The following is a 62,302-nucleotide window of genomic DNA, read 5'->3' as shown; positions in this document are numbered from 1 at the left end:
TTCTTCATATTCTTGAATTGCTATAAGAGCTCGTTCATCATCATCATCATCATCAATGTCCTCATCTAAATTATCTTCCTCAGCAGCAACCATTGCTTTATATGGCCCTTTGTTGTATTTCTTCTTATCATGAACTTGTTCCTTCTTTCTGTTTCTTCTTTTATATCTCTCCATTTTCCACTCAACTTCCCACATAGGACAGCTCTTGATCATATGGTTCTTTTTACCATATTTGAAGCATCCATCAGTCACCTCCAAGTGATCTCTTCTCATCTCCTTCCACAATAAATACTAGTGATCATTGGATAGTGGTGGCCTAGTGGTGGGCTCACAATGTCATGAAAATCAGCCCAACATGATGATGTGATGTATCAATAAATGGTATCAAAGATTGAGATATGTTATGCAAAGGAATGTGTATGACTGAGTATGTAATTGCAATGTAAACAAATAACTCAACAGCAGGGATGACCTCAGTGGGTCCCAACAGGATAAGCATATAGCCTAGACATGGTTTCTATCATGGATCACAACCCAATTACTATAGCAAGTAGAGATTTCATAGATACAAATAAGATTAGGTAACTACATAATACCACAGAAATAACCGAGTCACAATTCACACAGTGCACACACATACGCTCGTCACCTAGCATGTGTATCACCTCAACACCAAACACATATCATGTATCTTCAGGGGTTCATACCCTCAACACCAAGTTTAGAAATGTTACTTACCTCAAAAAAACCAAATCCAACACCGAGAAAGCCAAACGATGCCCCAAAAATGCCATCCCGCGCGTACCGACCTCTGAACGGCTCGAAACTAGTCAAAGCAACTCGAATACATAAAATAATGCCTAAGGAAACAATTCCAAATGATAAAGGTCGAATCATTAATCAAAACTCCAAAGTCAACCAAAAAGTCAAACCTAAGCATGCACATCGGAACCCAACAAAACTCACAAAATCCATCAACCCATTTAATTACGAGTCCAAGCATACCAGTTTCACTCAAATTCGACTCTGAATCGATATTCAAAACTCAAGAATTCACTCTATGAAACTTTAGTCAAAACCTCCCAACTTTCTCTTTTGAAATCATCAACCAAATGCTAAAAATAAAGATAGATTCATGAAATATAAATAAAACCGAGTAGAGAACACTTACCCCAATCCATATGGTGAAAATCGCTTCAATCCGAGCTCCATAGCTCCAAATATGCAAAAAGGGCCGAAACCTCCGAAATAGAGTAATATATAATCACAGGGCAAATTAATGAACCGCAATCCCGGAACAACCTTCACAATCGTGATGAATAACCTACACTGCCTCCACGAATATGCTACGCAATCGCGAACCTGGTCATGCGAACGCGAATCACACAGGCGCCCACACTCCGCGACCGTGTTCCCTAATACGTGAACGCTATGAAGAAGCTCTCAGCTCAGCCCTATGCAAACGCGATGCCCAATCTCCAGAAACAAACGCGAAAATCTACTCGCCAACGCGAAGAAAGAACTACTCAACTCCAGATTTTTCATCTACGCGATCACACCTCTAACTTCGCGATCGCAAAGAAAACTTGGTGCACCTAACACCAGTAGGAACCAGCAAGGCCAAATTGAAAGAAAATGATCTGAAATACATCTACAACTCACCCGAGCCCCTCGGGACCCTGTCCGAATATACCAACAAGTCCCATAACCTAACACGGACCTACTTAAGGTCTCAAATCACGCATAACAATATCGAAATGACGAATCACACTTCAAATCAAACCTAAATGAACTTTGAACTTTCAACTTCCAAAAACTCGCGTCGAAACATATCAAATCAACCCGAAATGAACTCAAATTTTGCACACAAGTCCCAAATGACATGGTGAAGCTATTCTAATTCCCGAAATCATAATCCGAATCTGATATCCTCAAAGCCAACTCTCGGTTAAACTTATGAACTTTCCAAGCCTTCAAATTTCTAACTTTCGCCAATTAGCGCCGAAACTTTCTAAACTTATCAAAATGCAAATCCGAGCATACACCCAAGTCCAAAATCACCATCCGGACCTAACTAACCATCAAAACTCCATTCCGGGGTCAAATACATAAAAGTTAAACTTGATCAACTCTTCCAACTTAAAGCTTCAAACATGAAATTCTTTCTTCCAAATCACTTTTGAGTAACCTGAAAATCAAAATCGACGATTCATACAGTCATAATACATTATACGGCTCATGCCCTCAAACTATCGAGCGAAGGGAAAAATGCTCAAAATGACCTGTCGGGTCGTTACTACTATAATTATAATATAATATTATATAAGATTTTTAGTGTAGAGTTGTGATTGAATCTTGAAGAAGATGAAGATCATAATTATATCATAATTTTTCAGAAATGTATCGCGATTTGTATCACAAATGTATGATAATTGTATTAGTATTGTATCATTTATCATTTTAGGTATTAATGTATCAGATACTCATACAAGTTAGATACAATTGTGATACAAGTATGATATATTTATGATACAATTAAGTTTAAGGTATTGATGTATAAGATACAATTATAATACAGTTATCATAAAATTTTCTGCAACTTCTTCTTCGAGTTTCAATCTGAATTTTTACCTAAACAAACTCTATACTTAACCAATCTCCCTCAAAATTGAGATGTAAACTCCAAAGGATATTCTCAATCACTTCCAAAAACACCCTATCCAAAATATCGAATTCAAAGCTTTAAAATTTTTTAATTTAATGTTTAGCAGCCATATTAATTTAAATTAATCAACTACTTATTTTTCTCATTAATGAAATATAGTACAGTAAACCTTATATGTGTTGATGAGTGCTAAACATTATGTATAATTTTCGTCGTAGGAAGTGGAGAGACTACCATTAAGTGAAAAGCCACATGAATTGGCAATCAAATTTGCATGGTAGAAGAGGGAGATAGGAGATGAGAAAATAAAAAAGAAAGGATATAACTGAATACCTTAATTGAACGAATTAATAATGGGGTGAGTGACTTTTAAGGACGATTATATAAATTATTAAAACAATTAAGGTATTTATTGAAATCTGAAAAACTTTGAGAAAAATGGTAAATAAGTCCTTATTATAGTATATATATGAAAAACTTCCCAATAGGAATTACTGGAAAAATTATTTCAAAACTATGTTCGGAAATTGTTGAACTTTTAATAAGGCACCTATTTAAAGCTGACATGTCTCCTCTTTATACGTTCGTGGGACCCACATGACCACTAACTAATATTTATTGCCATTTAACTAATTCAGGCTATTTCTGGGCTTGTGGCTTTTACCCAGAGATAGTGAACTTGGGCCTGGCGATAAAGTCGGATCGTAGACACAGCAGAGCAGAAAGCCCAATATTTAGTGGGTTGAGCTATCGCATTTTAGCCTTTGCCCAACTTCATTGAAACACTACTATAAATTTTCTAGGGATTTAACGCACTCCATTCTCTGATACAGCAGTAGCAACAGACAACAGCAAAGACACTTCGACGCCGAAGGTGAACAACTCCCTCCTTATTTTCTCTCTATCGTTATATGCAAACACAAAAATCATGAGAAAAGCATTGTTTTAACTATTAGATTTAGTGCAGCAGGTTAATAATCGGAGCAGAGAAGAAGAAATAGATGCAGGTGTAGTAGCCGCTCCGGTGGATGCAAGCGCAGAGAATAAAATTTACTGCGATGTTATGCTTTTCAATTGCTGGACCTACGACGATGTTCAGGTATCTTCCATTTCTCTTCATTCCTATAACTCGTTTTTTTCAAAGTGACATATTTATTGCTGCTAAAAACTCCTTCCTTTTCCTAGAATCAACTGAATGTAAGGTACTATTTTTTAAATTTTATTTATATAAGGAAAATATCAACTTATAGCACTTGAGTATCTAAAGTTTTAGCTTTTAATAAATTTTTTAATTGAGTATTATTCTTAAGTTCCTCTATTAGTGAGGCTGAAACTTATCTTAAATGCAATTTGAAAGATTTTTCCTTAACTATGATCTCACTTTTTGGTGAAGATCAATGACATCTCTGTTGAGGATTACATCACAGCAATTGCTTCCAAGCATCCAGTTTATATGCAACACACAGCTGGTAGATACCAGGCTAAGCGTTTCACGAAGGCCCAGAGCCCAATTGTTGAGAGGCTCACCAACTCTCTTATGATGCATGGACGGAACAACGGGAAGAAGCTAATGGTTGTCCGCATCATCAAGCATGTAATGGAGATCATTCATTTGTTGACTAACAAGAACCCAATTTGTCACGACCCCAAATCCACTAGTAGTGATGGCACCTAGCCCAACCCGCTAGGTAAGCCAACCAGTAACTATCCAATTCTAATGATATTAATAGGACAAATAAACGAAGGTAATTTAATTAATTTATACATTTCCCAAGGACTGGTAGTACAAATCATGAGCTTCTAAGAATAAAGTTTACAAAGCTGAAATGAAATAAATACATAGTCTGTTTGAAAAGTATATAAACAAGGTTTTATAGATCTAAGGCTACAACGAACAAGAGGCAGCTGCAACCGGGACACATGTACATCTTCAATCCAGCTCCCATCTAACACAGCAATATCAGCAGCCAACATCTGCATATAAGGTGCAGAAGTGTAGTATGAGTACAACCGACCCTATGTACTCAGTAAGTAACAAACCTAACCTTAGGTTGAAAGTTGTAACGACCAAACACAAGGTCGGGTACGATACCAATATTCCACAATAGTTCATAACAACAAAACACAGGTAATAAAAGAGGTATCTCAGTGAAACTCAAATCTTTTACCGAATATGCCAAAACACGAGTAAGTTTGAAAACTGTGATTCTTCCCAAAAATCCTTTCAACAATAAGTAAAATGTTTCATTTTCAGATAGCATAAGGAAAGTACGTCTCTACGCCTATATGTCAAGATACAGGTAAAATCATAAATGTCCCAAAATTGGGTAGCAAAAAGAAATGCATCTTTATGCATGTATCTCAAGTACGCATATCAAATGCAATGCATCTCGATGATGAGCTCGTATACTCACACTCTCATAGTACTCAATCTCATTGTCCCGCATCCTCTCTCACTATGCTCAATGCTCAGCACACTCAATCACTAAGCGTTGTACAATACCCGCTGCGGCGTGCAGCCCGATCCACATATTTATAGTCGATTGCGCTCACTGGGGGTGTGCAGACTGCGGAGGAGCTCCTTTCAGCCCAAGCACTATAATCCGCACGGACAACTCACGTGCTGCACGGGCAACTCACGTGCCATAATATCAATATCTAGATCCGCACGGACAACTCACGTGCTATATTATCAAAATCTGGATCCGCATGGACAACTCACGTGCTGTACAGACAACTCACGTGCTACAGTATCAATATCCTCAAAAACAGGCCCACCGGCCTCACTCAGTCATCAATCTCTCCAATATCACTCACGAGCTCACAATGTCATGAAACTAGCCCGACAATAATGATATGATATATCAATAAATAACAACTGAGACTGAGATATGATATGAATGCATGAATATTACTGAGTACGATATATCAATGAAATCAGTGAGATGGCAGCAAGAAACGACCACTATGGGTCCTAACAATATCAGCATAAAGCCTAAACATGATATTTAGTATGATTGACAGTTCAGTTACATTATCACATGGTGATAACATAGATATCAACAAAATAGGGCCACTATATAGTGCCATGGAAATAACGGAGTCATAATTCATAGGGTGCACGCCCACATGCCCGTCACCTAGCATGTGCATCACCTCAATACCAATCACATAACATATATTACGGGGTTTCATACCCTCAGCACTAAGTTTAGAAGAGTTACTTACCTCGAACGTGCCAATACCAATGCCAAGAAAGCCAAGCGGTGCTTCAAAGATTCCATCACGCGCGTAGAGACCTCCGGACGGCTCAAAACTAACCAAAAGCAACTCAAATACATCAAATAAAGTCCAAGGAAATAATTCCAAATGATAAAGATTGAATCTAATCAAAACCCAAAACCGGCCAAAAATAACACCCCGGGCCCGCGCCTCGAAACCCAACAAATCTCACAAAATCGTACAACCCATTCAATTACGAGTCCAACCATACTAGTTTCACTCAAATCCCACTCCAATTCGATGTTCAAAACTCAAAAATTCATATTATGAAACTTTAGGCCAAAACCCCCAATTTCCTCTTTAAATTCACAATCCAATTACCAAAACGAAGGTAGATTCATGAAATATAACCAAAACCGAGTAGAGAACACTTACCCCAATTCATATGGTGACATATGCTTCAAATATCGCCTCAATCCAAGCTTGGAAATGTTAAAATGAAGCCAAAATCGCAAACCCTTGTATTTATCATTCTGCACAGCACTTTCGCACCTACGACACATTAGCCGCTCTTATGCGGCGTCGCTTTTGCGACCGAAATCATGCTTCTGTGGAGAATCACTGGAGCTTGCCTTTGCACCAGCGGTAAAATACCCATATCTGTGCACTCGCAGGTGCGCGCCCAAATGTCGCTTCTGCGCTGCCAACCGCTTCTGCACTCAACTCACCGCATCTGCGCCTTTGCAGATGCGAAGTAATCTCCGCTTCTGCGGAACCCTGCTCCCAGCAATATTTTCGCTCCTGCGATCTCTACGTCGCTCCTGCGACCATCGCACCTGCGCAAACCAGCCGCAGGTGCGGAAACACCTGAACTAGCAATAGCAACATTGGAGAAAATGATCTGAAATCAATCTGAAACACTTCTGAGTCCCTCTAGACCCCGTCCAAACATACCAACAAGTTCCATAACACAATACGGACCTACTCGAGGCCTCAAAACACACATAACAACATCAAAACGACGAATCACACCTCAAATTGAAATCTATGAACTTTGAACTTCAAACTTCCACAACCGATGCCGAAACCTATTAAATAACGTCCGATTGACGTCAAACTTTACACACAAGTCCCAACTGACATAACGAAGCTATTCCAATTCCCGAAATCACAATCCGAATCCAATATCAAAAAGTCCACTCCAGGTCAAACTTTTCAAAAATCCAACTTTCGCCATTTTAAGCCAAATTTTACTACTGACCTCCAAATCACAATTCGGACGCGCTCCTAAGTCCAAAATCACCCAACAGACTTAACGGAACCATCAAAATTCCAATCCGAGGTCAAATGATAAAAAGTCAAACTTGGTCAAGTCTTTCAAATTTAAAGCTCCCTAGTTGAGAACTATTCTTCCAAATCAGTCCCGAATAACCTGAAAACCAAAACCGACAATTCACACAAGTCAAAATACATCATATGGAGCTACTCATGCCCTTAAACTACCGAGCGAAGTGCAAATGCTCAAAATGACTGGTCGGGTCGTTACATTCTCTCCCACTTAAATATACGTTCGTCCTCGAACGTGCCAAGAATTCTTCCCAAAACCATCAAACTGCCGTATAACCTTACCATGCATGTACCCGGGGTGATCCCACGTCACCCGATCCCATATAGGTTCGATAATACAACATAACTAAAATTTCTCAATTCAACCTAGTCCATAAGCCTTAGAATCCAATTTTCCAGCATCCGAAATTTCTAATAAGATCTGAATCTCGCAACCTACACGCTGCATAAGTCTGAACAAACTATACCAAACTGCAACCATCACCCAAGCTACAATCACAGGATATACCACCTAACTCAAATACCCATAGCAAAATCTCCAATCATAGTAACTACTCAGAACAACCCAATCCCGGTAATAAACCTCATACCTAACAAAACCTCATTCTAAAACCTTCGTACACCGCCGATAATGAAAGAACACGCAGAAACTCATAATCATTCATCAAATCAACAAGTCGTGGAGCTCCCTCTCCTTCAACAAGAACTATAGCCAATTCCTAAGCCGACTTCCGATATTATCCTTCAAATATACCGCAATCAAATCCGATAGCACCTATCCTAGATCCAACGACTCCATCTTATCGGATACCAACTACTCTACTGACACGCAACACCCATACTACTCAGAGCCACAAACCATGCAATCCATGAACCAATAAACAACAATCCAAATGTACTCAATCATAAAAATGACTCAATCAAGAGAACCGTCCCGCAAGCTCAACGGGTACCACCACAACGCAATACTAAGAACCCATCACACATCGTAGGACCAAAACACACGAATCTAATGCAAGGGATCATACCTAAACATAACTCCGCTGCAATGCGCAACTCCATCCAAACGCTGATCCATATCATATGCCTCGAGCCACTTTGCGCCTTCGCAGATGCGAAGCAATCGCCGCTTCTGCCGAACCCTGCTCTCAGCAATATTTTCGCTCATGCGACCCCTTCGTTGCTTTTGCGACCATCGCACATGTGCAAACCAGCCGCAAGTGCGGTCACACCAGAACCAGCAATAGCAACATTGAAGAAAATGATTCGAAATCAATTTAAAACACGCCTGAGTCCCTCGGGACTCCGTCCAAACATACCAACAAGTTCCATAACACAATACGGACCTACTCGAGGCCTCAAAACACACATAAAAATATCAAAATGACGAATCACACCTCAAATCTAAATCTATGAACTTTGAACTTCAAACTTCCACAACCGATGTCGAAATCTATCAAATCACGTCCGATTGACGTCAAACTTTGCACATAAGTCCCAAATGATATAATGAAGCTATTCCAATTCCCGGAATCACAATACGAATCCGATATCAAAAAGTCCACTCCCGGTAAATCTTTTCAAAAATCCAACTTTCGCCATTTCAAGCCAAATTCCACTACGGACCTCCAAATCACAATCCAGACGTGCTCCTAAGTCCAAAATCACCCAACGGACCTAACGTAACCACCAACATTCCAATCCGATGTCAAATGCTAAAAAGTCAAATTTGGTCAACTCTTTCTAATTTAAAGCTCCCTAGTTGAGAACCATTTTTCCAAATCGGTCCCGAATAACCTGAAAACCAATGATTCACACAAGTTAAAATATATCATCCGGAGCTACTCATGCCCGTAAACTATCGAGCAAAGTGCAATTACTCAAAACGACCGGACAAGTCGTTATACAATTCAAGTCATTGTTGATGTTGTCATCAATATGTGCGCACTAGTGATCGGTGCTTAATTGATCCAAATGTTCTTTAATCTTTATTTTGTTTCAATTGGGTAACAATGGACCAATCGTAGCATCAAATGTTGTTTCAGTATTTGCAGATATTGGTTTGCCCATCTATATTTGCAAATACTGAACATTGAGTATCCAAAATGCTGGTGGATCATTTGAAATGCTAGTTTGACTAGTATATCTCAAATAAAATAATGATTTTTTCTCACAAATCTTCAATTTTTTAAATATTATTTTCTAAGTGGAGTTCATGCCTACCATATATGTTTCATTGATAGCTTTGTCTTCTCCATTTGATCATCTAGTGGGCCAAGGGAAGATGCAACTCGTATTGGTTCGGCTGGTGTTGTGAGGCATGGGGCTGTTGATATTTCTCCACTTCGCCGTGTTAACCGGGTAATTTATTTGCTGACAATTGGTGCACGTAAGAGTGCTTTCAGGAACATCAAGACCATAGTTGAGTGCCTTGCAGATGAACTCATCAATGCTACCAAGGGTTCTTCAAATAGGTAAAATGATTGAGACTTTGTGTGTTCTCTGATCTTAGATAATTATAGATATATTCCAAACGTACTGCTTCGTTGTAAAATTGTATATACTTGATTGGTGAACCTTTTTTTGTCAAATTGATTTTTTTGTTTAACCAGCTATCTATGCTATTCTATTGTTGCCCTGGTTCATCATGTTCATATTGTATTTTTGAGTTCTTAAATTGGTGTTTGGTTTTCATACTAGTACTATTCGACATGTACTAACATCTCTTTTACCGGGGGCACTGCATCTTTAATGGATGCGGGTGGTTCTACAGCGGAGGATATTGACCCGTGATAGCGGTGCTCATTCTTCCCAGCTGACTTGGTGAGCCACATCTCATTCCGGGGTTGTGCATATTTTGTTTCGTATGTGTTCTCTTGTTTTGAGGTATAGCCAGAGCCTTGTTGCCAGCACTATCATTGTACTCTTTGGTATTTTAGAGGCTCCGTAGACTAAGTGTGGGGTGTGTATGGGTGTTGGAAATGTTAAACTAGTTGTGTTGTGAGTAAATCACTTGTTCCACTTTGAACCATGAAGGTGTGAGTATGTGTGTTTTGAGACTTATTAATGGAGTAACTAATGGTAATGAACTGGTATTGTAGACATGATCACCTTATTGTCTAATTAATAAAAATATGTATTATCCTTATTCATGGATGAGTTTGGGTAGAAGAAAATCTAATAGGCTTGCTCGTCGGGTTCACTTGGTTGAGCGCCGATCGCGCTCTCTGAGTTTGGGGCGTGACAGAATCATACCCCAATTCAAGTCTAATGAACTTTGAAATTTCAAATTTCTACAAACGACGTCAGAACTTATCAAATCAAGTACGACTGACCTCAAATTTTGCACACAAGTCATAAATGACATAACATAACTATTCCAATTTTCAGAATCAGATTCCGACCCCGATATCAAAAGGTCAACCCACTGGTCAAACTTTCCAAAAATTCGACTTTCGCTATTTCAAGCGTAATTCCACAACAGACCTCCAAATAATTTTTCGGACACGCTCCTATGTCCAAAATCCCATACGGAGCTATTGGATTCATCAGAATTCAATTCCGCAGTCTTTTACACATAAGTCAATATCCGATCAACTTTTCTAACTTAAGTTTTTAATTATGAGACTAAGTGTCTCATTTCACTCCGAACTCCTTCCGGACCCGAACCAACTAACCCGGTAAGTCATAAAATAATTGTAAAGCTTAACTTGAGCGGTAAATGGGGAAACGATGTTATAAAACTCAAAATGACCGCCCAGGTCGTTACAATAAAGCTGAAAGGTACAAATTGAAAACACATACTACAATTGAACTAGAATAAAAGACAAACGCTTGGAACTGGTTCTTCTATCTGGTTCATGTAACTTTAGGTTCGTACACTTGAATCACACAAGAATTGCTTGCAAAATGCCTTGCTATTTTGCTCTCAACTCACGCTTAACTTCAGCGTTTGTCCGTACCTATAGAATGAGAACATCCTGCAATATATAGAGTTAATAGAATAGGAAATAACTAGAGTTCTAATGCTACTCTTCCTTGGTGGAAGAGTTCTAATTATCTTCAACTTCTAACTCTTTCCTTATCTTGGATAGAGTTCTCTTCAAGTAAGGAGTCCTGGTCCTTATCAAATATGCAACATTTTCGTTCAGGGATTATCATAAATAACCACTTATACTTATCCCTTTTATGTACATGCCTTTTGCTTGATTCTGCCCGTCACCTGTGTACACTGTCCATGGACCTGATTCATGCATGTGTTCCTTTGTCAATCATCAAAACCAAAACCGCTCAGCCAACATTCAAACAAGCTGCCTTAAATTATTGTTGAACCAAAGCCTTCAATTTTTAGAGTTTAGCCGATGTAGCAGTTCAATAACTATAAGTACTCAATCCAAATCAAAGGCGGATTTAGGCAGATTAAGCAATAGTTATTGGATGCATATTCTGCATATTTTTTTTTTGTTAATCAAAATTTTAATATGCTGCACATATTGCATTTATGGTACATTCTCTATATTAGTTTATTTGTTAATATGTAATTTTGTGTAAGAAACTTGCAGTTGGGGTTGAAAAGTATAGCAAAACATTTGGTAGTATTTTTTCATTTTGTTATCTACTTATTTATATTTTGTTATTGGTTTGTTTTACTAGATTGTATAGATATCAACTTTTGAAAAACTGTTCTTCCATATTTAATGATAAAACAACACCTGCAAGTTCTGTGACTGTCGAGGGTAATCCAGTAGCTACATGTAGAAAAAGGGTTAAAACATGAAATTACTTTCATATTCTATGAGGATTGTAGGATTAGATGTAATTGTAGTTTTGCATTATTTTCAGTAATAAAAGAATCTATTAAAGCCATAATTAAATTGGTAGAACTTAGGGTAGAAATTAAACATACAATAGCAAGAACAAATGCAACTAAATTAAGTATATTTACCATTAAAGAGTAGCAAGCTTTTACACTTGTCAAATAAGATATATTTATTCCTCAAAATTTTGCAACTTGCTTGTCAAAATTTTCAAGATGAACAACAATAACATGAATGTGATTGATATATTCATTTTACTTGTTAGTTTGTAAGATCATAATATAACTTAATTATACTTTTGGATTCATCCAACCTATTCACGTGTGATCATTCAAAATTGATTATTTGTCTAGTTGAATTATCCAAATCCGATTCCGAAGTAAAAATTGCATAGGGTGCCCTATTTGGTCGCCCATTTTTAACTTATACCCGTTTTGTTTTTTCGTTTGCATCCGTGCCCATTTTTTTTTTGTTAAAAGCATTTTTAAAATGCGATTTTTTCATTCTTTAATAAAAGACTATTGACAAAACTGTATACTGCAGGGCAAAATTTCAGCATGTTTTGGTATGAAATTTTAGCAAATGAACTAAATAACTTCTGCATGCATTAGAAAAAACTAATTAGAAAATTACATACTGCAAGACAAAAATTTAAGCATGTTTAGTTTGAAATTTTAGCAAATAAACTAAAAATATTCAGCTTGTTTAGACTGTAGTTTCGGATAAAACTCATGACAAAACTGTAGACTGCATGACAAAATTTCAGCATATTTTGGTACAAAATTTTAGCAAATGAACTAAATAACTTCAGCATGCATTAGCAAAAACTCATTAGAAAATTACATACTGCAAGACAAAAACTTAAGCATGTTTAGTCTGAAATTTTAGCAAATGAACTAAAAAACTTAAGCATGTTTAGTCTGAAGTTTAAGCAAATGAATTAAAAAACTTAAGCATGTTTAGTCTGAAGTTTTAGCAAATGAACTAAATAACTTCAACATGCATTAGCAAAAACTCATTAGAAAATTACATACTGCAAGACTTTACGAATTTTTAGTCTGAAGTTTTAGCAAATGAACTAAAAAACTTAAGCATGTTTAGTCTGAAGTTTTAGCAAATGAACTAAATAACTTAAGCATGTTTAGTATGAAGTTTTAGCAAATAAACTAAAAAACTTAAGCATGTTTAGTCTGAAATTTTAGCAAATGAACTAAATAACTTCAGCATGTTTAGACTAAAGTTTTGGATAAAACTCATGACAAAGCTGTAGACTGCAGGATAAATAACTTCAGCATGCATTAGCATGAAGTTTTAGCTTCAAGGTGAAACAACTTCATATAAGTGTGATTCTGAAGATGAATCTGGACAAATTTCTGATTTTTCTGATAAAGCTGCTGAGAGGAGAGGAGGAGATACTTTTTCACGAATGAGGTTGCAGATTACGCGATTAATATGTGATGCAGGTTTTATATCTTTTGTTAGGGGTGTACTTGTCATATTATTACGGATTTTTTGTCAGCTGACTACCAAATCAATAATTTTTAAAAATAGGGTACAAGTTAAAATATAACACAAATATAGGGTACGACTGCAAATTCTCCGATTCCGAATGATTAACTCCGAACATGATAGTCTCCTAAAGACGATAGTGAAAATAAAAGCAAAAGGTAATTGACTTGCAGTAATTGGATTTGGGCCCGACGACAAAGTCGGATCCAGGACATAGGAGCAGAATGCCCAATATTTACTGGGCCGAGCTATCGCATTATAGCTTTTGCCCCCTTCCTCGAAACCCTACTATAAAATTTCTAGGGCTCTAAAACACTCCCTTCTCTGATACATCAGCAGCAGACAGCAGCAAAGACTCTTTCTCCGCCGAAGGTGAGCAACTCTCTTCTTATTCTCTCTCTTTATATACAAACACAAAAATCATGCGAAATGTGCGTTATTTTAACTATTAGATTTAGTGCCGCAGGTGAAGAATCGGAGCAGAGAAGAAAAAATGGACGCAGGTGTAGTGGCTGCCCCAGTAGATGCAAGCGCAGAGAATAAGGTTCACAGTGATGTTATGCTTTTCAATCGCTGGACCTACGACGATGTCCAGGTACCTTAAAAATGCTCATTTTCTTCACAGTCACATGTCTATAGCTGCTAATAACTCTTTCCTTTGTACTTTTTTTATTTTATTTGCACAGGGAAAATTACAGCTTATTGCGCCTGTATATTTTAATTTTGAAATTGGAAAACTAACATAGGTTCAAGCTGGAATATACTTCGTTTTGTGTTATTATTATATGTGGAAAATTGCCTGCTTATAGAGCTTGAGTATCTAAATTTTGATATTTGAAAAAAAAACTAATCTGGTTGATGTAGCTTGATAGGGCCAGGATGAGAAAATCAGCAGTAAGGTAGTAATTTGCCAGATGCAAATGCAGCAAGTTGAATCCCAAGCAAGTCGGGCTGGCAATATGAATCCTCACTATCTACATTCCTCCATTAAGCACTTAAAGTTTTCCACATTTTATACCAAGTATATAAATCTCTAACAGGACCAAGAGACTTCTAAGGATTATTGGACTTATAGTGAACTTACTAACTTGACTAAAACTTTACTTTAGCAAATTGGTATCATCTATATAGATCTTTTTCTTCCGCTGCCATATTTTTCACTAGTTTGCATTGAATCCAGGAGATTGTAAGACTTTTGAGACTACTTACTTCTATGTGAATTTAGGTTTGCATGTCCCCCGTTTAGAATATTTGACTCCCATAGGCTGGTGCCAGATAGCCAAATAAGCTAATTCGGTGGGGAGTGGGATTAGGAGAGCAAATATTATTGGCTTTATTTTTAGTTGGTTATTCCCTGAAATAGAAGGAGAAGTAGGTGTTGCTACTCAGTAAAAGTGTAATTCTTACTCAATAACATCCCGGAAGTGGAGAACGTTGTGTTAGAATTGTAAATGAAAAAAATAATGCAGACAGAGTTAAGTTGACTAACTAATAGTTACTTCTGTTTCTGCCTTTTTTACTCAAGGGTACTATTTTTAATTTTTCTATTAGCAAGGCTGAAACTTTTCTTGAATACAATTTGAAAGCTTTCTCCTTAACCAAGATCTCACTTTTTGGTGAAGATCAATGACATCTCTGTTGAGGATTACATCACAGCAACTGCTTCCAAGCATCCAGTTTACATGCCGCACACAGCTGGCAGATACCAGGCTAAGCGTTTCAGGAAGGCCCAGTGCCCAATTGTTGAGAGGCTCACCAACTCTCTGATGATGCATGGACGGAACAACGGAAAGAAGCTAATGGCTGTCCGTATCATCAAGCATGCAATGGAGATCATTCATTTGTTGACTGACCAGAACCCAATTCAAGTCATTGTTGATGCCGTCATTAACAGGTGCACCCATGCAGATGATCGGCTTTTAATTCATTCATATATTCTTCAATCTTTTATTTTATTTATTTTAAATGGGGGTAACAATGGGCCCATTTTTGCATCAAATGCTTCAGTATTTGCAAATACTGAACTTGGAGTATCCAAAGTGCTGGTGGATCATTTGAAATACTAGTTTGAGGAGTATCTCAAATAAAATAATGATTTTACTCACAAATCTTCAACTTTCTTAAACATCTTTTCCAGGTGTAGTTCATGTCTAAACACAACTTCAGCTTTCAAATACTCTTTTCCAACTTCAACTTCAGATCCTTTTTTTTCAACTTCAACTAAATATTGTTCAAATACCCTACTATTATATCTGTCTCACTGATAGCTTTGTCTTCTCCATTTGATCATATTAGTGGGCCAAGGGAAGATGCAACTCGTATTGGTTCAGCTGGTGTTGTGAGGCGTCAGGCTGTTGATATTTCTCCACTTCGCCGTGTTAACCAGGCGATTTATTTGCTGACAACTGGTGCACGCGAGAGTGCTTTCAGGAACATCAAGACCATAGCTGAGTGCCTTGCAGATGAACTCATAAATGCTGCCAAGGGTTCTTCAAACAGGTAAAAGGTTTGAGATTTTGAATGTCCACTGATCTTAGAAAGTTATTGATATATTTCAGACTTATTGTTTCGTTATAAAATAGTATACTTGATTGGTGCACCTTTTTTTTTCAAATCACTTTCTTTGGTTGTTTTCCAACTTATACTACTGTGGATGGTGTGTTTGTTTCTGCAGCTATGCCATTAAAAAGAAAGATGAGATTGAGAGGGTTGCCAAGGCCAACCGTTGAAGAGGTCGATATTGGAGAACTATTTACAAGACAGTTTTGGGTTATGTTGTTTTCTCATTTCTTTTGTCATGTAGTATTTTAGCCTGTCATGGAAATGAAAGGATCCAATTATCAGCATCTGCTATTCCTTGTTGAGTTAATTTCTTGGATTATTTTACGTGTTTAAACTTGATATGCTTGGAATTGGTATAGGTGTTAAAATTTGAAGTTCCTTTTCTTGGGTTCTTTTTTTAAATTTTTTTTATGTGCTTGGAATTGCTATAGATGTTAAAACATGACGTTCCTTTGGTATTTTTTTGTGCGACTGAGTGCTTGTGGTTCCTGAATGTGGTCGATGCTTTCAGATATTTAACATGATGTCAAGATAATTCCTTGGGAATTTCAAAATCATTGAGCTGAATGAAGCTCGCTTATACAGACATTTTATTAGTTAATCAATTGGTCACTTCTTGCTTCGAAACTTATGTTCATGTTACTCCTGTGCTGTGTTCGTGTTACTCCAGTAGTCATCTCATTCTGGTACTTGGTATGTTTATTGAGGTGAATTGAGGTGTTCTAAAATTAGGTGTTTTACGACATCCATTTGATATGCAGGTATCTATGAATGTATGCTTGTAAATGCCATAACAGTTAAGTTTTGATCCTTGCTATATGCAAATAAGGATTTTGATTCCGCCAAAAGGCAAGTAAACCGTATTCACGATTAATGACATTAACCAAATTTGTTGTCTAATCATTTCAAATTCTGTTATTGGATATGGATCTATCTTTTGTAAAGGACTATTTTAAAAAGCAGAAATGTTTGGTCGAAAGAAGATATTGGATATGTAAAAGGAATGTTGGTACTGAAAGCAAAAATCTTGGAGAAAATCTGTTATTGGATTTACCAATGTTTTAGAAAAGAAAATAGTGCATAAATTGTAGAGGAATGGGTCATCTATCAAGATTAATTATAAGTAGTATTTTATTTGTAAGCAAAGAAAATAAAAGGAGTAATTGTTACCTAACACAAACAAACACAAGAAAGAAATAGCAAAAATGAGATAGAAAGAATCCCACATTAACAATAAAAACGAAGACATGTAAACGACTTTTTACATGCCATTAAGACCAAGTAAACAACCTCAATAAACTCCTACTTGCCTCTTTTTACATTGTTGTTTACATAAACTTCATTTCAATGTTAATCAACTTCCATTCACAGCAGCAGAAAGAAGCAACCGCAGTGAAGAAAATAACCAAATTCAAGGGGAGAAAAAGAAGCAACAATAGAGTTTGTTGGTGTAAAGTCTTCAGGGAAATGGACAGCTAAAGATTAAAGACACAACACAGAAGATAAGAATGTGGCTTGGAACTTTTGAAAGGATGCTACTCGTGCTTAGGATCAAGATGCTAATCTTCTTCGTGGATCAAATACTTGAACGAATTTTGTTACTCGTGTTTCTGCTGATTCACCACTTGCTTTTAGAATCAGAAATCTTCTCTGCAGAACAGAACAAACAGGGGAATTCTATTGTAGCTTTAACATGTAGTAAGAGCAACCAAAGTACTAGTACTAGTGGTGTGACTTGTAACATCACCAGCAATAATCCAAGTCAAATTAGTATTGATGATTCAGTTTCTAGTGAGAAAATGCAAGAACGTTATCTTCTTGAAGATATTTTAGGAGCTGATTTCAGGGGTTATGAAACAGTACTAAATTCTTGTGATGAGGAAATCATACAAGAAAATCAACTATTTGACAACTTATATAAGCCTAGAACAACAACTATGTCGTAGTTTCAAACAAATTGGGGTCGGTTATATGAATCCTCACGGACCTTATTTTTTCATTTAAGTTCATATCAGACTGAAAACAATTTATATAAGCCTGATTTGATAAGTTGCTCAGATCAATTCGATATGAATTCGTGTTCTTCACAACATGAAATGTCATGGGGCTTTGATCAAGGCTTTGGGTTTGCTGAAGAATTATTAGATTTTCCCAAGAACTTGGTTTTGGGTGAGAGTAGCGCAGAGGGATTCACAGAATTTGAGAGAATGAAAGTAGAAAGGCAGATATCAGCATCACTTTATGTTGTGAATGGTGTTCAAGAATACACGGAGACTGTATATGATCCTGCTGAATCTCTTTGGGATCTTTCCCCTTTATGTTCTTTGTTATGCTAAAATTTACAAACATATTATGTTAACATAACTTCTTGTTTTCTGTCAGTTAAGTTGTATATTTCCTTTGTCTTCTTTACGTGAGAATTAGGAGAAAGAGATGAAAGGCATTTTTTTTACAGTACACTAACTATAAAATTTCTCTCTCTAAAAATCTCTCTCCCTTCTCTCTAGATGTCAAACAATTCTGCAGACCCCACTCGACCACCAGACCCACCTGACCAAACAAAGGAGATATCGACAACTCAGCTCCCCCCCCCACAAAGCTACTAACGATCAGGTAACGGCTAGCCCACCACCGTTAATGTCATCGCCGGAACTACAACTATAGACCCACCACCAAACGAAAACAACCAACCTAAATCATCTGATAACAACACCCAAAAACACACCCAGCTTCTTAATCGTACTTCTTACCCAAAAATCTCGACTAATTTCGATCAACCCCAACCCAAAACCCTACACACAAACGACCTAAATTAAAGTGACCAACAGTACATTCAACCACAAAATAGCAAATAACTACCTGACCCTAACCTCCCTAAACAACAAAATGAGTTTGGTCAAGGGAGTAAGTACATCAACGACAAGTATTTGGTGTCTAAACCAACCTTTGCCGCCACTGTCCAAGCCAAGCTCCAATCTCTTAACAGTGACGCCATGGTTGAGATTCAACATGGCATGCACCTTGGCAAACCGACGATTTTCTTCAAGGCGGAGGATTATTTCGTTAACCTAGCAAAAGTGTGTAGATTCACTATCATTGGTAAGTTCTATAGAGGTAAACCATCCATGGAGAAAATTAGGAAGACTTTTATTAGGCAATTCCAACTCTCTGTTACTGTTAAGATAGCATACTTCGACCCTAAGCATGTTTACCTTGACTTCGCTAATGAAGTTGATTAAAATCACGTCTTTGCTAAGGAATATATTGACATTGGTGATGCCCCTATGAAAATCCTCAAATGGACTTCGGATTTCAAACCGGAGGAGGAAACATCCATTGTCCCTGTTTGGATCCTAATTCACCAACTCCCCTAGCACCTGTTTAAATGGAATATTATATCCAGACTAGTCCAAGATGTAGGTATGGTTGTGGCTCCGGACATGGCAACATACTCCAAATCTAGAGGAAACGTTGCGAAAGTTAAAGTTGAAATTGACCTCCTAAAGCCTAGACTTGATCAAATATGGCTAGGTTATAAAAGACTAGATGTATCTGATGATGGAAAGTGGCTTGACATTGAATATGAAAAGGTTCCAAGCTGCTGTGTGTATTGTAAAATGCAAGGTCACTATGACAGCCAATGTAGAAAAAATATCAGAGATGAAAGGATTAAAGCACAGAAGGAAGCTCAACTCAATAAGGAGAAGGACCAAAAAAGAGATAAGCCAAAGGATGATGAATTTCAAATGGTTTCTAAGAAGAAGGCTGCCAAAGTGAGATTTCATAACAACACCTAAAAGAAAATGTTCAACAAGCCCAATGGGTACAACCATGATGAGCAGCGCTTGACTGAAATTCAATCCCAGAACCATCAAGCAGCAAATCAAGATCAGAGAGTTAAGATAAGGACTGACATTGTTATCAATGAACCAGTCGAGGTGCAGAAGACTCCCATGATGGAAGAAGTTCCAGGCAAAGGTAAAAACAAATTAGATGAAGAAACCACTCACAACAACAACCAGAAGATTGGACAAAACATCAACAAGAAGAAGAGGTTCAAAGTTTTAAAAAAAAGAAACAAGACATGAATAGCAATGAAGTCCAACTCCAAAACACAATCCTGGAAAAAGGTCAATCAAGAAGCAAAAGAGCAGATACAATCCACAAACCCTCAGAACAGAAGGCTAGCAACAAGGAAGACGACATTCCACTCCTCTACAATGATCAAAATAGTAGACATTCTTTCTAACGGAATACTACCAATGATAACGACACCAACAAACACACTGAAGATGAAGCCAACAACATAAATGACATCGAATCTAACAACAACAAGAATAATTACCTAATTGATCTAGGAGATGCTCATAACACTTATCTTAAACTTATCAGTGGTACCGGCTTAGAAGAGGATAAAGATAGTGAAGACATGTACATTTCCAACAATATTCACATGGCAGAATCATCTTTTGAGGATGATGGGGAAGAGGATAGCGCGGAAGATGGTGACTATGAGGATGAAATGAGCACTGAAGAATCTGATGAGTTCAAAAATATTGATAGTGAAAGCTTTCAGAATGATGTCCAACCTATAAACCACACTATTGATGATCATGCTGCCCAACTAATTGAAACCTTCAACTCCAATTCTCTAGTGGAGGTAAATGTAAGTTCTGAGATAGATAAAATTATTGAAAGGACTCACTTGTCTCCTAGAGGTAGAGGAAAAGGTAGGAATACTGTAAGAAAGGGCAAACACAACCCAAGAGGAAGAGGTGGAAGACTCACCTATCAACAAGCTGTGGTTATACCACATGAACAAAATCTCTCCAAGTGATTTATGATATTTAAGTCTTTATATTGGAATATTAGAAACAACAACTCTAGTGGTGCTTTTGATAGACTCAAGCAAATTATCCAACTTCAAAATATTCTTTTTATTGCTATTAGTGAACCTTTTCACAAAGCGGACCAACTCGATAAGCTCAGGGCTATGGTAATGCTTATGCCAATATCAATAGTCAAATTTGAATTTTCTGGAATAATGATTTGAACTGTAGGGTGGTGGAGTAATCTTATCAATAGGTTACTTGTATCATTGACTGGATGGGAACAAACATCCTTGTTATTTCAGTTTATGCAAAGTGTGATGCTGGTTTGAGAGAACAACTATGGGGTAACCTAATGGATATCTCTCAGATTTATAAGCTGCCTTGGTATATTGCTAGTGACTTTAATTGTATTATTGACCAAGTGAAAAACATGGTGGTTACCTACACAGAATGTCTAAAAGCATGCATATGCTACATTTTATCATAGATTACGATCTTGTTGTCCCAAGCTTCTCAGGTTCACAATTTACCTGGTGCAATGGGTGGGCTCCTAATAAGAGAGTCTGAAAAAGGCTTGATAGAGTGCTGGTTAACCAAGACTGGATGAACAACTATGATTCTACTAGTGTCAATTACTTAATCAGAATAGGATCCGACCACTCTCCCCTCCTCACCATTGCTAAGAACACTTCCCAGACTACTACCAAATATTTTAGATTCTTAGACTTCTAGACTAATGAAGATGGTTTTAAAGAGGTGGTAAAGCAAGCATGGGATATAGAGGTTCATGGCTCCCATATGTGGAAATTTCATCTGAAACTAAAAAAATACTTGCAGGTGCTTATCCCAATGGTCCAAGACCTCTATTGGTAATATTTTTGATAATGTCAGGGACCTGGAGAAGAAGGTGGATGATCTGGAACACAAGATCATTACAAACAATATTGATTCCAATAGAGCTGAGCTTAAACGTATAAATGCTCTCTTTGTCAAGGCCTATAAAACTGAGGAGTCTATATGAAAGCAAAAATCTAGGATCAAATGGTTTGTGGAAGGGGAAGTTAACTCTAAATTCTTCTACTCCATTGTCAAGGGTAAGGGGAAGAGGTTATCTATCAAGAAAATCAAATTAAATAATGACAATTGGATTGTAGGAGATGAAGATATTGCCAATGAAGCTATATCCTTTTTTTTTAGAACTAATTTAATAAAGAATATACTGATTCCAATTTTTCTATCCTTAATTGTATTCCTAAAGTAATCATTGACATGGACAATGAAAATCTTACAGCTAATCCTTCTATGGAGGAATTGAAAGATGTTGTATTCTCCTTGAGTCTATCAAGTGTCCCCGAACCAAATGCTCTTTCTGGGAAATTTTATCATTCTTGTTGGGATATTATTAAGGATGATCTATTTCTAATGATTACTGATTTCTTTGCAGGTAACCAAATTCCAAAGGCCATTACCCATACCTGCTTGATCCTCATTCCTAAAGTGGATAATCCTCAAGCTTCAATGAATTAAGGCAAATTATTCAGAGCAACTTCTCCTGCAAAATCATCTCCAGTCTAGTGAACCAAAGACTAAGCCCCCTCATGAACAAGCCGATCTCTCCTTATCAAGCTGGTTTTATCAAGGGGAGATCCATCACTAAAAATATCAAGATAACTCAGGACATGGTCCATAATATTACAAAGCCTTCCACCCATAGGAATGTAGTTTTAAAAATGGACATGGCTAAAGTATATGACAGCGTCTCATGGGAATATCTATGCAGTATTATGAGGCATTTTGGTTTCAATGAAACTTGGATTGATATTATCTGGATACTTATGTCTAATGTTTGGTATTCTCTAAATATCAATGGGAGAAGACATGGGTTTTTTAATTCTACTAGAGGTTTAAGACAAGTGGATCCTTTATCTCCCTCTCTTTTTCTTATTGGGGCTGAACATCTCTCAAAATTAATGGAATCTTTAAACAATCATGATTTTATCCCCTTCTCGATAAATAATTGTAGTCCTATAATATCTCATCCATGCTATGCTGATGCTACAATTTTGTTTTCCTTAGCTGAACCTGATTCCTTGAAGATGATGATGGACAAGATGGAAACTTATTAGAAGATCTCAGGACAATTAGTAAATAAATCCAAATCTGGATTCTATGTCTGTCACGCCCCAAACCTGGAGAAGCGAGGCCAGCACCCGGTGCCTCACTTATTCGAGCGTACCAACTTGAGACTGAGGGACTCTAAACATACAATGTCATACTTTGGCCATAGGGCCACATTGCAAGACAATTTTTCAAACAGTATATAAAACTGAACGAAAACTAGATCTGACTGAACATCAATATAAAGCTGGGCCGACAAGGCCGTCATAATTACTACAATTGACAAACCAAAACAATATACATACAAGACGTACAAGCCCAACATACTGCACTGAATGACATGATATGTTTACAAACCTCTACTGATGGATGCACTGTGGTCGGAACAGGGCCCCAACCTACCCATATATACATATATACACAATATGTATTCAAAACCCTAGACCCGACAATTCCGAAGGACGTGGAGCTTACCGATCAAGCTGAACACGCACATCACCTACGGAGGTGGTATACTAGTCTGTCTAACCGAACCTGCATGCACAAAATGGACGTCAGTACGATTTAATGTACCGAGTTTATAAGGTAATAGATTAACTGAAAGCTGAAACTAAACTGATAATATAATAACTGAAAGTAACTGGGAGTCAAAGATGATCTGGAGATATACTTACTTGATGATATTGACTCAATTCTCTCAATATAGTAAGTAAAATAGTTGCCCTACCCTATAAGGCTCGAAACATGTAACTACTCGACCGTAGTAGGCTAGCTCATAGGCGCTCGACCATACTAGGCTCGGACTCTCGGTATCTCGGCCATTCTAGGTTTGCTCATAGGCTCTCTACCATAGTAGGCTCAGTATATAACTTACCATCTGATCAGAGGTTGCCCTATAGGGTCCTGCCTACCGATTATAGCTCGATGGTGGTGAAAATACTGTAATACTGCATGTAAATAAACTCTCTACTCTCTTGACTGAAAGAAGACAATACTTAAATGAATATAAAGTCTCGATAAGGGATAATACTATAACTTATGAGACTAGGATAATCTACATAAGTTCAGGAATACGAACTTCTCTTTATGTCTCGTTATCAAACTCATGTAGTTGCGGGATCATGCCAAAATGAAGGAAAGGTTTAAGCCTTAACACACCTTAACTCCGTTGAGTCCTTAATACCTTCCATCACTTCGCACCTTAATCTATAACAACAACAATAATACTATCATTAAGTTGCGAAAGGTACAACTATCGCACAACGAACGACAAGCTTATTTTATATTAAAACGGGCATCATCTCCCCTATAATCTTTACTTCCTCCCAATTCGAGATAACACCAACAACACAAGAACACAACAATAACAACATATATACATTAGTTTCCAACCTTATATATACCACAAAATACTAAAAAAATAGCTACACCACAAAATGCTACAAAATAGCCCAATACACCATAATCTCTTTATACACAAAACAACCATCGTAGTAGTGTCAAACGGCCAGAAAATATTACGACGAACGACCAGCCCACCACCCTGCATATTTGTGGTGTTTCCCCACACACTTTCCCATCCAAAACTACCTAAAACAGTAGAAAAACATGCAATTCAATAGCAACACGAAACAACCCACAAAATAGTCCACTAAAGGTTGAATAACTCGAACTCACGGCTTCGGATCACCGTTCAGTGATTTCTTACAATTATAGAACGACTTTTCATACATTTCCAACAGAAAAAATGGATGAAAGAGAGCAGTAAACTTATCTTATTTGTTGAATATCTCAAATCCTATCTTGAATTCTTCAAACCCTAGGTTTTCCTCCAACTAGAACTTGAAAAGAAGAGAAAATCAATTAGGGTTTGTGTTCAATTTTTGGGAGGATTTTTGCAGGAGCTTATCTCTGGTTATTTTGCTATATAATGAGTGTAATATTTGCAGGATATAATCCCTTAAAAGGTCTCTTTGGCCGACCTGAAATAGCCCTTTATTGGAAATATTTAATCCTCTAATTTAAGCAAGAAGGTGACACACCTACTTGTCACCTAGCAGACTGCATAGTCTCGCAAAATGCATATCTATCTCTATTACGATATCATATTGACAAACGGTTAAATGATTTTGAAAATAGACTTATAGATCTTCAATTTGATGGGTGTATCACCCCGTAACTCTAAGTATACTGGGAGAAAACTACAGTGACATTTGACCCAAAATTCAATAAAACTTATGAACATAACTTGTGATGACTTTCATCGCCTTTTGTTCCACAACTCGCTTGACTTCAAAACACAACATACGAATATCATACGACTAACATAACTCATAAAATAACCTCTTTATCATGTTAAGCACCCTAGTCTCACCCCAAAAGTACATGTTATAATATTCCCAACTTGTCGACTTTCAACAAAACATTATTTTCTTCAATTCCTTTAGCTTCTGAACTTTCCAACCCTCTTTGTACTTCTTATTCATGATCTTCAATATTTGTAAACTCCGAGGTAATATGATTAACTTACTTTATATACTTTCAAAGATGATCTCATTTTTGGTCCTGCATTAGTGTGCTTACGATGCACTTTTACGTACGAAAATTTGGGGTGCAACATCATTCCCCCCTTAGGAATATTCCTCCTCGAATGTTTACTCTTAGAGACTTGGGAAAACTTTGCCAGAGTCTCCTCCGTACACTAGACTAAAATCAACCTGCACGCATCTAGAAAATATACTATACATGCCACACATAGCCAATGTCTATAAATAACAACACTTGGCTCACACGACCGTCAATCATAAATACTGAAAGTAAAAAATAAGAGCTTACATGATGACCTACTGGCCCAAATAGAGTTGTGCTGAAGTATCCCATCTCGAGCCATGTCTTCTGTTTGAAATAGGTGGGGGTATTTAGACTTCATTTCTTCCTCCGCTTCCCACGCCATCTCTTCCACGTTCTTGCTTCTCCATAAAACTTCCACAGAGGCTACCTCCTTATTTCGTAGCTTGCGGATTTGTCGGTCTAGGATGAAAACTGGAACTTCCTCGTACATAAGTCCTCCGTGATATGCACATCATCAGTGGGCACCACTCGGGTAGGATCCCCAATGCACTCCCGTAGCATAGATACGTGAAAAACCGGATGGACAGACTCCAATTCCGAGGGAAAATCTAACTCATAAGCTACTCTGCCCACTCTTAAAATAATCCTATAAGGCCCAATATATCGTGGGCTAAGCTTGACTTTCTTGCCAAACCTCATCACGACCTTCATAGGTGACACCTTTAAGAATACCCAATCATCAACCTCGAACTCTAAGTCTCGTCGCCGCATGTCAGAATATGACTTCTAATGACTCTAAGCTGTCAACAATCGCTCCTGGATAAGCTTTACTTTCTCTACGGCCTGCTGAACCAACTCTGGCACTTGTAACCCAGATTCTCCAACACCAAACCACCCTATATGAGATCTGCACTTACGCCCATACAAAGTCTCATACGGATCCATCTGGATACTGTAGTGGTAGCTGTTATTTTATGAAAATTCGATAAGAGGTAGATGTTCATCCCAACTTCTTTTAAAATCCAACACACATGCTCGTAACATATCCTCGAGCGTCTGAATTGTGCGCTAGGCTTGTCCATCAGTCTGTGGATGAAAAGATATGCTGAGATTCACCTGAGTCCCTAGACCTCTCTGAAATGACCTCCAGAAATGAGCTATAAACTGGGCCCCACAGTCAGATATAATAGATATCGGTATCTGTGTAGTCGCACTATCTCCTTAATATATATAACTTTGCATAATCTTCGGTCGTATATGTAGATCTGACCGGTAGGAAATGGGCTGATTTCATGAGCCTATCGACTATCACCCATAAAGAATCGAACTTACGATGAGAACGAGGCAAACCTGTGACAAAGTCCATGTTTATCACCTCCTATATCCACGTCGGGATCTCTATAGTCCGCATTAGCCCTCCGGGCTTCTGGTGCGCTATCTTCACCTGCTGGCAACTAGGACACTGGGCGACAAACTCAACAATGTTCTTCTTCATATCGTTCCACCAGTACACATCCTTAATGTCATGATACATCTTCGTCGACCCAGGATAAATATAGTACCACGAACAATATGCCTTTGACATAATCCTGTCTCGTAGACCTGCTACATCTGGATGCACTGACGACCCCTATATATGAGAACCCCATCTTCCTTGAGCTCTAAAAACGGCTTCTTCTACTGCGTAACTCGCTCACTCAACTCGACCAACTCTGGATCCTCGTACTGCCTTTCTTTTGCTTCAGCTATGAGAGATGATTTTGTAGTGTTTTGGAGTACAAATCCACCATCGTCAGAATCTAATAACCAAACCCCCAAACAATCCAATTGATGGAGCTCTCTAGCTAGTTATCTTTTCTCAGCCTCTACATGTGCTAAGCTACCCATAGTTCGACGACTTAAGGCATATGCACAACATTAGCTTTCCCTGGATGGTAGAGAATGTTAACGTCATAATCTTTCAATAACTCTAGCCATCGCCTTTGTCGCAAATTCAACTCTTTTTGCTTGAATATATATTGCAGGCTTTTATGATCTGTAAATACATCCACATGAACACCATATAAATAGTGCCGCCATATCTTAAGTGTATGGAAAATCGCAGCTAACTCGAGGTCGTGGGTTGGATAATTCCTCTCGTGCTTTCTTAATTGCCTTTAAGCGTACACAATTACCTTTCCATGTTGCATCAAGACACATCCTAACCCAACACCTGAGGTATCACAATACACGACATAAACCTCTAGACCCTCTGGAAGTGTTAGAATTGGCGCTGAGGTCAACCTATTCTTAAGCTCTTGGAAACTCCACTCGCAAGCCTTTGTCCACTGAAACTTAGTTGCTTTCTGAGTCAGCTTTGTCAATGGTTCCAAAAGGGAAGAAAACCCCTCTACGAACCTCTGGTAGTAGCCTGCTAAGCCTAAAAAGCTACGAACCTCTGTCGGAGTGGTAGATCTAGGCCATGATTTCACGGCCTCTATCTTCTGAGTGTCTACCTTTATATCTTCATCGGATACAATATGCCCCAAGAATACTACAAGCTTCAACCAGAATTCACATTTAGAAAACATAACATACAACTTACGATCACAAAGGGTTTGGGGTACTGCTCACAGGTGGTCCACATGCTCCTCCTCTGAACATGAATAAACCAGAATATCATCAATAAATACTACCATGAACAGATCTAAAAATGGTCGGAATATGCTATTCATTAAGTCTATAAATACGGTGGGTGAATAAGGAAACCCGAAGGACATGACAAGGAACTTGAAATGGCCATATCGGGTCCTGAAGGTTGTCTTCGGAATATCTTTCTCCCGAACTCTGACCTGGTGGTACCCCGACCTTATGTCTATCTTTGAAAAGCATCTAGACCCCTGCAACTGATCAAACAAGTTATCGATCCTTGGAAGTGGATACTTATTCTTAATAGTTACCTTGTTCAGCTGCCTATAATCGATACACATCCTCAGTGAGCCATCTTTCTTCCGCACAAACAGTACCGGTGCACCCCAAGGTGAGGTACTGGGTCTGATGAAACCTTTCTCGAGCAAATCTTTTAACTGCTCCTTCAACTCTTTCAATTCGACATGTGTCATTCTATACGGATGGATGGATAATAGTTGAGTTCCACGAAGCAAATCGATGCTAAAATCAATCTCTCGCTCTGGAGGACTACCTGGAAGCTCATCTGGAAACACATCTGCGTACTCTCTGACTACTGGAATAGACCGGAGTGTAGGTATCTCAACATATGCATCTCTAACTCGCACAATATGATAAAAGCACCCTTTTGCGATCATTTTCCTCGCCTTCAGATAGGAAATAAACCTACCTCTGGGTGTCGCTGTATTACCTACCCATTCAAGGACTGGCTCACCCGGAAAATGAAATATGGCTGCCTTTGCTCGACAATCAACTATGGCATAGCAAGCTGCCAACCAGTCCATGCCCATGATAGCATCAAAATCCATCATCTCTAGCTCAACTAGGTCGGCTGAGGTCTGAGGACTACAAACTGTCACCATACAGCCTTGGTAAACTCGTGTAGCAATAATTGGTTCTCCGACCGGTGTAGATACCGCAAAAGGATCACATAGTATTTCAGACACTATACCAAACTTCCCCGCAACAAATGGGGTAATATACGATAAAGTAGATCCTGAATCTATCAAGGCATAAGCATCATGAGAGTAAATGGTCAATATACTTGTCACAACATCTGGTGAAGACTCCTGCTCCTGTCGACCCGCTAAATCATAGATACCATTTTGATTACCACCTGAACTGGAACCTCTACCTCTGCCTCGTCCTCTACCAGCCGACGACTGAGACTCGCGCCCTGAAGGATGCACGAACATAGATGATCCTGTTGCTAAACTCGTTGGTTGTGCCATACCCCCAGAATCTCTATTTGGGAAATCTCGCATCATATGCCCCGGACGCCAACATGTATAACAAGAGTCAGAACCTTCTCGGCAATGGCCCAAGTGTCCTCTACCACAAATGTCATGCCGCAGAAGAAATGACCATGTCTTCCCTAAACCTCGTTGTCACTGCAAACCCAACACCCGTGAGCTCTCACCTGTTCCTGACTGAGTATAACGGTCATACCTGTAACCCTGTAACTGAGGCAGTGGAGGCCTAGGTGGCCGTCCGAAATACTGGGGCCTATAACTACCCTGAGACTGCTCTTGAGACTTGGCAAATATCATCCTCTTACACTGCCCTTGCTCACTCCTCTCTGTACCCTGTTGCCGACGCCTGCCCCTTTTTATATTTTGGGCGAACGCCTAAATTTGGGAGATATCCATACTATCCTGCAATGCAACGGTGGCACAGGCCTCAGTCAACTTTAGGGCTAACCCTGTTATAAACCTGTGGATCCTGTCCTGCATAGTGGCAACTATGGATGGAGCATATCTGGCCAATGAGTCAAAAACAAAGACTATACTCTCGAACGCTCATATTGCCTCTCATCTATAAACAAGACCCTACTAGACACGACTTGTAGACTCTCTAGGATATAACTGCCCTGATACTAAGTTTGTCACACCCCAAACCTGGGGAGGCGAGACCGATACCCGGTGCCTCACTTATCCGAGCGTACCAACTTGAGATTGAGGGACTTTGAACATATAATGTCATACTTTGACCATAGGGCCACACTACAAGATAATTTGTGAAACAATATATAAAACTTAACGGAAACTTGATCTGACTGAACATCAATATAAAGTTGGGCCGACAAAACCGTCATAATTACTACAGCTGACAAACCAAAACAATATACATACAAGGCGTACAAGCCCAACACACTGCACTGAATGAAACAATATGTCTACAAGCTTCTACTGATGGATGTACTGTGGTCAGAATAGGGCCCCGACCTACCCATAATATATATACATATATACATAATATGTACTCAAAACCCTAGACCCGACAACTCCAATGTACGTGGAGCTTACCGATCAAGCTGAACACGGACATCACCTACGGAGGAGGTATACTAGTCTGTCTATCCGAACCTGCATGCATGAAATGCATGAAATGGATGTCAGTACGATTTAATGTACCGAGTATGTAAGGCAATAGAATAACTGGAAGCTGAAACTAAACTGATAATATAATAATTGAAAGTAACTAGGAGTCAAAGATGATCTGGAGATATACTTACCTCTGATATTGACTCAACTCTCTCAATATAATAAGTAAAATAGTTGTCCAACCCTATAAGGCTCGGAACGTGTAACTGCTTGGCCGTAATAGGCTTGCTCATAGGAGCTCGACTATACTAGACTCGATATTTAGGCCATTCTAGACTCTCTCATAGGCGCTCGTCCACAGTAGGCTCGGTATATAACTTATCATCTGATCAGAGGTTGTTGATCGGTGCCAAACCTACACCCCTATTAAGTAGCGAGGATGGTCGATGCGATTTTACCCAACAAGGTCGGGATCGATCTCCACAGGGAGTTAATTGATTTGGAGTTAAGTATTTATCTAAATCTAGATGTGTGTGTTGTTCCTAATTGCACTTCCAAACATAATGTTGTTGCTTCTATTTCTATTTCTATTTCTATTGTATGCTAAGATTAAAGCTAAGTACACTATTGTTTATGATAGCTTTCAAGTGTTTAAAAGGACTAGGGTAGTGACTTCCGTCTAGGTGGATATCTAACGGGTATCAAGAATCTAGGGCGAGTTTGATTTGATTGGGGTCGTAATATAGCTATCACACCCAAGTACTCACTCTATACCTCTCGGTAGTTTGAGTAATTTTGCCCAATTTGGCTTTCTCAAGTCCAAATGGGTATTCGTGCAATACATGTGATATTAGCTCAAGTCAGGTATTACTATCTCTAGGTTTAACCATTTTATTGGGGCTATCAATTTCTTGAGTTCACCCCAATTCCTTGTTAGCCTAGTTTTCCTAGACTTAATCCCTCTTTCTCAAGAAGAGCCTAAGTCACAAAGGCATGAATCAGTGTTTGCAACCACTAATTCTACAATTCTAGCATGAACTAGGCTAAATATCACTAACCCATAAACAATCAAGCCCTAAAATTCAAGACCAATTAAATACCCACACTAGGGTTGGGTCACAACCCTAGCTATGGGTCTAGCTACTCATAATAATAGCAAAAATCAAAGATAAAGAGAAGATATAGTCCATAATACTAAATTAAAAGATGAAAATCTAATGTTATAAGGTAAATCTTGTACAAAATTGCCCAAAAGGGAAAACCTAACCGTCTCACGTACTCAGCAAAAATATAACATGACCTAAAATTGACAAAAAGATCTATTTATACTAAGCTGAAATTTCCGAACAAAAATACCCCTGCGGAAGTTTCGCGGCCGCGTAATTCTGACCGCGGCCGCACACTTGCTTTCGCGACTGCGTAATTCTGATTGCGGTCCGCGTTTCTTCACATCTGGACTTGGGTTGAACCTTATTTTGCGGACCGCGTAATTTTCACCGCGTCCGCGTGAGAGACTTCCGCGGCCGCGTAACTTTGACGCGGGCTGTCCTTCTCATTTTTGCTTGAATTATGCACTCTATGAACCTTAGCAACCGCGATCCGCGAAATTCGCATCGCGGTCGTGCTGGTACTTTCGTGGCCGCATCTTCTTGTCGCGGTCCGTGTTCATGTTTGTGCCCAAAAAACCATCTCTCTGATTCTTCATATCGCGGACCTCGAAATAATGGCCGCGTCCGCGTTGATACTTTCGCGGCCGCACTTTTTTGTCGCGGTCCGCGTTCTATACCTCTTGGCCCAGTCTTGATTTTTGTTCAAATTTTGACTCCTTTATGAGTTGATTATGGCTCGTGTGGCTTATTTTGAACAATCCTGCAAACAAGCATTTTAAATTAGTTTTCGGGAATACTTTCACGCTTTTTTGGGTCAAAACACAAGTAAAAGAGAGCAATTAATATGCTAAAATCCCATATATATATATATATATATATATATATATAAAACAGTGTTTTCGAAAGGAAAGTTGTTTTTAACTTCACAATTCTTTTTTCAACAAGTACTTAAAATATAAATTGTTATCTTTCTGTCCCAAGAATGTATATCATAGGCATCATAATAATAAGACAAACAATAAGAAGATATCAAATTGCTGCTTCACAAGATATCAAAAGGCATCTGGTTCTATCTACGTGTCTATCGTTTAAGTCTATCTAAATACCCTCCTAGTTCCATGCCCAAACTTAACTTACTCTACGACCAAGGTTGTTATCATCCGTCACAACCAGAAACTGCCCCACTTCACCTACTTATCAGTTGCTCAATAGGAACCTGCCCACCGATGGTGAACTCAAGCAACATCTGTGGTGGCGTCTCAAATATCAAATGACTACGAAGACACATCAGATGGTTAACAAATGCCTTCAGTTTTGTTCTTCACTAAGTGCTTAGGTATAATTTCGAATTACTTCTTTTCTTATTTGTTTTAATAAAATCGTTTATATCTCAGAAAATGAAACGATTCTTTTTATTCTCAAAACAAGCAAAGAATAATTGTTTGATTATTTGCACAAAAAGAATCTACACATGCCTCAAATAATAAAACAACAATAACAACAACAATTTTTTTTAAATGTAATTCCACAAGTGGGATTTGGGGAGGGTAGTATGTACGTAATATTACACCTATCTTAAAAAAGATAGGGAAATTATTTTTGATAGACCCTCGACTCAGGAGAAGCATAGTCACATCACTTGTTGAAAAGAAAATAATAGTGTACAAATCATGGAAAGGATGCAGTAACACGACATACTACCAACAACATCAGGATAACAAGAAAACTGAAGCAAAAGAAATAACTGGTAAATAATACAGGTCTAAGCATATGAAAATGTGAGAATAGTATTAATCCTACATGTAAGAGAAGGATACGCTCGCGACTACCTATTAGCTTTCTACCCTAATTCTCGATCTATATACCTTCCTATCAAGGGTTATGTCTTCGGTAACCTCAAGATGTGTCATATCTTGCCTTGACACCTCTCCCCAATACATCTTAGGCCTACCTCTACCCTTCTTCAGACCCACTATGGCCAACCTCTCATACCTTCTCACTGGGGCATATGGGCATCTCGATTTTACATACCTGAATCATCTAAGCCTCGCTTCCCGCAACTTGTCTACCAGGGGGCCACAACCATCTTGTCTCGAATATCTTCATTCTTAATCTTATCTCTCTTAGTATGCCCAAACATCTATCTCAACATCCTCATCTCCGCTACTTGCAACTTCTGGACATGAGAGGTCTTGACTGGTCAATACTTTGCTTCATACATCATAGTCGGCATAACAATTATCTGTAGGACTTACCTTTAAGTCTAGCTAGCACGTTCTTATCACATAGAACATAAGAAACGAGCCTCCATTTAAATAAAAAAATAAGAAGCATGAAATCCCCACATATACCATCACTAACTCTGAGTAACTCTTTCTAAAGTTACGAGTATGTGTGTACAAATGAAACCGACAAACCGCACCAACCCGATAATCCAAGTCAAACCGAATGAAAAAACCCGACTATGGTTTGGTATTGGAAAAAACCGACCATATTTGGTTTGGTTTGGTTTTAACTAAAAAAAGTCAAACCGAATCCAAACCAACCCGACATTATATGTATAGAAGTTTTAAATATATTTAATACATAAAAATATTTATTGTAGTGTAGTTTATAAATAATTCTTAAAGCTTCTTTCAAAATTTTATCTTTTACCGTATTATTTTAAGTTTGAGCTTATAATTTTTGGATGCTCCAATAAGTTTTATAGTTCATAAATGTTAGTAACTCAAATAAATCCTAAACCAAAATCAAATCAATACTAATGCTAATAAAACATTCAATTCAATTGTACTATGAATGAAAATAGTGTTGGATATCTATTTTTTTTAGTTTTTTTATGGTTTAGATAAAATGTATAACTTATTTTTCTTTTAATGGTTAGTCATATAAATAATAGTATTTATTAGTCGTAATTTTAAATTATGTTTGTTTTCATTATGGCTTATTAATAATATTTATTTTATATAATTTTTTATTTTTATTGTTGAATATTTTAGTACAATATCATTATTCATCTCATATTTATGTTATTTATTGAAAACACCTTATATAATTTTGTCTTACTAGTATTAAAGAAATATTTGGAGTATAAATTTTACGTTTTGTGCTATGAAGACTTTATGAAAAAAGCCTGGAAAAATTTGAAAAATCCGAAAAAAATCGAAATTAAAAATCTGATTTTTATTAGTTTAATTTGATATTTAAATTTAATTATTCAATACAATTAATTTAGTTTGATAATTAGAAAATTCGAACCAACCCGGCGATGTACACCCTTGGTTACGAGTATGGATCTGTCGTTATCCACCGTTGTGATGGCATTTATTCATTTCAAGCTTATATTTTACTTAGTTTTGTCATCATTCGATTTTTCTCTTTTTTGAGTAGATTGGTCTTGTTATGAGAGTTATATGGACCTGCCGTTATCTACACCGTCGTACTGCATTTGTATCATTTCAAGCTTATATTTTACTTAGTTTTGCCATCATTCGATTTCTCTCTTTTTAGAGTAGATTAGACTTGTTATATGTATCTATCGTTATCCGCACCATCGTGCTGACATTTGTATCATTTCAAGATTATATTTTACTCAATCATTTCCGGTGAATTTATTTATTTTTTTTTTTAAAAAAATGATCACTTCCTAAATTTAAAAATAATTTTAATTAAATTTATAATTTTATCTTTAATGAGAAATTTTTATACACAAATATTCTGTATCACTTTTTGATTTGTTTAGGATCATAAATTTTAAAAAATTTTATTTTTTTTAATTTCGTGCCCAATCAACATGTTCCGTAATTAGTTTTGCCATCATTCGATTTCTCTCTTTTTTGAATAGATTAGTCTTGTTATATGGATCTGTCGTTATCCACACCGTCGTGCTGGCATTTGTATCTTTTAAAGCTTATATATTTTACTTAGTTTTTCCATCATTCGATTTCTCTCTTTTGCGAGTAGAATAGTTTTGTTATATAAATCTATCGTTATCCACACCTTCGTGCTGGCATTTGTATCATTTCAAGATTATATTTTACTTAATTTTGCCATCATTCAATTTCTCTCTTTTTCAAGTAGATTAGTCTTGTTATATGGATCTGTCGTTATTCACACCGTCTTACTGGCATTTGTATCATTTCAAATTACTTAGTTTTGCCATCATCCGTTTGGATCGACTTAAAAAGCTTTTAAGTTAAGTGTTTAAAAATACTTTATAAGTATTGAAACTTATTTTATAAATAAGCAGTTATGTGTTTGGATAAAAATGCTGAAATTGAAAACAAACTAATTAAGTATTCGATAAATAAGTGTTGGTAAATATTTTTTCTTATTAAAATGACTGACATATCCTTAAAGTTGTTAACATTATAAAGAAGATGATGAATAATTTGATTTTAGAATATAGTTACACCAATTAAAAAAAAGGAAGGATTCAACGACAAAAAAAATTAAATATTATGGAATGAAAAAAAGAAAGCTAAAAGAATAATATTTCTAATGAGGGATAATTTCGGGATTAAGAAAAATTATAAGGGATAAGAATGTAATATCTTTGGTCAAAGCAATATGGCTTTTAAGCCAATTTAGAAAAAAATAGATTTTTCAACTTATTGGTTTTAGCTTTTTTAAAGTAGATTTTAACTTTTTTTAAGTTTTTTTTGGTTGTCAAACACTTTCACAAGTTAAAAATTGCTTAAAAACTAGTTTAATCCCGTCCAAACAGGCTCTTAGTCTTGTTATTTTCACGTTTTACAACATATCATTCTATCAAATGGTTAAAGAGGACATAATGAAGAAGAAAGATATAAATCACAAGGCTAATCAAAGAAATAGTCTAGCTTCTAAAACAACCATGTGCATACAAATCAAACAGATCGATGTAGCATACAGAAGATTATCGATTTATCATGACTTCAAAAAAGGAGACCATTTTAGCAGTACAAGATACACAACAAGAGTATTTGCCGAGATAGACAACCATCATTGCCATTTCACAAGACACTACTTTTAGTATTCTTCCTCTTCATCTTTTACATCCGTGCCTTCTGCTCCAACTTCCTCATAGTCTATCTGAGAACTCACCTTCCTCCATACCTTCACCAACATACAAGTGGATTAATGCCCATTTCGCGTACATAGTATTTGTTGCTAATCATGCATACTGCACGTTGCACCCGAGCAAGATGGCAGCCAGGAACCACTGTTGGGGGCTGGTAGTTGATACTGCACTTAAAATTTGTCGAGCACTTGAAAGTAAAAGAAAAATCACCATCAATAACTGAATAATGTAATGAAAAAATGAGGAGGGAGGGGGAAGCAGGGAGGGTGTATGAGGAAAATTGGCTGATGACAATTGATCGACACGTGGAACTGAAGACATGCAAAAGGTGAATCAACAGATAACTGGCACCGGGTACGAAACGTGTAGCCGGTATCGGATGAATCCCGAAAGAATCGTAGCCGGTAATAGAGACTCAAAGATTTGACATCAGATAGCATTTAATGAGCAGACATTACAGAGAATCTGCATTCAAAGCCAACCGTTATGTACCCATCAATGAAATTTTTATTCTCATTCAAAAGTAGCTTGATTTTAGGATCTTGTTCCCCTAGGTAAAAGCTATAAATAGTAGGATTAGAAATTACTGTAGGACATGAAAATATTCTACACAGAAAAGCTTTAGTCTGCTATTTTATGCTCAATTTAAACAACTTTATCACTGCTTTTACTTTTGCTCACGGAAAGACCGTGCTAAGAATCAGGCTTGCTATTTCCTTTAATTTCTGTCGTTAATCTTATTTTTGTTCTTATTTCTTTATTATTTTTAGATCGATTCGATTCGATTGTCTATAAACCATGTTATAAATTCAATTGTACCGTTTTACGGGTAAACAGTTTGGCGTCCACCATGGGGCATAGACAGCTGCATAATTACTTTGATCCATTCGTCTGAAACTAACAAAGTTTTGACTCTTTCCTCAGTAAAAATTAGGTATGACAGCTAATGATGTCAACAACACTTACAACAATGGAGCACACGATGAACATGAAGAATTATCACAGTGTGATGGTTCCATCAGCGAAACCCGTAACGAAGGGGGTAAAACAACCCCAGTTCGCAAAGGACAATATCCTCGGCATATGCGAGACCCAACTCCTGATGATGCGGGAGATGAACGCGTTGCTGAAATGGTTTAACTCCTGAGAGGAAGCAAAGAGCAATCATGGACCACCTCTCGAGGCAAGATCGTGTGATGACGGAATTGAAGCAGGCATTATCGGGTGCTTCTAACAATGCTAGTGGAAGGGCCCCGGTTCATCCCAACGCTGCCGCAAATCAGACGGCACAAAGGACCAATAACAACACTCCAAGGGATGAGGTCGATTTCGATGGAGCCGGAGGTACTGGTAGCGGGTCTAGGAATAACAACTTGAGCGATCCTTTCAAAACCGAGCTCATGAGTTTCATGAGAGAGATGAATGAACGAATGGATCAGAATGCGAAGGAGTTTCATGCTCGGATGGATCAAATTCCAGGCGCGCTGCCGGTAAAGGGTCCGGATTCAAAAAGGTACATGTAGTTGTTATTTAAACCAAGTGCAGCACCAGAGTTGATCCCAAAAAAGTTCAAAATGCCAGATATACCGAAGTATAATGGGGCTTCGGATTCGCATGATCACGTCACGACCTACACCACGACAGTAAAAGGAAACGACTTGGCTCAACATGAGATCGAGCCGGTTTTGTTGAAAAGGTTTGGTGAAACCCTTATGAAGGGTGCCCTGACATGGTATTCCCTCGTACCTGAGCATTCAATCGATTCTTTTAAAATGCTTGCAGATTCATTTATAAAAGCTCAAGCTCACGCCAGAGCGAAAAGTAAAGGAGAGCTTGCTAGAGTTTCAAGCAACCACATGGGTGGATGTCCAAATTTCTACGAGTCAAAGATAAGGATAAAAGATGATCAACTTGGTTCTTCGGTATCAACCAAAGGACGGGGTCGCGATAAAAATCAGGATAAGCTTAAAATAACTTTGATGCAGATCATAGGTCCTCTAGGGGTCATTTTCTACCATAAGAGAGGACCGATGGGCGCAACAGTAAAGGATTTCAGTCATCAGATACGTTTGCTTCCGACAAAAGGACAGACCGTGGCTGGAACAACATGTCGTTGCAAGAAAAAGAGGTGCCAAGGTCCCGAGATCCCGCATATTCCAGGTTATCAGATTACTACTTTCATATCAGCTTGGTAGAATTTGTGTCGGCAATGAGGAATATCAAAGAAACACAATTTCTGAAACTAATCTGATCGAATCCTAACCAGAGGGATCTTAATTTGTGGTGTGAATTCCATGGGACTCACAGCCATAGAACTGAGGACTACCGTCATCTTCACGAGGAGGTGGCGATATTGTTAAAGAATAGCCATCTTAGAGAGTTTTTAAGTGACCGTGCCAAAAACAATTATGGTCGAAGCCGGGACAGTGCGGAGCCATCAAGATGACTGCATGATCGCCTCAGATGACGATCAACATGATCTTTGGAGGAAACGAGGTCAATGTGGTAACTTTTTCGGAAGCAAAGAAAATAAAGATATCAGTGACTCATGGCAAGAGGATCCGGGAAGTCTCGGAAGATTACGTCACATTCACAGAGGAGGACACTGACAGACTTCTTCTGCCATACAATGATGCTTTGGTAATCTCTCTCAATGTTTTAGATTATAAAATTAAGCGTGTTTTGGTTGATCCAGGAAGTTCAGCTAACATCATATAATGGAGAGTTATGGAGCAAGCGAAGTTAACCAAGAACATCATTCCGGCGACAAAGCTTCTAGCTAGCTTCAATCTGACAAGCGTGACAACTTGAGGAGAGATTTTGCTGCCCACGCATGCTGAAGGATTAATAAAGACCACTTTATTCGAAGTGGTAGATGGCAACATGGGCTATAACGTGATCCTCAGAATGTCATGGATACACGGGATGAAGGTTGTGCCCTCGACCTATCACCAACTATTGAAATTTCCGACACCATAATGGATCAAGTAGATAAGAAGAGACCAACCGGAGGCAAGGAAAATGAACGCCGTAACCATTTCTTATAGCAAGGACAGAGAATCCAACAAATAGCAATTACAAGAACTGATGCCTTTTCGTCGGAGTTATATAAGGTACTAAGGTCTTTTCAGGTACTAGAGGGGACAGACGCGGCCAAATCAACCGCGGAAGAGCACGAGCAAGTGGCCCTATTCGAGTAGTTTTTTAAAAGAAAGTTTCATTTAGGAACGCGGTTAATTCCCGAGCTCAGGTTAGAATTTATAATTTTTCTTAAAGCTAACGTTGACTGCTTTGCGGGGTCGTAATCGCATATGAAAGGTATCCCATTGGAGGTAAAGGTCCACAAGTTGAGTTTGGACCCAAACTTCCGTCGGTAAGGCAAAAGAAATGCCCAATAGCAGAGGTTAGAAATAAGTTTGTTAAGGAAGAGGTAACCCGACTACTTAACATCGGTTCGATTTGAGAGTTAAAGTACCCGGAATGGTTAGCTAACGTATTTTGTAGTGCCTAAAAAGAATAACAAATTTAGAATGTGTGTGTACTATAAGGATTTAAATAAGGTGTGTCCCAAAGACTCATTCTCGTTGCCGAACATTGATCAATGATAGATGATATGGCCGGACACGAGCTAATGAGTTTCCTTGATGCTTAATCCGTAGATAATCAGATTAAGATGAACCCGGAAGAACAAAAAACAACTTCTTTCATCACAAACTTTGGCACATATTGCTATAGCATGATGGCTTTTGGACTTAAAAACGCCGGAGCCACTTATTAGAGGCTCGTTAGTAAGATGTTTGAGAATCAAATAGGCAAAATGATGGAAGTGTATATTGATAACATGTTAGTTAAGTCTTTAAATGTAGGATATCATCCTAAACATCTCCAAGAAACTTTCGATATCATGCGGAAGCATAACATGAAACTCAACTCGGAGAAGTGTGCCTTAGGGATTGGCTCTGGTAAATTCTTGGGGTTTCTGGTCTCGCTGAGAGGGATCAAGGTCATTCCTGATAAAATCAAAGTCGTCGAGGACATACCGGACCATTTAACAAGTGTGAAGGAAGTGTAGAGGTTAACCGGTTGGTTGGCGGCTCTCAGCAGATTAATCTCAAGGTCCTCAAAAAAATGCCACCACTTCTTTTCACCTCTGAAAAAGAAGAACGACTTTGTGTGGACTCCGGAATGCCAATAGGCACTGAAGGACCTAAAAAGGAACCTATCCACCCCTCAGTTATTGTCAAAATCGGGGGAAGGCGAGCAACTACTAATTTATGTAGCGGTCTCGGAAGTAGCGGTAAGTGCCATTTTGGTCCAAGAAGAAGAAGGTACACAATTTCCTGCTTATTACGTTAGTAAAGTATTATCAGGAGCATAGACACGTTATCCGCACCTCGATAAACTGGCCTTAGCCCTCGTAGTTGCCTCTCGAAAGTTTAGGCCTTATTTTCAGTATCATCCGATAGTCGTGGTAACAACCTTTCCCTAAAGGAATGTCCTTCATAAGCCTGAGTTATCAGGTTGTATGGCTAAATGGGCAGTCAAAGTAAGCGAGTTCGACATCGAGTACAGGAAAAGGACTGTAATCCAGTCACAACTTTTGGCAAACTACGTGGCCGACTTCAGTCCGGGGTTAATGCGTTTGGCTTCCAAGGAAGCAGTGCTGGTGTCGAAAATGACATTAGAAGTTTGGACCTTGTTTACAGATAGAGCCTCTAACGTAAAAAAGTCTGGTCTTAGAATAGTTCTAATCACGCCCTTGGGGGAAACCCTTAGGCAGGCCAATAGAACTGTACCGTTAACTAATAATGAAGTCAAGTATGAGGCTTTAGTTGCAGAACTTGAACTAGCCCGTGGACTAGGTTCCGAGGTCATCGAGATAAAATGCGACTTCCAGCTGGTGGTAAACAAAGTGTATGAGATTTTCGTCACGGAGGATGAGCGCATGTAACAGTACTTGAACAAAGTTCAAGTATTACTGGCATGGTTCAGAGAATGGTCAATCATCCATATTCCGAGGGAGGAAAATATGGAAGCAGACGCATTGGCTAATTTGGGTTCATCCACGGAGATGAAAGGATCTGACTCCGCTACGTTCGCCCAATTACTACATTCGGTGTGGGATGTAGACGGTTATTGCAAGGTAAATTCAACAAACTTAATTTGGGTCTGGAGGAACGATTTCATTGAATATCTCAGATATGGTAAATTACCCGAAGACCCAAAATCATCCCGGGTACTGCGAACCAAAGCGGCTTGTTATTGTCTTGTTGATGGACAGTTATAGTGGAGATTGTTCCAAGTATCGCTGGCTTGGTGTCTAGGGCCCTCGAAGGCGGACTATGTGATGAGAGAAGTCCACAAAGGAGTCTGCGAAAATCACTCTGGGGAAGACTCAATAGCTCTCAAGTTGGTCAGGGCTGGCTATTATTGGCCTTGAATGGAATAGGATGCAAAGGCATTCGTGCAAAAGTGTGACAAATGTCAACGCCATGCATATTTAGTGCATCAACCAACAAAGCTTTTGTATTCGATGGTGTCCCCGTGGCCATTCATGAAATGGGAATGGACATAGTTGGTCCTTTGCTACGGTCCCCAAGAAGGTAAGATTCCTTTTAATTTTAACTGATTATTTCACTAAATGGATTAAAGCAGGTCCTTACCAAAATATCGGAGAACGCGAAATGGTTGACTTCATATGGGACCACATAATATGTCACTTTGGGAAACCAAAGGAGATTGCTTGTGACAACAGCCCGCAGTTCATAGGCTCAAAAGTCACAAAGTTTTTGGAAGGGTTAAAAATCAAACGAATTACTTCTTCACCATACCACCCGAGCGTTAACAGACAGGCGGAGTCAACCAACAAGGTAATTATTTAAAACCTTAAGAAGAAGCTAGAAGATGCTAAGGGTAAGTGGTCGGATGAACTATCGAGGGTTTTATGGGCATATCGAACCACGATGAAGTCAAGCATGGATGAAACACCCTTTATGCTCGTATACGGCTCGGAGGCTCTGAGGTTTGACCTTGAGGTTTTCCCGATCAAATGAAGAAGCAAACAATGAAGCGTTGCCGGTGATGCTAGACTTGTTGAAGAACATCAGTATCTAGCATATGTGAGGATGGTAATACAGAAGCAAAGAATGGAAAGATATTACAATCGCAGGGCAAACGATATTTCAAAGTTGGAGATCTGGTTCTAAGGAAAGTTACTCAAAGCACTTGAGAAGGCAGCACCGGGAAGCTGGGACCCGCATAGGAAGAACCCTACCGAATCTCAGCTATAACCGGTAAAGTATCGTGTGAACTAGAAAATCAGGATAAAGTCAAATTACCGAGCAACTGGAACGTGACTCATCCCAAAAGGTATTATTGCTGAAGATCCCTGTTGGTACTGAAAGTATGTGTTACACCCCTTTTTCCTTTGTCCAGTTTTGTCCCAGTCGGGTTTTTTTGGAAAGGTTTTTAACGAGGCAACGACGTAAAGCATACCACGAAGAAAGGATTATCGACAAGGGAAAGACCTTCGATATCAAGGCAGTACAAGTTCTTCCACCGATGGGGCCGCCGACCATGAGCTCGTGTGGCAAACAGTTTGTGGATAGTTATATAATCTTTGGTTCAATGGTAAACTTTACCTCTTAAAATCCAAACATATTATTTAACCATTCACAAGTTGTCTCCACCGATGAAGCAACAGTATAAAGTATGAATACGAAGGGAATAATCTTCGATGAATGAAAGACTACCAGCGTTTGAATCCTCATACTTAGCATTATAACACTATGATGGAGAATAATACATGTTACGGCACCAAGAGTGCCACCAAAATCGGGGACTGTTAGAATCAAAATCAATGTCTTATCGGGACCGGGGACTGCACGATCAGCTCCGTAGAAATAAGTTGTACAAGTTAGCCACATGTATTGGCAGCTTTATGAATATTTATGTGGATGTACTTTTGATGATAGAAGGAATAAATCAAAGTCCTTTTATTTTTATCTTATTTCTTGTCCGATTGATAAGTCAATTTATTTTATCATTTGAGAGTTAACGAACTTGTGTCGTAATGAACAGGAGACAACCTCTTCAAGAGCACCGTAAATATAAGTTCCCCTATCTTATGAAACCCTCATAGTAAAGGGTAGATTCCTGAAGTGTTTATGCCTGGAATCAAAAGTTATCGGATGTAAAAGGGTTCCTGGATCTTTATCAATTAACGTAAAAGGAATATGTTTCCACAACATTTAAGCAAAAGTTCTTTTATTTATTAAAGTTCCAATCTTAGTTAAAAAGTTTTGGCATAATTATAAATGATAAAAGGAAAAAAATTATACATTATTTGCTGCCATAACCCGAAGGGTGAGAAGGGTTTTCATTCTCCCTGGTGTAAGAAGGTTGTTTCCTTGCCAGTTCGGGACCTTTATCCTCTTCGGTCTCTCCTTCAGTTCCTGAATACTCGGAGCTGGTATTCGAGGAGTCAGTTACACCGGGCCGAGCAGGAAGATTCTCACGAGTATTTAATTCAAGTTCCCAGGCTTTGGCAATGCAATCAACAATGTTGGTAATGCCTACTTTGGCTTCCTCCAAAGTCTTCCTCTTCATATGATACATAGCATAGGTCTTCTCAAAGATGAGGGAATCTTCTTGGCCCTGGGTTTTTCTCGGAGCTTGTCAATTTTGTCCTGGAGCTCTTCTTTTTCAGCCTTCATTGCGATGAGTCGGGAATTAAGCTCAACATTGGTAGTTGAGTGGAGCCAGTTTTTCTCTATGACCCTCTTGAGCCTCTCTTCTATTTTGTCCCTCCCCTCCTCGGCAGCATTGGCCTCCTCGATTTTAGAGCGTAAGTTGGCCTTCAAGTTATTAACTTATTAATCAAAAGCAGACTCATGCTCGGCAGTGGCGGTTACAGCATCCTGAAGTTTGACCCAGTTAGCCTTAGCCCTTCTGAGATCTTCATGAAATTGGGCAGCTTCTTGGTTGTGGGCCATTTTATCTTGGTCGGTTTGCTGTAACCGAGCCTCAAGCTCGTTGTCCGTGCAACTTTTGCCTCCAGTACTGGGAGGTTCTCGACGAGCTAATTTCTTTTAGCCAAAAGTCAATTTCGCTCGAAAGCAAGTTATTGTTTATCCAGGATTAATCTTTGTAGGACCTCAGAAGCAAGGAAGTTGGCCTAACAAAGGTTGAAATCAAGGTTATTATCGCCAAGTATAAACGAAAAAAAAGATAGGAGGAAGTTAGGATGATACCTGCGCAGAACAGTGCATGGTGTTGTTTATGAGGCACTCCCCAGAAAGGGAGTCCATCTTTTTCCAATCCTTCGTTGAAGCCAGCAGCTTCATATAAGTGGTGAGCTCCACCGGCTTGGAAAGAACATGGCACTCCTTCAAAACTGAAAGAGTGGCGCTTCTCCTTCCTCGAGGATCTTGAGAAGGTATCGTGTAAGTGTTCCCCAAGTTCCCGTGGTCAGGAGATTATGGAGGATAAGCATTCCCCGCTTGTTCAGCTGATGCTGGTGGAGGAGATACAGTTTGTGCTATTGGAGAAGAAACAACTGGTGTCTGTGGGTATGGAGCTGTCGGTGTAGAAGAAAAAGAAGCAGTTATGGAAGAAGGAATTGTAGTTGTTGCTTGCTAAAACGTTGAGGGCAGAAGAAGGTCAGGGGCCAAACTCCTTGGACCGGAGATAGCGATAGGGATCGGGAAACGAGAATCAGCATTCTCAACCAAGAACATTTCACCCCCAGAGCACATGAACTGCATATGCTAGTGGATTTTAGGGCTCCCCCGGTTGAGTATCTGGTCGATGAATGAAGATATCTTTATCCTTTGGAGGGAATTCCCTTTATCACTGGCTTGCCCTTCATCATCGAGGAGCATTGTGGCCGGATCGGTTGGTATTTTCTTTATTCTCTTCTCTTGAGTCCCGGCCAAAGAGGAACATCTCCTCTTTGGTTTCTTATCCCTGGGATGGTGGATTCACTCTCACTAGAGTCTCGAGCAGATCCACGAGCCCTGTTTTGGTTGAGGGCATTCTACAATACTCTCTCGGCCTCCTTGGGGTCATCAAGAGCGTCGACGTCAGGGCACACTACAGAACCCCTCAGAAGCCTTATACAAACAAAAAGATGATTAGTGAGTTGCTCTTAAACTATTGAGATTGGAAGAAAGAGGGATTTATCTCACCATGGTTCTTAGCTCTCCAGCCATATTTGGGAGCCATTTATTTCCACCGTCGAGATTCCGGAGTTGTGGTTTCCAGAATTTTCTGAACCCATTGGTCCAGACCGTGAACTCGTGGTGGTTCCCAGTAAGTAGATGAAATGAAAAAAGTCAAGGAAAAAAAAAAGAAAATCAGCAAGGCGAGAACTATCTTTCTACGAAGAAAGGAAACGAATATGAGAAACTTACGAAAACGATTCCACGATTCGAGTAAAGCTAGAGTTGTGGTCGGCATGATGTCCCTGGTAGCAATAGCAAAGAACCGCTCCATCACGGTCATTTTCATCGTCTACGATGGTGAAAAGAGCGTGGTGACCACGCTTGCTGAAGTTTAACACTTCCCCACGGAAAATGTTGGGGGAGTAGAGATTCATCATATGTGCAAGAGTTAGTGTTTCTCCGGTATCAATGCACAACTGACAAAGGCATGCCACCGTGCACCATACAGATAGGCCTACTTGTGCCAAGCATACCTAGTATCGGTGGCAAAATTCCAGTATTATGGGGTCAAGTCCTTCACTCGCCCCTTAGGCGAAGGGACCTAAAGTAAAGGGATATGTATAGATATACATAAACTCTTCTCTGGAGTAGGTAACTAGTTCTACCCCATTTGGGGCAAGGATTTCAGCATTAGAGCAGTTGCAGTCCTCGTTCACAGCAGAAATGCTAGAAAGACGAATGGATCAGGGGCACCTACGAACTGGCCAAAACCTACTACTTTGGGAAGTTGCAGGTGCGCTTTGCTCCTGGAGATCGTTTGCGGTGCTAAGATATAGGGGTATGATGGTGTTTACAGTTAGAGGTTAAGATTCGACATCAGCCTCTTTGTTCTTATTTTTATTTGGACCTCCACTAAAGACAAAACCAGAATTTTGGGAGACATCAATGTAAGAAGACATGGTGGTAAAAGCTTAGTGAAGAAGTTCTTACTGAGAAAGTTGAATGTTGCAGCAAATCTCTAAGGAGATTCGAAGAAGAAGAAGAAGAAAAAGAAGAAGAAGAAAAAGAAGGAGGAGGAGGAGGAGGAGGAGGAGGAGGAGGAGGAGGAGTTGTGAAAATAGTGAAAGTAAGAAAGTTAAAGCGATGAGTTGCGGAGAAGTTATATACAACAAAAATCATGGTCATGATTACCTCGAAAATAAGAAACAATACTTGCTGAATCATGGGGCAACACGTGTTCGATTTTTAAATGCGAGAAAACGTGTGTCCTTTCAAGTTTTAGAGATCGTTCAGGAACTTTTCCGCCAAGAAAAAAATTCTTATCTACTTTCCGGTAACACTGAGTTGCGTCACCGGAAAGTAGGGGGACTATCTGTATTGGGGGAAAATTAGCTGATGACAGTTGGTCGAATTGTGAGGAGACACGTGGAATTGAAGACATGCAAAAGGTGAATCAACATATAACTGGCACCAAGTACGAAACGTGTAGCCGGTATCGGATGAATCCCGAAGGAAGCATAGCCGGTAATTGAAACTCAAAGGTTTGACATCGGATAGAATTGAATGAGCAGCCGTTACAGAGAATATCTGTATTCAAAGCCAACCGTTACCCACCACTGTAGGATATGAAAATATTCTGTACACAAAATCTTTAGTCTACTATTTTACGCTCAATCAAAATAGTTTCATAATTGCTTTATCACTGCGTTTACTTTTGCTCTCGGAAAGACCGGGCTCAGAATCAGGCTTGTTATTTCCTTTAAATTTAGTCGTTAATCTTATTTTTGTTCTTATTTTTTTTTATTATTTTTGGATCAAATCGATTTACTTCTTTATAAATCACATTAAAATTCAACTGTATCGTTTTACGGGTAAACAGAGGGGAAGAGAGAATGTGACAACAAGAGAGTGAAGGAAAAAGGTCTTGTTTAGTCTATTTCATTATGGTTCAAGCAAATGAATTGTCGGTTAGTTCCCACGAAAAAGCTGAAACTAACAAATAACTTCTAAATAGTTCTAGAGGCCGAAAATGAAGATTTTAAATTTCATTGTCGAACTTGTGAAGTTCACAAAATTTTCAAAAGTTAAGCAACCAACTTGATAACCATTTACACGGTAAATAGAAATGCAATAATTAAATAGCATTAATAAGTACTTTTTAATGGGGTCCAGACCCATGTGTAAAAAAAAAAAAAAGAAAGAAAGGGAATCTAATGACAAGAGCAAGTTTTAGAGTTGGCAATCAATTTGCACTGCAAATTGTATAGTCCAAGTTGAAAAGTGAGATCCAATCTTCCGATTGGTTAATTGGGGCAGTCACCCCTTCTATATAAGGAGAACTTCAACTCTCATTTTAGACATCAATCTCAGAGGAAAAATATATCTGAGAGTTAGAAAGAAAGAGTGAGGTTTCACAGATAGGGTATAAGAAAATAGTCTATGAGAAAAATAGAGAGTGAGCGATATTGTAGTGAGGTGGGAATATCAAAAGAGGGTTATTTCTTTTGAGTGTTGTAGTGGTCTTTGAAGTATTTTACTCGGACCTACGAAGTGTAAAATTTCTTGCTATAGTGATATCAGTTGCTCATCTCGGGGCCGTGGTTTTTTTCCTTATTCAAAAGGATTTTCCACGTAAAACTCTTAGTGTCGTTGTCACTCTTTTATTCTTGTTAATTACAGTATCTCGGTGCTACATTATTATTCTGCTTTTATTACCGTGAATATTATTTTTGTGGAGGTTTATTCCTAATAACTGGTATCAGAGTACAAGTTATGCTCGCTCACAGAAGTACTATTCACTATCGGTAGTGCTATACTCGGTGAAAACAAAATGTTCGGAGTAAAGTACGAGGTAGCAAAATTCAACGGAGATAACAGTTTCTCAACATAGCAAAGAAGGATGAGGGATATGCTCATTCAACAAGGATTACACAAGGTACTAGATGTTGATGCCAAAAAGCCTGGTACCATAAAAGCTGAGGATTGAGCTGACTTGGATGAAAGGGCTGCTAGTGCAATCAGGTTGCACTCATCAGATGATGTGGTAAATAACATCATTGATGAAGACACCGCATATGGCATTTGGACAAGGTTGGAAAGCATATACATGTCCAAAATACTGACAATTAAATTGTACCTGAAGAAGCAGCTATACGCCTTATACATGGGTGAAGGTACGAATATTTTGTCACATTTAAATGTGTTTAACGGACTAATGACATAGCTCGCCAACCTCGGAGTAAAAATCGAGGAAGAAGATAAAGCCATCTTGCTATTGAACTCGTTGCCATCTTCCTACAATAATTTGGCAATAACCTTCTTGCATGGTAAGACTACCATTGAGTTGAAAGACGTCACACCGGCTCTTCTACTCAATGAGAAGATGAGAAAGAAGCCTGAAAATCAAGGACAAGCTCTCATCAGAGAAGGTAGAGGCAGGAGTTATCAAAGGAGTTCGAACAACTATGGTAGATCCGGAGCTCGTGGAAAGTCTAAGAACCGATCCGAATCAAGAGCCAGAAATTGCAACAATGATCAGGTCACTTTAAAAGAGATTGCCCAAATCCAAGAAAGGTCAAAGGTGAAAGCAGTGGTCAGTAGAATGACGACAAACAACGGCCATGGTGCAAAACAATGATAATATTGTCCTCTTTATAAATGAGGAAGAGGAATGCATGCACTTGTCAGGTCCAGAGTTGGAATGGGTGGTTGATACAGCAGCATCTTACCATGCCACACCAGTAAGAGATCTTTTTTGCATATATATATATATATAGCAGGTGATTTTGGCACTGTGAGAATGGGTAACACAAGTTACTCAAAGATTGCGGAGATTGATGACATTTGTATCAAGACAAATGTTGGATGTACATTGGTTCTAAAGGACGTGCGGCATGTACCTGATTTGCGGATGAACTTTATCTCGAGAATTGCTTTAGACCGAGATGGATACGAGAACTATTTTGCAAATCAAAAGTGGAGACTCACCAAGGGATTATTGGTAATTGCAAAGGGAGTTGCTCATGGCACGTTGTACAAGACAAATGCAAAAATATGCCAAGGTGAATTGAACACGACACAAGATGAGATTTCTGCAGATTTGTGGCACAAACGAATGGGTCATATGAGCGAGAATGGATTGAAAATTCTTGCCAAAAAAAAATCTTATGACTACTCTTTATTTGGTAAGCAGCATAGAGTCTCATTTCAGATATCGTCTGAAAGAAAATTGAATATACTTGATTTGGTATATTCTGATATTTGTGGTCCAATGAAAATTAAATCGATGGGCGGTAACAAATATTTTACTACTTTTATTGATGATGCTTCACGAAAATTATGGGTTTATATTTTGAAAACCAAAGATCAAGTGTTTCAAGTTTTCCAGAAGTTTCATGCTCTGGTGGAAAAGGAGACAAGCCAAAAGCTAAAGCGTCTCCGAAGTGACAATGGAGGTGAGTACACTTCAAGGGAATTTGAAGAGTACTGTTCAAGTCATCGGATCAGACATGAAAAGACAGTTCTTGGAACCCCACAACACAATGGTGTAGCCGAGAGGATGAATCGCACCATTGTTGAGAAGGTGAGAAATATTCTTAGAATGGCTAAACTACCTAAGTCATTCTGGGGTAAAGCAATTCAGACAACCTGTTACCTAATCAATAGGAGTCCATCAATTCCATTGGAGTTTGACATCCCAGAGAGAGTTTGGACCAACAAGGAAGTGCCCTACTCACATCTAAAGGTGTTCGGTTGCAGAGCTTTTGCACATATACCAAAGGAGCATAGAACAAAGTTAGATAATAAATCTATTCCGTGCATATTCATCGGATGTGGAGATGAAGAGTTCGGGTACAGATTATGGGATCCTATAAAGAAGAAGGTCATTAGAAGCAGAGATGTAATCTTCCGAGAAAGTGAAGTTGGAGTTGTATATGATCAATCCGAGAAGACAAAGAATGGTATAGTCTCTAACCTTGTTACCATTCCTTCTTCTTCTAACTATCCCACAAGTGCAGAAAGTACGACCGGCGAGGTTTCCGAGCAGGAGGGGCAACCTGATGAGGTTATTGATCAGGAGGAGCAACTTGATGATGGTGTCGAGCAAGTGGAGCACCCCACTCAGGAAGAAGAACAACCTCAACCTCTGAGGAGATCAGAGAGGCCAAGGGTAGAGTCATGTAGGTATCCTTCCACAGAATATGCCCTCATAAGTGAAGAAGGGGAGCCAAAAAGTCTTAAGGAGGTGTTATCCCATCAAGAAAAGAACCAGTGGATGAAAGCCATACAAGAAGAGATGGAATCTCTCCAGAAAAATGGCACGTACAAGCTGGTTGAACTTCCATAGGGTAAAAGACCACTCAAATGCAAATGGGTCTTTAAACTCAAGAAATATGGAAATGGCAAGTTGGTCAGATACAAAGCTTGATTGGTGGTAAAAGGCTTCGAGTAGAAGAAAGGTATTGATTTTGACGAAATTTTCTCACCTGTTGTCAAAATGACTTCTATTCGAACAATCTTGAGCGTAGCAGCTAGCCCTAGATCTTAAAGTGGAGCAGTTAGACGTGAAAACTATATTTCTTCACTAATATTTGGAAGAGGAGATATATATAGAGCAGCCAGAAGGATTTGAAGTAGCTAAAAGGAAACACATGGTGTGCAAACTGAATAAGAGTCTTTATGTGTTGACGCAGGCACCAAGGCAGTGGTATAAGAAGTTTGACTCATTCGTGAAAAGTCAAACTTACACAAAGACATATTTTGATCCATGTGTATACTTCAAAAGATTTTCTGACAACAACTTTATTATTTTGTTGTTGTACGTGGATGACATGTTAATTGTAGGAAAAAACAAGGGGCTGATCGCAAAGTTGAGGAGAGATTTGTTCAAGTCATTTGATATGAAGGACTTGGGCCCAGCACAACAAATTCTGGGTATGAAGATAGTTCGAGAGAAAACAAGAAGGAAGTTATGGTTGTCTCAGGAGAAGTACATTGAACGTGTACTGGAATGCTTTAACATGAAGAATGCTAAGCCAGTCAGTACATCTCTTGCTAGTCATCTAAAGTTAAGCAAGAAAATGTGTCCTACAACAACAGAGGAAAAGGAAAGCATGACCAAAGTTCCTTATTCCTCTGTCGTCAGAAGTTTGATGTATTCAATGGTATGCACTAGACCTAATATTGCTCACACAGTTGGTGTTGTCAGCAGGTTTCTTGAAAATCCTGGAAAAGAACACTAGGAAACAGTCAAGTGGATACTCAGGTACATGAGAGGTACCACGGGAGATTGTTTGTGCTTTGGAGGAACTAATCCAATCTTGAAGGGCTATACAGATGATGATATGGTAGATGACATTGATAACAGAAAATCCACTACTGGATATTTGTTTACATTTTCAGGGGAAGCTATATCATGGCAGTTAAGGTTGCAAAAGTATGTTTTACTCTCTACAATTGAAGCGGAGTATATTGCCGCTACTGAAGTTGGCCAGGAGATGATATGGTTGAAACGGTTCCTTCAAGAGCTTGGATTGCATCAGAAGTAGTATGTCATCTATTGTGACAGTCAAAGTGCAATAGACCTTAGCAAGAACTTCATGTATCATGCAAGGACCAAACACTTTGACATGAGATATCACTGGATTTGAGAAATGGTAGAGAATGAATTTCTAAATGATAGAATTCGAGGGTCCACCAAACTATGTAGAGAACCAAGTTCTCTATAAGTTCCCACAGATATAAGTTAGCACAGAAACCACGCACACTTCAGTAGGTAAAAGACAAGAGGAATTTTACGTGAAAAATTTCCAACTCAACGGGATTAAAAATCACGACCTACCCTTGTAGGATTTCAACTTCACTACTGAGCAAACTTTAGATTATAACCTATTATAATCTAGGATTAACTTTTTAATCCCTCACTAACTTGTAACAACTCTATTACAAGCCACTATGTAATAACTCTATTACAAAGACTTTACAACTCGACAAAACTAGCCAAGACATAAACAGGGTTTATGATTTACAAAGGTTTCCTACACAATGCTTCTAACTAAGCTAAGTAGGAATTACAAAAAAAATTTTTTTTAACAAAGATGCAACACAACTAGGGACATGTAATGACTCAATATAGGAAGTTGGTCTTTCATTGTATTGTTCTTTGTTTATGATGCCCTTGAGAATCACTTGCAAGGTTGACACTACACTTGAGAGAGAGCTTGATTGATTCTGGAGTATGCAAGTGTTGTTTTGCCTTTCCTTCATGTTAATATTGCATAAGTGACCTCACTTGAATGATGTAAGTATGTTTAGTACAAAGGCATTCCCCATAAAGTTGACTGCTGTACTATTTTTGCATTGTTGCGTATGCAGGCAGTAACTTTACAGCTATGGGGAGTTGACTGGGTATGGTCACCAGGGGAACCGATGTCCATTTGTTCCCCTTGTTGTTTCTTTGCCATCTGAAGAGTTGATTTACATCTCCAGCTTGAGACTTGTTATTCCCACATACTTGAGGGTGTGTATCAAGTTCCTTATCTGGTTCATATCATTAAGTTTGTTAGATCATCAAAACATAACAGGGGTACATATATAACCTATCACTAAAAGTCTTGAAGATTTCACAAGTGAGAATCCCGCAGATATGCTAACCAAGGTGGTACCAAGAGACAGGTTCAAATTGTGCAAAGAACTTGTCGACATGCACTCAAGCTAGAAGTCCGGTGTTACCTTCTTCAGGTGAATGGGTTTGGAGGGGGAGATTGATGGGGTCCACACCCATATGTAGAAAAAAGGAAAAGAAAGGGAATCTAATGATGGCAAGAACAAGTTTTAGAGTTGGCAACTAATTTGCACTGCAAATTGCATAGTCCAAGTTATAAAGTGAGATCCAATCTTCCGATTGGTTAATTGGGGCAGCCATCCCCTCTATATAAGGAGAGCTTCAGCTCTCATTTTAGATATCAATCTTAGAGGAAAAATATATCTGAGAGTTAGAAAGAAAGAGTGAGGTTTCACAGACAAGGTATAAGAAAATAGTATGTGAGAAAAATAGAGAGTGAGCGATATTGTAGTGAGGTGAGAATATCAGAAGAGGGTTATTTCTTTTGAGTGTTATAGTGGTCTTTGGAGTATTTTACTCGGACCTACAAAGTGTAAAATTCCTTGCTATAGTGATATCGGTTGCTCATCTCGGGGCCGTGGTTTTTTTCCTTATTCAAAAGGGTTTTTCACGTAAAAATCTTAGTGGCGTTGCCATTCTTTTATTCTTGTTAGTTACAGTATCTCGGTGCTACATTATTATTCTGCTTTTATTACCGTGAATATTATTGTGTGGGGGTTTATTCCCAACACTTTTATATAGGTTCCACATTATTGAAAACAAATGTAATAAGCTAAATTAAAAATAGAAAAAAACAAATTAATTTGGAAACTTGCATTATTTCTGAAATAAAAACTTACCAATCCATAAACGGAACTGTCCGCTTTGTCTTGTTACGAACTACATCTCCATGATACATCAACTTAAATGCCATGTACTTCCCATGTCGAGAGATTAAACTGTTCTATTTAACTCAAGATCTAAGCATTTCAATTATTTTTTTATTCTTTTCCTTATACATTCTTTTATAAATACCTTCTCTGTCTACATCATTCATCCTCTACTGCTGTTTTAATGTTTGATCTACTAATATATTGTTTATGCGCATGTCCATTATTTGACTCACGAAATACTTTCCCAGAATTAGGATTAAGGAATACTCAATAAAGTGATTTTGCAACTTCATCAACAAAATCCTCTATGTAAGGTGGAGATTACACATGAAGAAAATGTTGCTAAACTCAGTTTTCAAATATATATATAGTACACAAATATACCTGCGGAGACGAGACGGATACATAGTTGTTTACCCGAAAAAACGATGAGTTGAATTTGTACGTAGTTCTAAGGGTATGTGGTATAACTTGACACAAATCGTAAGAATAAGTAGAAATATCGAATATTAACTATAAAGAAAAGATACAAACCAAGTTGAAAGAAGATGATTTATGAACAAGCAAAATGGAATTATGTATGAAGCTCAAAAGGATAATCTCTTAATATGGGAATGTATCAACAGTATTTGAGTTACAGTGTATTAATGACTTGATGCCTCCTTACAGGAGTAATAGTCATACCTCTTATAGTGGAAGGATCCTATTTTAGATATAATTAAAAATACAGAGTGGGGAACCCATGATAAATCAGCTTTTCCCTAATTTCCGCTGAGATTCTCTTTCTTAGTGTGGCTGTAACGGCTCTTGTCTCTTGGATCGATCTTGATCGGATTTGGTATCGGTCGGTTTCCAGGCTTAGAGCTCGACGTGGGATCGATATTAACTCGGGGACCAGTATTGACTCGGGCTCAGTATTGGTTGGCCTCTGGCTCTTAAGCTCGATTCCATCGCTTCTCATCATAGTTCGATTTGGATTCGAGCTCGACAATGACTTCGAGCTCGGTATTTGATCTGTCCCTGAAACTCGAAGCTCGTTTGTGCCTTCTTCATATATCATCTCGATATTATGAAGACTCTCTTCGGTCCATTATGTTCTCATCTCGACCAGTCATACGAAGGCCGAAATCGATTTCGACCGTATACAGATAGTCCCCTCATTTCTCGGGAAGAATGTGGTGAGAAATGACGTGATTTTTCAACGGCGCTATTAGATATACACTGACGTTTGCACTGAGCCCGACCATGACGTACATGATAGTTGTCCCGTCGGTTCAGTTAACCAAGGCATTTAATGCGTGTCAGACGATGGCCGGTCACTGCTGATAGTGAACCGCCATTGCTCAATCTATAAATAGCCCCCCTCCCCCCCCCCTTTTTTTTTTACCATTTATCACTTTTGCATCTTCAACCTCCAAATTTTCCAAGTTCTTTTCCGCACCTTCTAAGTTCTTCATCTGTAAACTTATGATTTTCACTGTAAAATCCCTCTTTTAGAACACCAAATCTTGTCACCTTCCTCTATCTTATATCTTCAGGTCCTAAATGGCGAAAACATCAAAAACTATTCCTCAGAAAGAAAAAGCATCTTCTTCGCGGCCCGCCGGCGACAAAACACCAAAGATCGACAAAACTTCACCGGTCCCCGATCGATGCAAACCGGTATTGAGGTATATGTGCCCAATAACCGAGAGCCATCTTAAATAGTTAAGGAAAGATTGCAATTGGGAGGACATAGAAGTGATAATCCCGGCTCGCGAAGAGGATATTACTACTCATGTGAAAAGGTTTCTAAGTGTGTACACTTACCCTTTCACGTTCAGCCCCCTCGACCCTGTTGTCATTGATATTTGCTGCCAATACCAAGTAACTCTAGGCCAAATCCACCCTTCTTTTTGGCGGATCGTTATTTTGATCCGTTTTTTTGTGAACAAAGTCGAGGGGATGCCTTTCACCCTCGACCACCTCATTAGATTGTACCTTCCCCGCCTCTATCGAGGTGGGTTAATAAAACATCAGCGCTGGGCTACCAAAGTGATGTTCTCGAGCATAGACGAGGACAAAGACCGGGGTTGGATGGGAAGGTTCGTTCGAGTAAAGATTTTGGACCTAATCCCGATCGAGAAGATCCCATTTCCCGAAGAATGGAACATGAAGCGTAAGTATAATTTTACTTTTAGCTCTTATTGTCTTGTTCCTTCGTTTCTTTCTCACCGGTATCTTTTTTGTGATGCATCAGTTGCTTGGATGCCCGGTGCAGTTCTTGACCTTAAGAGTTAGGTACGGGACCTGGCTTCCACCTCAACATATGCCGAGCGCTCGTGGTGCGATTTATCGAAGGGCCGATGGGAGGCCAAAAACCACGGTAAGCCTCTTTCCCATATCTTTGATAGTTCGAACAAAATTTTTTCTTATACTTATAATCAATCTTTTTGCCTGAAGGCTTGGGAAAAGATGCGGTTATGAGACCCCGTCTGGCATGGAAAAGACTTTGGCCCTGGTTCCAAAATCGGCGAAGGACAACAAAAGAAAAAAGGGCTCTACTTCCGAGGTCCAATACTTAAGACGAAGACGGCTCGTAAGCCGAGAAAACATATCATCCCTCTGACCGAAGAATCAGTTCGGCGCCTAAGGGATGAAGACAAAGAAGAAGATGATGACTCTGGGCTGATGTCCCGAGTGAAAATGAGCGCCGAGGGTCCAAAGGCTACTGTATCGATGATGGCCGCAAAGATTCAATTTTGTGATGGGGGAGTCTCGGCAAGAGAACTGGTCGACGTCCCCGAGTCATCGAGGATCGAGGCTACCTCTCACCATAATGAGCCAATGGTGGGTACAGCTGTGGGGGCTGGTCTCGAGGCCCCTCGAGATGGAGAGAATGCCCCGAGTGATTCACTTGGAGTAATAGAAATTGGAGATTCCCCGCTGCTCCCCTCGTTTTTTGAGGAAATGATTCGAGAGGCTCGGGCCTTGAAGACCCTTTCTATTGAAGGAGGCCACGGAAAGGAAGATCCCTTTCATGATTATTTCACTGGGGTCGAAGATGCTACCGGCCTGAGCGATTTAGAAGTCTCGAGGAAGGACTCGGGTGAGGCATCGGGCTTTTTTAACGAAGTGCAACGAGCTCTGAATCGGGTAAGCCTTAACTTTCTTGGTTAGTATTATCTCTGTGTTTGTTTTCCTCTTCTAGCTTCTTTTCTTTCTACGTAGGCCTCAGCGCTTCATCGGAAAGCATGTTTTCGGTCCCGAGCTGAGCTTAGTCGGTACGAGGCCGACCTCCGAAGGCTCACGGAAGAGAGAAATGCCCTCAGAATTCGTTGTGAGTAAGGAGAAGAGGAGATCAAGGGCCTCCGAGCCGAGTTGACCAAGACTCACTAAGATCAGACCGATCTGATCGAGCAGGTAATGATAATCTTAAAAACTCATTGACTTGATTCAGGATCAGAGGCTAATATTTTGGTCTCACAGCTGCAGCAGAAGCTCGAGATGATCGGGCAGCTTCGTGAGGAGGTTGATATAATGAAGGCGGAGACCTTTGGGTTAAAAGAAGGTATGGATCCCCTTGCTGCAGAGAAAGAGGTTGTTCTAGCCCAATTATCATCGGACGAAAGTCAACTTTTAGGCATGTAGGAGAGGAGCTCGGTTCAAGCAAGAAAAATAGAGGAGCTTGAAGCTCGGTTGACTTCCGAACTTGCCAAGGCCAAATCTGAAGCTGAAAAAGCAAAGGCCGAGGCGGGTGCAATCGTGGTTGTCTATCAGGCCGATGCCGAAGCTGCTCAAGTACAAGCGAGAAAGGTAGCTGAGACCGCTCAAACTCGAGCATACTGGATTGCTGAACTCGCCAAATTCCAATCTCGGAGGAGACCCTCGAAGAAATCCATGCTCGAGGTTTCGATCTCACCGAAGAAATAAAAAAGGCTAAAGAACTTGAAGCCGAAGCTGGAGCCCTGACTTCTAATGATGATGATGAGAGCAAGAGATGATCTGAGAGCGGGGAGGAGCTCGATGGAGAAGAGGCTGCTCCCGGAGATAATCAGGAATCTTAGGGTTTTTTGTTTTTGATCTTTTTTGTGTAGGGTCCAGATCGAACCTTGTAAATACTCATATATATGAAGATCTTTTCTTTTTTCGATTTGTCTTTGTTTCATATTCTGCCTTGTGAAAACTTTGTTTCAGTCATGCCTTATGAAAACATTGTTTCGGTCATGCCTTTAGGCAATTTGATCGAAACCGGATCTCGAAGTATTTATAACCGAGTGAGTGATTGCTCGAACTTGAAGTAACGTAGCCCGTAGGATTTTAATAGTCGAGTGAGTGATTGCTCGAACTCGAAATAAGATTAGCTTCGTAGATAGTCCCCGAGTGAGAATGGTTCTCGAACTCGAAGTAATGTAGCCCGTAGGCTTAGTAGTCGAGTGAGTGTTTACTCGAACTCGAAATAAGTTAGCCCTTGGGCTTCGTAGATAGTCCCCGAGTGAGAATGGTTGCTCGAACTCGAGTTGGGGTAGCCCTTAGGCTTTATGGTCGAATGAGTGATTGCTCGAACTTGAAATAAGGTTAGCCCTTAGGCTTAAAAGTCGAGTGAGTGATTTCTCGAACTCGAAGTAATGTAGCACATAGGCTTAGTAGTCGAGTGAGTGATTGCTCGAACTCGAAATGACGTAGCCCTTAGGCTTAATGGTCGAGTGAGTGCTTGCTCGAACTCGAAATAATATGTAGCCCTTAGGCTTAGTAGTCGAGTGAGTGATTGCTCGAACTCGAAATGACGTAGCCCTTAGGCTTAATGGTCGAGTGAGTGCTTGCTCGAACTCGAAATAATATTATCCCTTAGGCTTAGTAGTCGAGTGAGTGATTGCTCGAACTCGAAATGACGTAGCCCTTAGGCTTAGTAGTAGTTGAGTGAGTGATTGCTCGAACTCGAAATAAGGTAGCCTTTGGGCTTCGTAGATAGTCCCCGAGTGAGTGATTGCTCGAACTCGAAGTAATGTAGCCCGTAGGCTTAGTAGTCGAGTGAGTGTTTACTCGAACTCGAAATAAGGTAGCCCTTGGGCTTCGTAGATAGTCCCCGAGTAAGTGATTGCTCGAACTCGAAGTAATGTAGCCCATAGGCATAGTAGTCGAGTGAGTGTTTACTCGAACACGAAATAATGTAGGCCTTAGGCTTTGTAGATAGTCCCCGAGTGAGTGATTGCTCGAACTCGAAGTAATGTAGCCCGTAGGCTTAGTAGTCGAGTAAGTGTTTACACGAACTCGAAATAAGGTAGCCCTTGGGCTTTATATGGGGCTTGATCTCGTTGATTTTTCGGTTTGGAAGTCCCCGATTTATGGGGTAATGGTCGGTCCTTGAACCTGTTTGCATAATAGATCACGAAATAAGGGATGGATTCTGAGATATGAGATATCGGTAAAGGAGAATTTTCTCTGTCATTATACATGTATTCATGCTTTTGTACTAGGGATCGAGCTAACTACACGAGCATGGTTCATTTTGACCATTTGGCTCTTATAATTTTTCCAATCGAAACCTTCTTGTCGTGAAATAACTTCTTTGCATTGAATTTGATGATCGAACTTTGATATAATTTGATTTATTCGATGGTAATGCCCCCCCCCCCCAGTATTCGAGGTTGATTGTAAAGAGGTCTTGGATGTTGTCGAATTGTTCTAAGTTAGCGCGATAATTGGTTGTCTCATTAAAAAATCTTGACGAAAAACCCATTTGGGACAAAAATCGATCTAAGGGAAAAGAGTGCAACTCGTGCTTTCTGGCCTAAAGGCTTCGAGTTAAATAATCCATCCTTTGATCGAACATCTGCAAGTGTTAGTTTCGAAATTTAATTGAACATGGGAGGATCGTACCTTAGCAGTAGTATTGTTTCAGGTGTGACACGTTCCAATTGCTTGGTAGTTAATTGTCGTTTATCACACCCAGCCTGTAGGATTTCTACTATACGGCCGGTATCGGTCACTGATCGGCATTTATTCTCGGTTGGTATCCCTTTTAATAACAGACCCAGAACCCAACTGGACGTCTTCAACTCTGATCTTCGATTGATATTGATTATGTACATCGGCCCAAGTAATAGCCAGGTACTCGATCAAATTATGCTTCAACTGTCATGAAGACATCGAGCTCCGCTCGTTCAGTCCTTGAGTGAAAGCTTGTACAGCCCAATCGCCAGTGACCGGAGGTAGATCCATTCGCTCCATTTGGAAACGAGATACGAATTCTCTTAGCATCTTATTATCCTTTTGTCTTACCTTGAATAGATCTAACTCCCTAGTCTCGACCTTTATGGCCCCAGCATGTGCTTTTATGAAAGAATCTGCAAGCATAGCAAAAGAATCAATAGAGTTAAATGGTAAATTATGATATCATATCATTCCTCTCTTTGACAGGGTTTCACCGAATCTTTTCAATAATACAGATTCGATCTTATCGTCCTCTAGATCGTTCCCTTTGATGACACATGTGTAAGAGGTGACATGTTCGTTGGGGTCGGTCGTTCCATTATATTTAGGAATTTCGGGCATGCGAAACTTCTTAGGGATCGGTTTAGGAGCCGCGCTTGGGGGGAAAGGCTTTTGTACGAATCTTTTGGAATCTAAGCCCTTCAATATCGGTGGTGCCCCCGGGATCTGATCAACCCTGGAGTTATATGTCTCCACCTTTTTGTCGTTTGCCTCGATCCTCCTTTCTCCTGATTCTATTCATTTGGTCAGTTCTTTGAACATCTTAGCAATTTCGGGATTAGTCCTCGACTCTTGCTCATTTGACCTTACTATAACTAGTTCCGTTCTGTGGGTGACTTCTGGGGGTGGACTGGGCTTCGGCCTGCTCGGTATCTGGGTTTGACTCTGCAACTGAGCTATTGCTGCCTGTTGAGCTTGCAACATTTCGAAAATCATACGCAAGCTGATTCCGTTTTCCTCAACGTTATGGGTATCTCGAGCCGCAGATCGAGTACCACCATGAATGCTATTTTCAGGTTCAGAACTTAGGTCTGCCTCAATGGCCACATGCAAATTAACGTCTATTGGAACTTCGACTTGAGCTTCAACGGCATCGACAAGCGGCCTTTCGGCCCTGGGCGTCAAGTTGTTGTTCTCACCTTGAAGGCCAGCTTCGTTGTCGATATGTAAGGCCATTTAATTGAGAGCTCGTCGTTGCTAATCCGAAATCAAAGACACTTCCGGAAATAAGCGTAAAATGGTGTATTTTTCAGATACGTATCAAATAACCACTATTATCCTTAGCCCCACGGTGGGCGCCAAACTGTTTCCCCGAAAAATGGATGAGTTAAATTTATACGTAGTTCTAAAGATATGTGGTATAACTTGACACAAATCGTAAGAGTAAGTAGAAATATCGAATATTAACTATAAAGAAAAGATATAAACCGAGTTGAAAGGAAGATGATTTATGAACAAGCAAAATGGAATTATGTATGAAGCTCAAAAAGATAATCTCTTAATATGGGAATGTATCATCAGTATTTGAGTTACAGTGTATTAATGACTTGATGCCTCCTTACAGGAGTAATAGCCATCCCTCTTATAGTGGAGGGATCCTACTTTGGATATAATAAAAAATACATAGTGAGAAACCCATGATAAATCAGTTTTTCCCTAATTTCCGCCGAGATTCCCTTTCTTAGTGCGGCTGTAACGGCTCTTGTCTCTTGGTTCGATCTTAATTAGACTTGGTATCGGTCGGTTTCCAGGCTTAGAGCTCGATGTGGGCTCGAGCTCGATATTAACTCGGGGTCCGGTATCGACTCGGGCTCGGTATTGGTTGGCCTCTGGCTCTTAAGCTCGATTCCATTGCTTCTCATCA

The 62,302-nt window shown here is 39.2% G+C and overlaps 2 protein-coding genes and 1 pseudogene across 3 annotated transcripts; all 3 read left to right on the top strand.

The window, feature by feature from the left end:
* Positions 1–3,018: 3,018 nt before the first annotated feature.
* On the top strand, positions 3,019–9,712 carry LOC107812921 (small ribosomal subunit protein uS7-like). Its single transcript, XM_075231602.1, has 6 exons — positions 3,019–3,023; positions 3,499–3,539; positions 3,622–3,764; positions 4,059–4,296; positions 9,141–9,174; positions 9,505–9,712. The coding sequence occupies exons 1-6, from the start codon at positions 3,019–3,021 to the stop codon at positions 9,710–9,712; spliced, it is 669 nt and encodes a 222-aa protein (XP_075087703.1).
* Positions 9,713–13,805: 4,093 nt separating this feature from the next.
* On the top strand, positions 13,806–16,505 carry LOC107812924 (small ribosomal subunit protein uS7). 2 transcript variants are annotated; one of them, XM_016638108.2, is made up of 5 exons: positions 13,806–13,932; positions 14,027–14,155; positions 15,183–15,454; positions 15,856–16,059; positions 16,235–16,505. In XM_016638108.2, exons 2-5 carry the CDS (start codon positions 14,054–14,056, stop codon positions 16,287–16,289), a joined length of 633 nt encoding a protein of 210 aa, XP_016493594.1. In that variant the 5' UTR covers positions 13,806–13,932; positions 14,027–14,053; the 3' UTR covers positions 16,290–16,505. The 2 variants fall into 2 exon arrangements, with proteins under 2 accessions (XP_016493594.1, XP_016493595.1); XM_016638109.2 differs by having other exon boundaries at positions 13,841–13,932; positions 14,019–14,155.
* Positions 16,506–17,486: 981 nt separating this feature from the next.
* Positions 17,487–18,458, top strand: LOC142169700 (uncharacterized; annotated as a pseudogene).
* Positions 18,459–62,302: the final 43,844 nt, after the last annotated feature.

The sequence above is a fragment of the Nicotiana tabacum genome, chromosome 15, assembly GCF_000715075.1.
Source record: "Nicotiana tabacum cultivar K326 chromosome 15, ASM71507v2, whole genome shotgun sequence".
In the NCBI taxonomy this organism is placed as follows: Eukaryota; Viridiplantae; Streptophyta; class Magnoliopsida; order Solanales; family Solanaceae; genus Nicotiana; species Nicotiana tabacum.
Note: the sequence above shows the minus strand (reverse complement) of the source record. Positions and strands in the feature narration are given on the sequence as shown.

What these genes read in the sequence shown, in the direction of transcription:
- LOC107812921 (XM_075231602.1), top strand. An exon ending in AAGACACTTCGACGCCGAAG is followed by an intron (nt 3,540 to 3,621) that starts GTGAACAACTCC and finishes TTTAACTATTAG; the next exon opens with ATTTAGTGCAGCAGGTTAAT. An exon ending in GTTGATGTTGTCATCAATAT is followed by an intron (nt 9,175 to 9,504) that starts GTGCGCACTAGT and finishes TTGATCATCTAG; the next exon opens with TGGGCCAAGGGAAGATGCAA.
- LOC107812924 (XM_016638108.2), top strand. Translation starts at nt 14,054, where the DNA reads ATGGACGCAGGTGTAGTGGCTGCCCCAGTAGATGCAAGCGCAGAGAAT. An exon ending in GGACCTACGACGATGTCCAG is followed by an intron (nt 14,156 to 15,182) that starts GTACCTTAAAAA and finishes TTTTTGGTGAAG; the next exon opens with ATCAATGACATCTCTGTTGA. An exon ending in GTTGATGCCGTCATTAACAG is followed by an intron (nt 15,455 to 15,855) that starts GTGCACCCATGC and finishes TGATCATATTAG; the next exon opens with TGGGCCAAGGGAAGATGCAA.